This window comes from Marmota monax, unplaced genomic scaffold (genome assembly GCF_021218885.2).
Source record: "Marmota monax isolate L192 unplaced genomic scaffold, Marmota_monax_Labrador192_F-V1.1 WCK01_AAM20220418_F8-fsc01256, whole genome shotgun sequence".
Lineage (NCBI taxonomy): Eukaryota > Metazoa > Chordata > Mammalia > Rodentia > Sciuridae > Marmota > Marmota monax.
Genome location: NW_026693272.1, coordinates 8,771 through 80,859, shown reverse-complemented (window position 1 = coordinate 80,859; position 72,089 = coordinate 8,771). Strand labels below are relative to the sequence as shown.

At 39.3% G+C, this 72,089-nt stretch overlaps 1 protein-coding gene, 1 long non-coding RNA gene and 2 pseudogenes across 2 annotated transcripts; 2 read left to right on the top strand and 2 right to left on the bottom strand.

Annotated features, from left to right (window-relative positions):
• Positions 1 to 4,334: 4,334 nt before the first annotated feature.
• Positions 4,335 to 5,220, bottom strand: LOC124100802 (nucleoporin NUP35-like; annotated as a pseudogene).
• Positions 5,221 to 24,985: 19,765 nt separating this feature from the next.
• On the top strand, positions 24,986 to 26,149 carry LOC124100805 (Fanconi anemia core complex-associated protein 24-like; annotated as a pseudogene).
• Positions 26,150 to 43,581: 17,432 nt separating this feature from the next.
• On the bottom strand, positions 43,582 to 48,470 carry LOC124100804 (uncharacterized). Its single transcript, XR_006854417.2, has 4 exons — positions 48,359 to 48,470; positions 46,940 to 47,174; positions 45,683 to 45,872; positions 43,582 to 44,041 (listed from the first exon to the last, which is right to left on the bottom strand). It is a non-coding gene; the product is annotated as an uncharacterized LOC124100804 (long non-coding RNA).
• Positions 48,104 to 67,437, top strand: LOC124100803 (galactose mutarotase). The gene is made up of 4 exons (XM_046456408.2): positions 48,104 to 48,467; positions 56,886 to 57,040; positions 61,396 to 61,602; positions 67,288 to 67,437. The coding sequence occupies exons 1-4, from the start codon at positions 48,278 to 48,280 to the stop codon at positions 67,372 to 67,374; spliced, it is 639 nt and encodes a 212-aa protein (XP_046312364.1). The 5' UTR covers positions 48,104 to 48,277; the 3' UTR covers positions 67,375 to 67,437.
• Positions 67,438 to 72,089: the final 4,652 nt, after the last annotated feature.

Below are 72,089 nucleotides of genomic sequence, written 5' to 3'. Positions count from 1 at the left end.
AACTCCCACTCTAATAGGAAAAGGGAATTTTAGAACATAGGGATGTTACAAGAAACCCTTGGGTCAGAAAGGAACACCATCAAGAAGGATTAGAATCAGGAAATGGAAATCCATGGGTTTCACTGTGAATGCCAACAATTCAAGTGTGTGAGGGTACTTTTGTGGTTAAAAGTTATCTCTCCTCTCTCTCTCTCTCTCTCTCTCTCTCTCTCTCTCTCTCTCTCTCTCATTCTCTTGCCTCTTTCTCCGTATAATTTCTTCTATTGCATTTTTTTCCTGTGTCAAGCACACACTCTGCTTCTCCATACATGCATGGCCAAACATAATTGTGTCATAGCCTTTACTTGTTCTAAACCCAAGTAGTTACATTTCCAAATATTAGGAGACAGAATCTGATTAATGTTGTTTCCTCTTCTAATCTAACCAAACATGTCCAGTCAGTCATACTATACCAGAAGCATGACTGTAGACACATTCCTGGAGGAAGTTCTCAGTGAAGGAGTCCTGCTGTCTGGGCAGATTCCTATAGGTTGTGTACTCCAGAGCTTAAGATTGAGTTAGAATCTGGGTTTTTCTGCAAAGCCACAGTTCTTAACCACCATATTATTCTTAAAAATAAATAAATAAACAAACAAACAAACAAATAAATAAAATAAATAAAAGAAAAAGAAATTGAACACCTATAGAATTTCCACATTGTTAAGATCACGGAAAACAGTGTATTTGTGACGTTTTATTTTTTAAGCTGGGTAGAGATTCACTGTGCTATATTCTATATACTATTTATATAAAATATTTCCTAATTTAAACACAATTTAAGACATTGAGATTTTAGGTGAAAATTCAAACACTGACCAAGGACTTTCACTGTTAGCTATACAGTGACCTAACTGTTTAGGGTACCTCTCTGGTAAAGACCCACATAAAAATGCTGGATAATATATTTTTAAAAAACAAGCAAACAAAGTGTTCTTTAAACGCAAGGTTGGTCTGGCTGGAATATAAAGCAAGTCCCCCGGGGAAAGGGAGAGAAACATCTACAGAGGTAACAGGTAACTGAGTGTTTGCCCTAAGGGCATCTGCTGATCCCTGCTGATCCAGTGCTTAATCTTCAATAAATCTAAATCATGAGAGCAATAGGAGAAAAGCCTGAGTCTTTCCAAAGGTGAAGGATCAAAGCAGAGACCTCTAGGACTTGGGGTATGGCAACTTGCTTGAGACCCTCCACTCAATACCCAATGCAAAAAAAAAAAAAACATAGCAGAGATCCCCACATGAAGTTAGAATGTTCTAAAGATGACCCACTAATGGATGATATAAGGGAAAATCACCCAGCAGAATGATGTGGAAATATCTGTATCTATTTCAGCTCTGAGAAATCTTGAACACCAGTGATATACTGGCACATGGATCCTGGACATTCACACTGCTTATATGGCCTGAAACACCTCAATCTGAAAATTTAGCTTAAGTGATCCTAGATTGTTAATGCCCCAAAGCACAGGGCAGGTACAAAGAAATTCCTTTGATAGGGCACACTTTAAAACCAGGCTTAGGGGGCAGGGTTGTGGCTCAGTGGTAGAGTGCTTGCCTAGCATGCACTGGGTTTGATCCCTGGCACCTCATTAAAGAAATAAAACAAATAAAATAAAGGTCCATCTACAACTAAAAAAATATAAAAAAAAAGCTTAAAGAATTCCCACAGTGTTCCAAGGAACCCAACTTCACAACAAAAACCATAAAACACATGAAGAAATGAACTATGTTATGCAAGAGACATCAGAAACAAGAATCAGCAAAATCAGATTGCAAAAACTTTTGATATTGAAGTTATAAATTATAGATTTATAAGTATATAAAAGATATTTACAATTGAAAATGTGAACAGAATATAAAAAGTTACAAAGCAGATTTAACAAATAACTTAAAATTTAAGTATTAATGAGTTTATTAAATATTTTAATGATTGAAATTAAAAACTGTGTAGACTAGTTAACACATTAAAAATAGATCAAAAGAGAAACAGTAAATTAGAAAACCATGGTTCAGATATTGTTCAGAATACAACACAAAGAGAAAAAAGTTATCTTCAAAGAAAATGCTCCTGGGCAGGGGTTTTGGCTCTGTGTACGGGCCTGACATGCACAAGACCCTGGGTTCAATCCCCAGCACTGCCAAACACACACACACACACATACCATAAACAAAAACCCTCTAGGTGATATATTAAAATTATCTCTACTAAAATCAGGAATGAAAAATGATACCCTCACTGGTATCATATCTATCAAATATTGTTCTAGGGGTACATTCAACCCAAGGAGACAAGAAAGAAGAATTGTATAAATAGAAATAAAACTGTTATTTCTCAGACATGATAGATGATAGACTACAGATCAGTTACTAGAATAAATAAAAACTTGGCAAGTTTGTTGGATACAAAATCAATTCATAGATACCAACAGCATTTCCATAAAGTTTGATAAATAATATATTTTATTTTTAAAATACCATTTAAAATAGCAATTAAAACTATAAGATATCTAGACATAATCTAGTAAAGCATTTTGTAATAACTATATGTAAAACAATATGGTACTGTGTTCCCTATTTCTGCTATAACAAATTACCACAAACTTAATAACTGGTTTATTTGTTGCAGTTCTGGGGATGGGAACCCAGGGCCTTGCACATGCTAGGCAAGCACTCTCTATCACAGGGCCATATATATCCCCAGCCCAAACTCAGTGTTTTCAAACAATACAAGTTTATTATCGTACTGTTGTGGAGGTCAGAGTCTGAAATGGTCCTGTGGTTAAAATGAAGTAGACATAGCTGCATTCCTTCCACAAGCTCAAGAGGAGAATCTTTTCCACTGATTTTTCCAGAGTCTCCAGGATGCCTGCATTTCTTGGCTCCTGGCTCCTCCCTCCATCTTTCAAGTGCCTCACTCTAACCCCCACTTCTTTTGTCACAACTCCTCTCTGACTTTGACCATCTTGTCCTCCCTCTTATAAGAACTTTGTGATTATCCCACCTGGATAGTTTAGTTGGAACAAAATGTGCCCACAAATGTGGGCCCTAGGACGTGGATGTCTTTAGGAAGTCTTACTGTCTACCACAAATACAAATGGAAAGATATCTTTTCATAAATACAACATCATAGGGATGTAAGTTCTCTCAAACTTATTTATAGATTCAATGCAATTCTGAATCACTATCCTGTCAGGTTTTTTCATTGAACCTTACAGGTTTCTTCTAGTGTTTATATGGAAGAGCAAAGTGTCAAGTATAGCTAAGAAACATCTGCAGTAACAGTACAGAGATTTACTCTACTAAATACTAAGACTTATTATAAAACTATAAGACAATGTACTATTAATGAAACACAAGTTGCAACCAGTCATAGAAGCATACACAGTCTGGTTACATTTACACAAAAGTTGAAAATAGGAAATATCAAGCAATATATCGTTTAGGGATACATATGTATATGGTCAAGCTATAAAGAAAAACAAAAAATGAAATTCAAGACTTTGGTAATCCAATTGTTGGGAAGGACAAGATTGGAGATATGCATACAGATATCTTCAAAAGTATCATGATGTGCTATGTCTTAAGCTGAGTGGGGAAAATAGAGCTGTTAAGTTTATTATTGGTCATTAAGCTGTATAATATTCTATATACACAATTTTGTTTGAATAATGTTTTCATACTTTTTCAGAACATGATTGACAAGTCTTATCAAGAAACTTTAGTAAATTTTTAAAATAGTATTTTGGTTTTAGAATACTGAAAGATGACAATTCACAATGAGATAATATGCAAAGAAAATTAAGCTACTAAATACTCTCTAAAGACTGTAATTCAAATTGCTAATTCTAATCTAATGCTTGGTGAAAGCAGCTGTAGTTCCTCTTCATGGAATTCACCCACCTTCTCATGATGATTACAAAGCCTCCCCACCAATTCTATTATTTAATTTATAGTAATCAATGCTCAGGTTTTTTTGTGCTTAAACTTACATGGAAAGGACAAAATCCTACTTACAGGAATCTTTTTAGATTTCTTCAAAATGTATCACAAATATCATTTACAGTGCAAGCTACAAATAAGATGTATTCTTGAAGGAAAACTTCTAAATGAAGCATGAGATAGTTAGTGATGCCAAGAGTGGTTATACATCTAACCCAGGAGAACCAGCAGTACTCTGATAACTGTTTTAATGTAACAACCTTCTCCTTGGTAGTTGAATTCTTAGATCTTACTATACTACCAGCTAAATATATACTTCATTACTTTGGATATAAGACTTTCATCTTTTTGGATGTTCATCAGAAATTACTAAATGCTGTAACAAGAGGTTTCATTGTAGAAATCCTAGGGCTACTTCTGGTTGTAGTGGTGTGCCTAAGGTTTTGATGGGTGATACAAAGGCTAGAGACGGAGATGACAAAGGACATCTATCCCTGTTTTCTGTAACACTTTTATTTATTCATCATTTTGCATCAATCATGACAGATTTTCCAAAGTTTCTCCCATCTTTGTCTAAAGTTTTCTGGACCTGCAATTTAGATTGGTGACAAATATACATCCAATTTCCTATTCTAGACATCACATGTTTTAAAATAGTCTCATATTATACAAATTGTAATAATATATAGAAAACAGATACTTGTGGAAACCAAAACACAGTCACCTGAATGTCATCCAGGTCGTCTTCTGAAGTCAGGGAATCTTCTGGAGTATAAATAGAATCCAGCTTGGCAGGAGTTAATGTCATCTTTTGTGAATGACCAATATTTGATGGACTAAACATACTTTGCCCTGTTTCAGGAGTAGTTTTTGTAACTCCAGCCAGATTATTCTGCATTACTGAAATGTCTGGCGGTCTTCTTGAATTTCAAGGTGTTGGTATGAGCCCTGGGAAGGAAACGTCATCATAGGTACTTCTAACTAGTAGAAAAATTTTCACTCTTTATGAGCTGGTACAACTGGTCATGGTGATGAACCACATGCAAGTAAAGGCAATCTCATTTCCATTACTCCTGCTGAAGAGCTACTAATTGATGGAGGTTGTGGAGTCATCAATTAGTAGTAACTGGACATGGCAAATCCCCCATTACAATTCTAGATAAGAACTGGGAATCAACTCCTGACTTTGGAGAGTTGATTGGTTCAGCTCCATGGAACCTGGGGTTCCATGATAAATGCTACCATCACGGCCACTACGAAACATCCTGGGATTTGGAGAGCAGGCTGTGCCCTGCTCAGTTACTTCATGATGTATAGAGCAGCAGTTTTCAGGATACGCCTAAACCTGTGTTACTCCAGTGTATAAAGCAGTAGTTTGCCATAACCCACTCTATTTTGAGTTTAGGTGCTGAGGTGGAGTGACTCTACAACTTGCTTGTACAAGTAAAAAACCACCATCTGTCTGGTACAAACATAAGGCACAAACTGATAAATTAATAATGCTAATAAAAATGACCACCTGTGAATTTATCAAATTAATCAGAAGCACATGAATACATGGGCATATCCAATTCAGACTGGAAAAACCAGACCTATGCACTTATCGAACACACTAGACCATTGAATGAAGCAACCCCCTCACTCCAGGTCTATAAAAGGAGAAGCACTCCAAGATGGGACATGGTGGTACCCTAACATTATCACCTGTTACTTCCCATGAGCTTTGCCCAGGAAAATCACCACAATGAACTTTCAAATTTCTGTCCTTGAGCTTCAGCAGAGTGCAATTTCTGCAGCATAAGCCACAAAAAGCTGCCATCCCAACAGATACACTTGAGACTGCAATCAGTCTAGATCTTGGCCTAGAGTAAGTTCTTTGATTGTGACAGCTCTGTGCCCTGGACAAGTTTTTCAAATGGTTCTTAATCTTATCTGACCACCTACAGTTACTCTTTGCATTCATAATTGCTCTGCCTTTGCTCTCAGGTCAAACTCCTGTATTCCTGTGGTTGCCTCAACCCTATCTAAGCCTTCCTGCAACTTATATATATCATTGTGTAAAGTATGATTTGTGATGTGTTATAGATATTAGAAATTAAGATTGGCATAAAAGAACTTGTACTTGCCTGGCTTATGACGACCAGGTGACTCACAAATATTTAGTGAACTGCCAACTGATGAAAGTGGTGTAGCCCATGAATTTATTGTTATTCAATAAGTTGACATTGTGGAAAGACACAAACCTGTTTGGTCTATGTTAGTGACATAGATTGCACTCATGACAGGGACTTTTCCAATTTTAAAAAATTATGGAAACTCCTATATTTGTAATTAAAAGGTACTTTGAGTTATTTCTAAACACATGTTCAAAAACAAGTTGGAAATGCATAAATAGTGTAGAGTTAAGGACCAGTATTATATTTAATTCACATAAGTTGATTCAGTAAATAATAAAAATGTGTTCCAAAAATGATAAAAAAGAGTCATGAATAGACAAATGCAAACAAGAGGAAGTTTAATTAGCAAGTAAATATATGTATTTTTAAAAAAAGTTTACATCAACTTAGTAGTTAAAAAATTAATTAAAAACTATTAATCCTGGCTGGATGACAGTTCAAGTCTCCCAACTCCTGCTGTGGGTTTGCTTGTTTGGTCTCCATTTCTCATACCTCACTGCTTTATCTGGCAACAATCCAGCTTTTAGTTCCTTGCTGAAGTCTGGGAAAGCAGGTTCCTTAAATTTTGTCTGGTTAATATGGAGTATTCACAAGCTTGATTTAGTGCTGAGGTTCGAACAACTTAAGTCTCTGTTTTAAAACTGAAGCCACCACATCCCAAGCAAGAAGCCCTGTACATTGCCATACCTTTTCTGAAGACTAAACTGAATGCAGTTTAATCTGCCAACTCCCTGTTTTTCCTCCTACATCTTCACTGCCCAATGCAGGTTTACTTGGGTTTTTGTAACTGATATCTAACTTGTGTAATACAAAAAAAAAATTAAAGACTTTTGCCTTGGGAAAAATCTGGCCCAATGTTCTGACCAACAACTCTGAGGAAGGAAACACAATAGAAATTCTACACTTCCAGGAAAGGTGTTCCATTGAAAAGGTGAAGTGTGGTAAAGGTCAGGAAGTAAGTGAGGCAAGGATACATAGGCTTCTGGAATCTACAAAGGAAGCATAAGTCTGCAAGTTGTAAAAAGAAAAAAATTTTCAAATGTAATCTCAGAATAACCATTAACTTTTCAAAGTAATAAGATTTAGCAACTGGACCGTAATCCCAGTTAAATCAAAAGGATTTCATATCCAACAAGACCCTGTTTCATAAAATAAATAAATAAAAAGGGCTGGGGATGTAGCTCAGTAATAGAGTATTGAAGCTGGTCTAGAAAATCAGGATAGGGTCCTGTTCCCTCATCGTTGAAGATTGCTCTTGAACACCCAAAAAATGCAGGATCAAGAGCAAAAAGTTTTATTTAAAGAATGGGGGGAGAGAGAGAGAGAGAGAGAGAGACGACAGACTGAGACTCCTCTGGAAAGGAGAGTGTCCAGAGCTAATGCCACGAGAAAGTGCCCCTTTTATAGATTTCCGTTTTCCTTTCTTCTCCATCCCCTCTCCTCTTATTTTGCCTACATGACCAAAAGGGCAGGATGAGAGCCATACGGGGGATATCTCTGTATTTTCCATATCTGACTAGAAAGGCAGAAAGGGGTACTCATTAAAAACTTCTTGATGGGAGGAACAATTCCCTGGAGGCAGGTGGCCTTGGCAACAGGTGAGGAGGAGGAGGAAGTGTTCTGGAATTCTGTTTAGGTATTCTGTTTCCTTTTGAATCAACCCCCATCTTCCTGATCCAATACTTCACTATCTATACTTTTTTTTGGGGGGGGTGTACGGGGATTGAACTCAAGGGCACTCCAAGAACCACATCCCCAGCAAATAATACAAAATAATATTTTGTATTATTTAGAGTCAGGGTCTCATCCAGTTGCTTAGCACCTTGATTTTGCTGAGGCTGGCTTTGAACTTGCGGTCTTTCTGCCTCAGCCTCCTGAGCCACTGGGATTACAGGCATGTGCCACTGTGCCCAGCCTCATTATCTACACTGACTGTCATTTGCCCTGGTCACAATCCCCTCTCTGATTAAGGGAACTCTTACTGCTCTAAGAGGAAATGAGTAATAACCACTTTGGCTGCTTCAGGATGATAGGGGGCCATGTGGGGCAAGCAGTTTGGGTTTCCCTTTTAGAAATGCTGTGGGTGGGTCAGTTGAGGGGTCTGTGGGGAAAGTCTGGTTTGGAAAGAACAATTTGTAAAGTCATCTAAGATGTGGGTGCTTCTATGAGAGAAACAAAAAGACATGAGTATTGGAATGCATTTAATACAAAATAAAGGACAAAGAGTCTGGGACATGTCAATGAATATCATGATGAGGATAGAAACCAGGAACTTTTACCAGGAGATGCAAGAGCTAAAAAATTGTTCCCATGATAAGGGTAGTGAGGAAATGACCTATTTGGGGATATTAAGGATATTAGTTATATTCTCAGAGTTGTCAGGAATGAAAACACAATATAGTCTTAATAATGTCACAGATGCCCCATAAGAGGTAGGTAAGATATCTAATGTCATCTGATTTTTGTAAAATACATTTTTTTATTGGCATATCTTCTACGTTTAGTAAAGATCCCTTTATTTACTGTCACTTAGGGCTAGCAAACAGATCAAGTCTGTCTATGTAGGAGGTTAGGAAGATTTGTAGGCCCTAAATTGATTTAAAAAAGCTTTTGACTCTGATAGTTTCTTGATAGTTATTAGGCACTCCTGTCTAGGAATCCCTCTTTCATAGCCTTTAATCTTATTTACTCTTGGTGGGGCTGACACAAGTATATATCTTAAGTTACATTACATTTTAGAGTATAGTTTTATACTCTAAAATAACAGTTGTTGTTTAACCAGTCATACAAATCCTAATTCCTTTAAGACTAGTTTCTTTAAATGATAAATTTAACAGATACAAGTCTTTTCTTTTAAATGCCCAGGTATGGCTGTTCTTTGGCTGTAACTTATTTTGCTAGGTATTTAAGACCAAGCTGGTCAAACTGACCTTGTTCCTATCTATTGTTAAGAGTCAGCTAGCTGAGTTTCCTCAGGGGGCACTCTTGGGAACTTGTGAGCAGCCTCTTGGCTCCTCTAGTGCCATCTTCCAGGATAGGTCAGGGTCTTGTTGACCACATGGCTTTCCTTGGAAGCATTAGGAACATTTCCTTCTCCAATGACCCTCCTCTTTGCAGCATTTGCACTGGTCAGCTTTCTGTTCTCCAGGGTCTCTTTGATTCCCCTGATCCAGGAGATCATGTGACCCAGAGTTACAAAGTACTTAGAGAAGTCCCCTTGTTCCCTGAGTCCAAGCTGACTCAGAGGGCAAGAGCCAAATATTGGCTATTTTCTTCTTGGCTCTTTTACTTCCGTTAGTCTCTAAGTTTTGGTTTTAAACATCCAGCAAATCAGTTTCACCAGTTTTAAACCAAGAGTACTGGGTTTTATCTTTAATGTCTATAACTTTGTAGTTATTTTCCCTTTCATTTAATTGGGAATCAGTATTAGCCTTACATCCTGTCTTTCCTATAGGTGATGTCCTATTGTTTCAAAGTAACTCAGGTTGTTATATTAGAGGTTACACTTTTTTGAGCTGGGGCTATAGCTCAGTGGCAGAGCGCTTGACTAGCATGTGTGAGGCACTGGGGTTCAATACTTAGCACAACATAGAAATAAATTAAATAAAGGCATTCTGTCCGTCTACAACTACAATTTTTTAAAAAAGTTATATTTTGCAATATAATAACAGACAATGGTTCTAAAATTTATAAGGAAAATACAAAATAAAATTAATGAGAGCAAAAACTTTGAGTTTGTATAATAGCTATGAACTAAGAAACATAATTTTTATAATCCCAAATCTTTACTTCAAACTTCAGTTTGAGGAACACCAGCTTGGTAATATATTCTTCTGAATCTTATGTTTTGAAGACTTGCATACTTGGAAAACATGAATACATTTAGTAGACAAAGATATATTTAGTAAACAAAGAAGCCAATTACACTGATGTTCTTATATTAACCAAATTTAGCTTTTAAAGAAAAAAATTAGAATCCATAGTATAGTTTTATACCCTAAAATAACAGTTGTTGTTTAACCAGTCATACAAATCCTAATTCCTTTAAGACTAGTTTCTCTAAATGATAAATTTAACAGATACAAGAAATTACCTTGATAGATAAAAGCAGATTAATCTACTTCAAAACATAGAGGATTAAACTTTGGTTTATATCAGTACCTTAGGAAATATTTGACTTTAGGAAAAAGCTTTAAATAACTTTAACTGGTTGTATTAATTATGTATAACCAACTTAATTACACACAAACTTTTTGGGATTTACCCTCCACAAACCCTTTGCAACTTAGACATTCTACAACTTTTTGCTTTACCATACAAAGACTTTCTCATCCAGAAACATTTCTTTTTCCTTCTATTTTCCATACTAAAATATATTTCCATATCTAAAACCAGTGGTGGCAGTTGGGCTCTGAGGGAATTCCTGAAGAGCTCGTATGGTGCAGAGTGTGTGTTCTAAAAATAAAGTTCGTTTCTGCTTGATAAGTGGCTCGTGAATTGTGCCCAGCCAGACTGCGGCACAGTAGGGCATTTTAACCATTATTTTTCCATTTCCCCAGTCGGTAATCAGACCAGGTTTTGATGCAGAAAATTATGAGACATATTCTCCCATCAATACTTTTAAGGACGAGGTTCCCTTCTGAACAACAACATGAACTGCACAAAAAAGAACAGAACCCATAAGTGCCTGCACCAAGGAACTGTCTCTTTGGCTAGAGGATGTCTCCCCAGTGCTAGACCCTCTAGTGGCCACCAGTTTCCATCCCTCCTTCCATGGATGAACTCTGGATTTAACTGCTACATCACCAGTGTGGTCATAACCCCTGGGCTTTTTCATGGGTGGCCATGAAAATGATGCAAACCTCAGATTATCCATCCTTACCGTGTGATTTGTAATCCCTGGGAGAACATGGGACCCCCTTTTGTAATGAATCTTGATCTGTCTGTGTTAATGAACTTTTTTGGGCGGTGTTGAATTTGGCCTCACTTAGAATGGAGGCTCATAGTTGAATTTAATTTACATGTTTGGCACAATTTGAGTTTTTTAAACAAGGAAGTCCTTAGGCCTGCACATAGAAGCTTCGGATTATTTCCTTCCCTTTTACAGAACAGGCTGAGCATATTAAAATTTATATTTCCCTCTGATGGCCATGATTCTCTAGCAGAGAGTTTGTATGGAGACCATGTTTGGCAGCAGCAAAACACTAGGGGGAAAAGGCTGGAAAAAGAGAAAAAGAGTTTATGCTCTCTGTGGGCCAAAGGAATGTTCAGAAGGCTGAGGGTGTAAATCTCCCTTTTTGCATTCAAAGAAGCTTGCTGACCACACAGGAGCAGAGAAACAGCTATGGGAATCCCTTCTGTCTTATAAAGGCTTAATATGCAAACAAAGGGAACCTAGGCATTTCCTTATGTCTCTATGGCTGGAGTCTGATCAGTGAGTGGAGGGGAGAAATGAACACAGGAAAGTGTAGTTTGGCTTCTACAGAGGTATGTGTCACGGGGGCTTTTGCTCAGGGCCACTTGATCGACCACCCATAAGGGCAGTCAGAGAAGAGGTCCAGGGAGAAATCTTTACAATTAATTGGAGAGTGGCCCCGGCCAGAATCTCGCTGTTGTTCCAACCCTTTGTCCATCTCCTTGCATCCAAATGCAGACCAGCATTAGAGACACTGTGTCAGGACAGATATGCTCCAAGCCTGGATTGGATAGTGAGAAATGGCTTTGGCAAAACTCAACATGCCTGACACGCAGGACAGGGATTGGGAGCCACTTAGGCCATGAACTCTGTCACCCTAGTTTTGTAGAATGGCAGCTTGCATGAACTGCACTTAATTAGCCAACAGATGCCCATTATTGTCCTCCAGAAAGAAAAGAAAGTGGCAAAAAGGTGCACCTCAGAAAGATGCGCGGTATAGGGGAGCTTACCTCCAGGCCTCCAGCGCTATCCCAGAGAGCCCCCCCCCCCAAGAAATGCAGAGGCAAGAGCAAAAAGTTTTATTTAAAGCATAGAATAGAGAGAACGGGAACTCCTCTGGAGAGGAGGGGGTCCAGAGCTGGTGCCCTGAGAGTGTAGGGCGTGTCCTGCCCCTTTTATAGATGTCAGGTTTCCTTTCTTCTCCTGTCCCCTCCTCCCCTGCCTACATGACCAAAAGTTCAGGGCGGTACCATTCCCTATTTTCCATATCTGCCCAGAAAGGCAGGAAGAGGGTACTCTTTAACAACCCCGTCTTGGGAGGAACAATTCCCTGGAGACAGATGACCTTGACAACAGGTGAAGAGGACCTTGACAACAGGATGTGCTCTAGAAGTATTAGCATTCTATTTCCTTGACCCATCTTCTTGACCCAATCATTCATTGTCTACACTGACTGTCTTTTTGCCTGGTCTCAGTACCACTGAGTTCAATCCCCAGTAAGGGAAAAAAAATTTATTTAAATTTAGCATCAACTAATTAGTAACAAAATAATAGAAATCCAGAAATAATTGGCCCAAAGGATTAGGTACTTTAAGATGAAATTGTAAAATCTCAAGATAAAACAATTTCCCCTTTGACCTCATTACATCCTTTATCAGGTGAAAAGCTCATAAAAGACCAAGAAAGAAGCCAGCTGTAGCTTTGCCCTGAGTTTGACCTTTCTCAAAGCAGAATGTGGTTTTACTAAAATAAGAAAAGGATCTATCAAGTTCATTCTGTATTTGATTGTTATCTTACAAAATTTGGCAGGAGTTTTGCCCTGAACCTTCAAGCAACGCAGGACAATCCATGGAGAGTTTGTTTAAGCGGGTGCCACTGCTAGTGAGACATAATATCATTTTTGGAAATTTCATTGTTTAGTGAAACCACAGTTTAGTAATGTTTAGTTAGATTTTTTTTTTAAATAGGGTAATTCAACTAGTTTCCAAAGGGCATTTTTTTTCCTAACATAAAGACTCACTAAAGGAAAATTTTACTGAAAAAATTCTGTTGGGGGAAATTTCCTACGTGGTGTAAGTGACTTTCCCCTCATTTGTCAATTCTTTATTATTTTTTTACGGACCAAAATATTTTGAGCTTTATACATTGGGAAGAAGGAAAAAAGGAAGAATGGAAAGGAAGGTTTAAAGAATTCTGGGATTGGGAGAGGGAGGGTACATAAAGACTGCCCTTAATTATGGTAGGGTTCATCTCGGCAAAAGTGCAGGGAAGTTCCTTTCCTTCTGCCATCAGATCTCCCAGTATCCTTTCTAACTTATCTGTGTCATAATTTTTAAAACTCTTGTTCCCTGCCAGATGTCAAACATGGAAAATTATCTAATAAGTCATCATTTTGATGATTTACCTTTCCAAGGAATATTCTGATTTCTGAAAACCAACGTGAACATAAATACTGATATTTTAGAGACTATGAAAAGCTGGTGGGAGCCCCTTATTAGGAACTCTGGCCCACAAAACCCAAGCCAGTCAAATGTGCCACATACTCAAGGTCAGTCCCAGAACCTCAAAATGCTCCAGGAAAAGAATTTTGAATATTTCTACCTTTGATGATTTCCTTGGGATGGTCTAAAACTAATAATGGAGGAAGAAAGAAATGGAGGGATAAAGAGAGGGCAGGTGGAAGACAAAATTAAGGAGGGAAGAGGAGAGAGGATAAAAAACAGGAAAGAGAGACCAATGGGTGTCCAGGTAATGGGTAGACTGCTGTGCATCCTAGAAAAGAAGGGTATTCGGGAAAAAAAACAAAAACATATAATATCACCTTAGAAAATAACCAGATTTTTGAGGGACAAAAGCAAAGATTATCCTAAAAGAATATGGCAAATATCTGGCCATGTGATTAAAATATCCCTGAACATTTTTGGCTTAGCTGGGTTAGATATTTTTATGAGTGTATAGTTTCAACAAAAATTCTCCTCCTTGATGTTTCTCAATCCTGTTTGTATCCACTTAAGTTCTTGGTGTTAGTTTTGTGTCTGAGTCCTTTTTTTGGGGAGGATACTTCACTATCTTAGGATCCCTGAGTCAATAATAGCATAAGCCTCAGGACACAGGGCAATCGATGCTGCCACCACAGCTAAAGAACTCACCTATGCTGTAAAACTGTACCTAATTTTTTTTCTTTTAAAATTTAAGTCAGCATACTATAGTAATATATGCATATCTAAATTTATAGCTGCACAATTCACAATACCAAATCACGGAACCAGCCTAGGTGTCCTTCAATGGATTAATGGATTAAAAGAAAACATGGCATTAAAAAAAATTAATAGTTGTAGATGGACAGACAGCATGCCTTTATTTTATTTATTTATTATTTTTTTATGTGGTACTGAGGATCAAACCTAGTGCCTCACACATGCTAGGCAAGTGCTCTGAGCTACAGCCCAAGCCCCACACAATGACATTTTATTCAGCCATAAAGATAAATAAGATTAGGTCATTTGAAGGAAAAGGGGTAGAACTTGAGAACATTACATTAAGTGAAATAAGCCAAATTCATAAAGTCAAGCGTCATATGTTTTCTCTCATATGTGGAAGTTAAGGAAAAAGGAAAATAAAAATTGGGGGCAGGCGAGATCTCATGAAAATCAAAGGGAAATCAGTAGAGTAGAGGAAAGGCACAAGGGGGAAGAAGAAGAGAGGAAGGGGAAATACTGGGGAAGGATATTGACTAAATTATATTTCTATATTGTATGCATATATGAATAGATAAAAACAAATCCCACCATTATTAATAATTATAATGTACCAATATAAAATACAGAAAAAATAAATTTGTCTTTTAGAGTTTGAGTGATGGATGGTTGCATTATGATGTCCTTGAACACATCTATATTATAAGCATTCACAAATACCTCCTCCATGGTAAGCAGTTCAATTGCCCTTTTTTCCTGAACTCTTGAAGATTGAGGTCTGTTGCCTGGTTTAAAAGATCCTAAAATGTGAATCCAGTGTCAGATGTCTTATGTCTTACAGGCCAAAAACAATAGAAAACACATCCAGGATTTTCTTTGGAGGAGAATGAATATAATTCTGCTATTATCCTTAATGAGGTATGTTTTTTTTTTTGTCCCCAGGAAAAGATAAAAAAAGGAATTCTGATATAGATAAAATGTTTAAATGAGAGGGGAAAGTGAAAGCATTCAAATCACTCTGAAACTAAATAATGGTAAATTATAACAGCTTCAAACAATTACTTAGTTCTTAGGAAAAACATTTACCATGGCAACCACTGCATCAAATTGCTCTTAAACAGGTCCCAAGCCATATACATACACACACACACATAAAAAGAAGATGAAGAAGAAAGAAAAAATGTATCTCCTAGATTCACCAATATCTGTTCAGTCTGTAGGCAAGGAGGTAGTCAACAGCAGGATGGTTACACAAACATTATTACATGCACACCACACTTTCCTCCTGACATCACAATTCATTCATACCATTTTATAGATGTGCTCATGATGGTGGGACCAGTTTGATTGTCTTCATCTCCTTTCTGATATTACAGTCGAGGCTCCGGGACTATTTGACATTGAAATAGGTTTTAGCAAATAGCATGCAGGGATTCTTCCTTCCAGAGGATCACTCAAATAGTGTTACTTTCCTTTTAATCAACCTGTATTGATTGTACATGTTAATGGAGTTTAAAGTGATACTTCTATACGTGCATATAGCACACACTGTCAAATCCAACCACTCAGAGTTGGGAATGTAGCTTGGTCGGTGGTAGAGCACTTGCCTAACATGAGCAAGGCCCAGGGCTCCATCCCAAATAACACACACACACACACACACACACAATAAATAAATAAATAAATATACTGTCCTCCTACCCTTTTCCACCCCTTTCTCCTCTTCCCAATCATTATTGTACTTTCAGGTCAACTTATTTTAGCTTCCACATCTCAGAGAACATGCAGTACTTGTTCTCCCATGTCTGGCTTATTTCAGTAACATGCTGTCTTAAATCCATCTATTTGCACAAAGCACATTATTTCACTTTAGACTGAATAATACTCCATTGTGTGTATATACCATGTTTTCTTTATTCATCTATTGATAGATCAATAGTGTCAACATTCTTATTTTCCATACTTTGATTTGATATTATAAATGAAAATATGCAAGGATCTTAAGAAAATAATCTTACATGTAGACAAAGATACGAGAATGAAGATAAACAGCACAGCATATAATAGCCAAAGAACTAGAACATGCTCTGACTCTTATATCTTTATTAGAACAGCATAAAAATAATCAGAATAATGGGGTAAGACCCTGAACTGGGGAGCCAGGCTAACTGGCTCTAAGTTCTGGCTCTGCCACCTTCTAGTTGAGTGACCTCTTTTTCTGTTTCTCAACTGTAAAATGGGGATCATTGCCGCAGTCTGGCTGGGCACAATCAGGAGCCACTTGTCAAAAGAAACTAACTTTATTTTTAGAACCACACGCCAAACAAAACAGTCTCTCAGGAAAAACCCTCAGAGCCTCAACTGCCACCACCGGCTTTCCACAAGCCTCTCTCTCCCACACAAGCTTCTCTCCACCTCCCACAATCCTCCTGCTCTTGAGGCCGATTGGCTGGGTCACATGTGCGGAGCCAAAAAAGTCCCCCAATGAGCAGCTCCGTGGTCTGAAAGGGCAGGGAAACAGCCCAATGAGCATCACGGCAGAGGAGCCAATCAGCTAGATGTTGCTGGGGCCGCTGTGAGCCAATCATCAGCCGGCAGCTGGAAGTTTGCTGGCAGCTGGAAGTTTGCTGGGGCACCTTCGGCTGTGGCTCTCAACATCTCCCCCTCTCTGTTTAAACAACAAGCATGTGGCTTAGGGACCGTGCCTGCCTTACGTTGTCCAATAGTACATATGGTCCTTAGGTTGGTACCATTGCAATTGGATCTTACCCGTCACTGACTACCGGTCCAGTATACAGCCACACCTGTGGAGAGGTCTTTGTACCAGCGGGGGGGTGAGGTTCTTTGCCTCACCTCTGTTGGCCCCCAAATTTTAGCTGGACGATCATGACAAGCAGAAGGGAGGAAGATACACCAAGCCAATTGACGGCTCCTTTTGGAAAAATTGTACCACCAATGACATCATCAGCAAAAATACCCCAACACTACCACAAGTCGCTGCACCAACAGATAGTTCACAATGCATACAGGTGAGCTCACAGTGTATCCAGGCAAGTTCTGCAAGCAGTTCAGTGATGGCTATTGTAGAAGCTGTAGATTGGTTTTATCTTTGACTTCACCAGCACTGGGATGAAGATAGGAATTCTGGCAATAATGGCTAAAGAAAAAATTATGTAACATTACAGAAGGCACTAAAAGAAAACAATTTTCTTAACAATTTACATTGTCTTCACCGGCACTGGGATGAAGATAGGAATTCTGGCAATAATGGCTAAAGAAAAAATTATGTAACATTACAGAAGGCACTAAAAGAAAACAATTTTCTTAACAATTTACATTATCTTTAAGAGAATTATTAAATATAATGAAAAGGAAAGGTGAAAGTAAACAAACAGATCTGTTAACCTTCTTTTTTGTTTACATATTAAAACAATCCTCGACAGTTGTTTACCCAATTTAAATTAAACCATATAAATCACGTGAAAAAAAAATTTGGATCCATTTTATCATGAGCGCTCATCATATATGATATATGGACATACATACATTCAAACATATAACACAAAACACAAGTGTGCACACATAATATAATACATACAACACATAACATTATAGTAAAGGCCTTATAACTTTTTACAGGTGAAATCTCCATTGCAATGTTTAAAAACTCTATAGTCAAGAAATAGAACTGATCAGCAAAACATTAACCTAGGTCTGTATGAGCTCAAAAAACAAAATAGAACTTCATGATATGGCAAAGGGCAATAATAAAATAGATATTGAAAAAAGCATCCTGGTTCTATTGCAGATGTAAGAATAGCCAAACTGGAGTTTTGGATATCAGTTGTTATGGATTTGAGCCAAATCATCTTCTTTTTGGTCTGTAGAAATCGCTTTAGTTAATCTTTCTGGAATCCAAATCGGCTGCTGTTCTCCCTGTGGAAACACACAAACAGACCCCCGACTCCAGACAATTACTGGGTCAGGACCTTTCCATTGTCCTGTTAGAATATCCTTCCAAAGTACCTTGGGCTTATGCACATTTTTTGGACACATATGCCTTTCCGCAGCACTAAGTCCTGATGAATCCAAATTTAAAAAGTTTAGAGTAAAAAGGGTTATTTTAAGTTTATCTTTGGGGAATATATACCCCTTCCCAATTCCTTCTTTTTGCTTTAATAAGTACATTTTAATAGTTTGATGAGCTCTTTCAACTATGCCTTGTCCCGGTGGATTGTATGGGATTCCTGTTATATGAGTAATGCCAAATGTTGAGCAAAATTGTTTAAAAGAGGTAGAAGAATAACCAGGGGCATTATCTGTTTTTAACTGTTTTGGAACACCCAGAGTGGCAAAATTTTGTAAGCAATGAGCTATAACATCTTTAGTTTTTTCTCTGGCATGAAGGGAGCCCATCAAAAATCCAGAAGAAGTATCAACTGTAACATGCAAATATTTTAATTTTCCAAATTCTGGCAAGTGTGTGACGTCCATCTGCCAAATATGGTTAGGTATCAATCCTCTAGGATTGACTCCAAGATTAACTTGTGGTAAAAAGGTCACACAATTTTGACATTGTTTTATTATTTGTCTAGCTTGTTCCTTAGTTATTTTAAAGCGCTTTTGTAAAGTATTAGCATTGACATGGAACTTTTTATGGAAATTTATAGCTTCTTCTAGTGTAGAGAAAATATGTATGTCATGTGTAGTTTTATCTGATAAATCATTGCCCAAACTAAGGGCTCCAGGCAATCCTGTATGTGCCCTGATATGTCCTATAAAGAATGGATCTTTTCTGTCCCAGATTAGACTTTGTATAGTGGAAAGCAAAGAGAAAACAGTAGAAGAAGGGGAAATCCTACCAGCATCTTCAAGAGATACTATAGCATTAACTACATACTGACTATCAGAAAATAAATTAAATACAGAATCTTTAAACATCACAAAAGCTTGTAAAACTGCATTAAGCTCTACCTTTTGAGCTGATTGTTTGGGTACTAAAAATGTAAAAGTTTGATCAGGGGTAACTACTGCTGCTGTACCATTATTTGACCCATCAGTGAATATATTTGGAGCATTCATGATAGGTGTTTTTCTTGTCATTTTTGGAAAAATTACAGGATGCAATGACCAAAAAGACAATAAAGGATTAGATGGTAAGTGGTTATCAAATGAAACATTAGATTTGCACATGATTATTGCCCAAGTATTTAACTCATTAGCTAACTCATCAATTTGATTCATAGTATATGGAGTAATAATTTTATTGGGAGAAATTCCAAACACTCCCTTTGCTGCTTTTATTCCTTTGAGTATTAATTGTCCTACAGCCTCAGGATACCTAGTAAGAATAGTGTTAGGAGAATAAGATAAATGTATCCATAATAATGGACCTTCTTGCCAAAATACTCCTGTAGGAATATTTTTTGTTGGTAGTACAATAAATAATAAAGGCAAACTTATATCAATTCTATCCAAATGCATATTTTCCATATATGTTTCAATGATTTTTAATGCCTTTCTTGCTTCAGGCGTTAACATTCGGGATGAATTTGGATCTGATGGACCTTTTAGGATATCAAATAAAGGTCCCAACTCTCCTGTTGGTATACCTAAATAAGGCCTTATCCAATTTATGTCTCCTAATAACTTTTGAAAGTCATTAAGTGATTTGAGTTGATCTACTCGTATTTGAATTTTTGGTGGACGGACCATGGTTGAGGATAATAGAACTCCTAAATAATTAATTGGAAAATTTAATTGTACTTTATCTATTGCTATCTCTAGATTATAATTTTTTAATAAGTTTGTAAGTGTGGCATAACATTCTAGCAATGTGTTTTTATCTTTGTGTGCTAATAATACATCATCCATATAGTGAAATATTTGTAGTTCAGGATTTTGATTTCTAAGTGGCTGGATTGCTTTGTTAACATAAATTTGACACATAGTTGGGCTGTTAGCCATCCCTTGAGGGAGTACTTTCCATTCATATCTCTGATCAGGACCTTCATGATTCAGTGCAGGGATAGTAAATGCAAAACGTGGACTATCCTCAGGATGAATTGGAATTGAAAAAAAAACAATCTTTAATATCTATAACTAAAACATACCAGGTTTTTGGCAAAGCAGACAACTGAGGAATCCCTGATTGAGCAGGTCCCATAATAACCATCTCATTATTAATGGCTCTTAAATCTTGCAATAATCTCCATTTACCAGATTTCTTTTTGATGACAAAAATGGGAGTATTATGGGGAGATACAGAAGGTTGTATATGTCCTTCTGCTAATTGTTGTTTGACCAGGTCATGGGCTGCTTGTATCTTTTCTTTAGTCAGGGGCCACTGAGGAACCCATACTGGTCTTTCTGATTTCCAAGTAATTTTTATTGTCTCAGTGGCCCTTTCTGAAAATCCAACCCATGTCTGTCTGTTCCTTGATCTATTTGTATTGGTGCTGTTATACCTTGTTCTTGTTTTTCTAATCTTTTTCCTTTCCTAAAACCTTGTCTAGTCATAATAGTGGGTGCATTTTGGTTGATGTTATTTGTTAATGTCAAACCTAATTGATCTAGGACATCTCGTCCCCATAAATTTACGGGAAGATGATCCAATACATATGGCTGTATAGTTCCTTCACATCCTTCAGGATCCTTCCAATCTAATACCATTGCACTTCTATGGGGATTAGTTGCCACTCCTAGGCCTCGAAGCGTTTGAGTGGCTTGTTGTAATGGCCAATGTTTTGGCCATTCTTGACGAGAGATGATGCTAAGGTCTGCACCTGTATCCAGTAGCCCATTAAATTCATGTCCTTGAATATTTAGTTTTAGCATGGGGCGAGAATCTAAATTTAAAGAAAGCATAGCCCAATCTACACCTGTGGAGCCTAATCCCTTGGAACCTCTTTCTACAGTACGACTGGAAAATTTATCATATAGGCTGGGTATTATTAGTAACTGTGCTATTCTATCTCCTGGTGAAATTACTGATATACCCTTTGGAGAACTGGCTATAATTTTTATTTCACCTTCATAATCGGGATCAATTACCCCAGGACTTATCATAAGTCCTTTTAGAGTAGAAGAGCTGCGTCCCAATAATAAGCCTACTGTTCCTTTGGGAAGAGGTCCTTTCACCCCTGTGGGAATGATTTGAACTCCCATCTCTGGAGTTAGTACTGCTCTGGCGGAGGCGCAGATGTCCAACCCTGCGCTCCCTCTGGTTTGTCTGATGAGGGATCTGATGGACAATGTGTCCTGGGCACTACCCTGATGGGGTTGCTGGGTTCCTCCAGTGCTCCGTATATTTGTGGTTTTGGGCCCCGGAGCATTGGGCCCCCCTGTCCATTTTTTGGCAATGGAGCCCGATGCCTTTCTCCACGATATCGTGGATAAACACCTGGTCCTTGTTCGTTTTTTGATAATGGAGTACCCTCTATGGTGGTTTGAGAACGGCATTCATTAGCCCAATGTCTCCCTCTACGGCATCGTGGGCAAATACCTGGTATTCTACTCCTTTGATACCTAGTTTTGTTAAACCCTCCTCCAATGGGGCAATTCCTTTTAAAATGTCCTGTTTGTTCACAATTGTAGCATGTTCTTGGCCTGGCATCTAAAGCCTGTTTTACTGCAGCTGCCACAATTTGCCCTTGTTCATTAATGTCTCTGGCATCTAAAGCCTGTTTTACTGCAGCTGCCACGACTTGCTCTTGTTCATTAATGTCTCTACATAATTTAATATATGTGTTTAAATCTTCATGTTTCCATGGTCTAATGATATCTCTGCACCAACGATTCGCTTGCTCATAAGCCAGGTGTTTTAGTAATGGCTTTGCTTATTCTGTATTCACAAAAACTCTGGTAGCTGTTTGAATAAGCCTATCTACAAATTCAGCATAAGGTTCATTAGCTCCTTGTATTACCTTAGATAATTGACCTTGTAAACCTCCATGTCCTTGTAAAGTCTTCCATGCCTTAATTGCATCTACAGCAATTTGTGCATATACACCAGGATCATATGCAATTTGTTGCTGCTGATCCTCATAAGGTCCCTTTCCTAACAACATATCTAGATTTCTCTGAGGATAACCAGCTGCTGCATTTCGCCTAGCCGTCTCCTTGCAAAATTCCTCATTGGCAACCTTCCATAACAGGTATTGTCCTCCATTTAGCACAGCTTTACACATATTAGCCCAATCTGCTGGCGTCATGTTCAAGTTGTTAATGGATTCGACCATGCTTACAGTGAAGGGTGCTTGAGGACCATAGGTTGTTACAGCCTCTTTTAGCTGCTTCACTGTTTTGAAATTTAAAACTTGGTAAAATCGCTGCCCTCCTGCCTCAAATACAGGGCATGTTAATATTTGAGATCTTGTCTCAGGATCCCAACTATCAACTGCGGGGGTTGGGGACCTCCCAGCATATGGAGGTGGCCTTGTTAGTTGGACACTTACGTCCTCTGGTGATAGAAAGGTGTTAGTAGCAGTCTCCTGTAGAGGTGGTGCTGTTGGTTGGACACTTACACCCTCTGGTGATAGAAAGGTGTTAGTAGCAGTCTCCTGTTGTAACTTTCCCCCTGATGGCTTTTTCTGTTTTACACTTTCTTTCTCTGTCTGACTAGCTTGAGAGGCCTTCTCTTTTACTTGAATCTTTTCCTCTGTCTGACTAACTTGAGAGACCTTCTCTTTTACTTGAATCATTATGTCTTCTCCTTCCTCTACCGTTGTCTTAATACCCATATGTAGGCATTATATGTTTCAGGAATCAAATAATAATTTATTTATCTCCTTCTTGGACAGGATAAGTGTGCAGTTGTAGTGGCATATTCACAGTTTTCCTTGGTAGAATATTTATACAGCAGATGGAGAAAGAAGTCAGATGTGTGGGAGACAGGACAAAACTGGAGTTATAGATTTGGGAGTCATCAGTTGAAAGGAAGACTTTTGAGTTCATAAAAATTGATAAGCACTTGCAGGCAAAGCATAATAAGAAAAAATAGCATTGTTTGAACCAGCATGTCACTTCCACTCCAAGTAGAAATGTTAGAGAAGCACTCACAACATGACGTACAAATGTATATAGCAACATTGTAACTGTAAAATGTTTTTTAATTGATTTTTTAAAAAAGTAAATAACAGCAGAATGCATTAATTTCCTATTACACATATACAGCACAATTTTTCATATCTCTGGTTGCATATGAAGTATGTTGACATCAATTCGTGTCTTCATACATGTACTTTGGATAATGATGTCTATCACATTCCACCATCCTTGCTAATCCCCTACCCCTTCCCTTTCCCTCCCACCCCTCTGCCCTATCTAGAATTCATTCATTCCTCCCATGCTCCCCCTCCCTACGCCACTATGAGTCAGCCTCCTTATATCAGAGAAAACATTCAGCATTTGTTTTTTGGGGGTTGGCTAACTTCACTTAGCATTATACTGTAAAAATTTTAAAAATCAACCATATTTCCATCAACAGGAAAAGGGATCAATGGATTGTATATAGGATCCATGCTGAACTACACACCACCAGAGAAACTAAACTTAACAACATGAGCCAATCTCACAAATAAAAATTCAAGCAAAGAATCGGGTTGAAGATGACTATTTCAATTATGTAGCACTAATAGAACTGTACCAAATATATATTTTGGCAAAAGATTCAGTAAGTTAAAGTCAATATTCAGCTGAGGGAAAGAATGGCTTCTGAGATACAAGAATAAACCTGAAATTGTATTTAAAATATTATTGATTGCTAGCTAATTATTAATTTTAGTGGTATTGATGGCATAATGCATAAAGGATTATTTCTTTTTTTATGATTTGCTGATTTGGTTTTAAGAGTGAACCAATTTTTAATTTGTTGGTTGTCAACATTAAGCTATCATATTATCATTCCTTGATTTCAGGAAATACAAGTGTTTAGGAGTACAATGTCATCCTGTCTACTACTCACAAGAGATTCAGGGAGAAAGCATTTAGTTATTTATTCATCTACATTGATATTGCTCTGAGAAATGGGGAAGGCAGACAGGATGAAGAAAATATAGTAAAATATTTACAAATACAGACTATTATCCAAGAAATTATGTATGCGATTCCTACAGATTTTCTTCATCCTGAAGTTATTAAAATAAAAGCTTCCAAAGAGAAATATAATTTTCCAGAAATAATAATACAAAATTATCATCCACTAAGTGAAATCAACCACAGATCCATACTAATACGATGAATAAAGAAATGGAAATTTTGATGAGGAAAGCAGATAGCTATATAGTCTCCAATTGTCTCTCCACAAAACACTCAAGAATTAGAAAGCGAAGGATCAACATTTCAGAAGAGAAACCCAGCAGATACCACCTCCATTGATCAATGTTAACACCATCAAAAAGGAGGAAATCAAAATTATAGGTCACATGAGAGGATGCAATGAAAAAAAATTGCTGAATCTCTTCTGGGAGGCTTTTCTCCCCAAACATAATGTCTGATCATGATGAAACATACCAGAAAAATACAACTGAGGGACATTTTACATAAATTCTATCTTAGAAGACTGAAGGTAGTGAAAACTGAAGGTTGTTCCACACTGAGACAGACTAACAAAAGATCAAACTGTTGTCTAAATGTTTAGGTCCAGCTGGATGTGCTGGCTCAGGACTGTATTCTCAGCTTTTCAGAAGCTGCGGCAGGAAGATTTCAAGTGCAAAGTAATCATGGGTCACACAGTAAGATCCTGTTTCAAATTAATTAATCAAGTAATCAGTTCACTAACTTATTGATTCAACAGTGGAGCCATTTGTAACAATAAAAATTAGAAATACATATAAGACATCACCAAAGTTTTTAACTCCACCAAAGAATGAATGGTGACTAGGGCGGAAGTAGGGTCCCTGCCAGCTAGGTCCTAGCCCTAGACTGGAGTGAGCAGCTATAGCACAGGTGGAGCTGGGCCACTAGGGGCCAGGCAGTGCTGAAAATGAGGGACACAGCCATGAGGACAAAAATCTCTTGGGTTCTTAAGACTTTTAGAGACCACTCTGCAGACAAGATCCTGTTAAAGAGGCCCTTGGCTTCAGAGTGGAATGTGGGGCCCTGTGCAGGAGAGCCTGCCCAGGTGTCATTTTGCATTTCCCTCTTTAGGTCCAGATCACTGATGGAAAAGGCACAGGCCTCCCTGAAGGCATAGGCCCCTTTGCGCATGCCTTTGGGGTATGTTGTAGCTAATGAGAAGTGGCACAGATCTCAGCTGGTACAGGGGATGCAAGGGAAAATTAATCTCATTTTTGAGGATGGCCTGACACCTGTAGATTTTTACCTGTCCAGAAAATCCTGCATTCTTTGTCACTGAAGCTGATTTGGTGGCAGAAAATGGCTACAGAAAAAGACTTGTTCAAGTTAGAAATTCTGGTAAGTTTCAAGGGATTATAGTAGTTGTAAAAACACAGATAAATGAACAGTACTTCCCAGTTATACAAAAGTTTACTTTGTTGGACCTTGGGATGATGTTTCTTCCAGTGGCCAACCAGATGGAAGCATCCTGCCTCATTGTTCAGTTGGTACAAGAGCAATCCAAAGAACCCACCAAGAACCCTTTCCTCAGGAGGAAACTGGCTCTGCTCTCTGACCCAGATCTCCTTCAAACTATGCAGCAGATCTCAGAAGTTGGAAAAGTTAGAGCTTCCCTTCTGCTTCAGAAGTTTCCAAGTATCCAGCAACTAAGCAATGCTTCTATTCAAAAGCTTGAGCCAGCAGTAGGTCAAGTGGTAGCACAGTTAATCCACACCTTCTTCACCCAGTCCAGGATTACAGCTGCCCTTACATCTACTATGGTTTTTCCTTTTGACCAAAAACTACAGGATCTGGTTTTCATATTTTAAAATAATAATAATAAGAAGAAAGCGAGGTGCAGTGGCACACACCTCTAATCCCAGTGGCTGGGGAGGCTGAGGCAGGAGGATCACAAGTTCAAAGCCAGTTTCAGCAATGTAGCAAGACGCTGTCTCAAAATTTAAAAAAGGTCTGGGAATGTGGCTTGGTGGTCAAGGTTCCCTGGGTTCAATCCCTGGAAGAAAACAAAACACCTTCCCCCCCCAAAAAAAATACTTAAGAAAATAAAGTATTTTACAACATTTAGTGAAAGCTGAGGTAGGCCGGATGGAGCCTGTGGTTGTGCAGCTTCACTGTTCTGACATTTAAGTGATTCTCAGGTGCCAATGCCCTCATTCTACAAAGATGGGAAAAGACAGCCTGAATCTTCCCAAGAGTCAGGGACTCGCAGTAAAAAGCCAGTTGGGGCAGATTTTTATGAGTGACCCTGACCTGTATTTGTCATGGAATAGACTTTCAGGTGGTGGATATATCCATCTAAAGGAAACTGACCCACAATTAAGCACTGCGTATCATAAACCTCTTCCTTCTTCTTGGACTCAGATCTGTTGTTTAGGTCTGGTCCCCAAATTCCTGCACTGCCAATAACCGGGTGCACAAGGATAACAACAAAGAACGAACGGCTGTACAGTTGTTCAGAGCTTGTTGAACACTACATTTGGGCAGTCTGAGTACATACAACACAACAGTACTTTTAGTTATACACGCCAAGAGACAGTTTTAAATACATCAAACTGTTGTATGAATTCTATCAAACACTTATAATATAAACATATTTTTCTTCCTAGAGTTTCATATCAGTTTCCCTATCATTAGTGAGAAACAATTAAAATTCCATATAAAAAGACAAATAGATTATGTTACTATACTACTCAAATCATATATTCTTGTCTCCAAACTTTTGCTGTCTTCTTGAAATGCTTCCCAAAGCACATCTTTACTTTAGGTCCCAGAATAGAAGCTCTAAAGGTTCTAGATTCAAACTCAGTAGAATCCGCTGTTAGGGTTCTGCTTGCTGCTAAAGGCAGTGGGTGTGGCTTATGACCCCTGAGATTTTGCTGACCCTTCCACTTCTGCTCAGTACAAAACTGTCACTACTATTTCCAATAGAAGCGTGGTCTGGGACAGGCCTTGTTTGAACTGCGGTCTTCGTAATGCTCTTTCTCTAGAAAAGTTCATCACTGACCTCTTCTAGCCTCTCCTTGGTCCTTGGAAAGTCCGCGGGATTAGCAGAGACGCGTCTGTCAAGGCGATGGCCAGATGCCCAGCCTAGCAGTGTTTGGGGGCAGCGCCTCCGGCGGGGAAGGCAGGGGCTGGGAGCTTAGCCCGAACTTGCCAAGGAGTGAAATGGGCGGGCCCTGGGTGGAGGCGACAAAGTGGGCGACCGGGTCGCTTGGAGAAGATGAGGCCAGAGGTGGTGGGTTGCAGTCTCTAGAGATCACCTGTGTCGCGAGCTGCAGCAGGGCGAGGTCCCTGTCTAGGTGTAGTCAGGGGTGAGGCGCTCCCCCCATCCCGCTAGCTCCTCCTCCAACCACCCTGTCCCTGGTCTGGGGGTCCCGTTCCCAAAACCAGGACCATTTCTTGAGCAGTATCAGGTAACTATTTTGCTTTTGCAGTCACCATCTGCCCCCGTATGTTACTCGATTAACATTCACTTGCAACTGAGGTCTGCAGAGAAGCAACTTACTTGTGGGTCATCTAGTTTTTCCCTATTTCTTTTTCTTCATATATCTTTATTATGTTTGAATCAAAAAGTAATTTATTTTAGATAGGTGCGTATGATTTTGGAGTTTTTCCTTGCTTAAATTTTAAGAAGGAAAATTGACATTCTACTTTAAATTTAATTATCCTCATAAAAAGAAAAGGATTCCTTCATGTTAGGTCCCATCAATAGATGAATAGATAAGGAAAAGTTGGTATTCATACACAGTGGAGTATTATTCAGTCAAAAAGAAGAATGAAAACATGCCATTTGCATGGATATGGACAGAATCCCAAGATCCTTTTGTTAAGCGAAACAAGTCAGACTCAAAAGAGAAAAATATCACATGTTTTCTCTCATTTTATGTGAAATCTAGGGAGAAAAAAGAGTAGCAGAGAGAGTATTAGAGAAGAAGGGGATGGAGGGGAGGGGAATATGAGAGCAGAAATGGCCAAACTGTGATGTGCATGTACAACATGGCACAACAAACCCCATTGTTCTGTATAATTGGTCTGCACTTAATAAAATTCCAAAAATCAAAAAATTAATTGCTCATTGAAAAAGAAAAAGATTCTCAAGTTATAAATTTCCTTGAATAATTCATGATAGAGGTGGAATATAAAAACTAAAAATTAGAATGAGACTTGAAAGCATATTATGGTTAAGGAAAATAAACCGAATTCAGAAAGTCAAGGATGGTATGTTTTCCCATGTATGTGAAAGCTAACAGAAAAAAAGAGAAAAGAAGAGGGGAAGGGACCTCATCACAATTGAAGGAAGATCAGTAGAGTAGAGGAAAAGGGTCAGAGGAAGAGAGGCAGGGATGGAAAGGGGAAATACTAGGGAACAATATTGACCCAATCATATGGTCCTATACATGCATGTACGAATACATGACACTGAATCCCACTATTATGTATAATTACAATACATCAATAAAAAAATATGGGAAACAGAGCTCTTCAAGATTATTTGTTTTGGATGCTAGTACCCACAATTATCCAATGATCTAAAATGTGATATAATCTAACCTCTATTATTCTAAGTTTTATTGTTATTTTATAAGAATTTATTGACTTGATAAAAATCAACTGTTCTCCCTTAAATTGTCTAGCTAATGCCCTCTTCATATTTGTATTAACTGTCCATCTATTTACTTATTTAACAATTAAGATTTTATTAATTATACACATAAAATTCACAGCTTTCACAACAGTAGTTAATTATAACGTATTCTTCTTGTATAAATAAATTTGTATCTGCACTTCAACCTAGGGTAGAATTTCAACATACAAAGGCAAAGATTTTTCACTCCAAATCACATCTAGAATGCTTAACTGCATTTGAAAATGGCCTACCAAGGTATTAACAATAAGTCCAAACAATGTGCTTTATTTGTGTAACTGACATTGCAGCACTGAATAACTATGATTTGCCTATACAATCACATGAGCCTTGCTGACATCTTGATTCCTGAACCAGGTGCCACAGATGACACTTAAGTGGCTGTTCCGCTGTTTAACTTCCCAAAGAGGCAAAGCAGTATTTCCCTCATTTTGAAAAGTTAAAAATATGCAAACAAACAATTTTGTTTAGGCATCATATGAATTTGTGTCACAATTACAAAAGCATGTCTGAGAAAAGGCACGAAACAAAGGCATGAATCTGGTTCTTTTGGGGGAAAGGTAGGAACACAGTAGAAGACAGATACGCAGAAAGGCCAATTGTGTCTCTGATATTTGTTCTATTTATTTATGGTACTGAGGATTGAACCCAGGTGTGCTTCACCACTGAACTACACCCCCAACTTTTTGTGTGTGTGTGTGGTGCTGAGGATTGAACCCAGGGTTTTGTGCATGTGAGGCAAGCACTCTACCAACTGAGTTATATCTCCAGCCCCTTATTTTATTTATTTATTTTTTTTGAGACAGGGACTTACTAAGTTGCCAAGGCTGGCCTCCAACTTTCAAACCTCCTGCCTCAGCCTCTGAATTAGCTGAGGTTATAGGCACCATCACCATACCTGATCATAGATTATTTTAAATGGGGAAACAGGTACAATGTGTCTTTCTGTTACAGAAAAAGAGAAAAAAAATAGCTAAGTGTAAAGAAAACAGTAGTTTGTGATTGAAACCAAATGAATGACAATCAAAATCTCTAATTCTCAGGGTAAAATCTCCACTTTAAGTAGTTTGTTAACTCAATCCCCCAAACCAGCTTGTTTTGATGTTCCCTTACTTCTGTTTAGGCACAGTTTTCTTTTTTGGTATTACCTGGCAGGATTATTACCCCCTCCACAGCTTCTCAAACCTCTGATGAGGCCTTGGACTGGGAAGCCTTTGGTTCTAGTTGTTTGATGGTACTAAGTAACTGCCTAATTTCCTGCTTTATCTTTTATCTAGATACACTCACAGGTACAAAGCAGAGCAGGATATGACAGTTAGAGGGAATGTTGCAACAATGAAAACAATCACTCTGGGTCTTAGGCCTATTTGCTGAATTTTATTTCAGCAGATTATCTCTTGCAATAACACTCAGAATGAGCCTGGGCTGTAGAGATACAGCAGTCAACTGACACCAGTTGACACTGTCACTTAGCAGCTTGTATGGGCCTGCTGAGTTTGTTTTGTTTTACATTAAAGCCTTCCCTCTAATTTGGATTTGATTTTGAAGTTTTTGTAACTTTAGACCTACTTTATATCTCTATCTCTCTCACTTACCTTATAGGAAGGCTGAAACATAAGACAGCCAAGATTTAGAAAACAGCATGATTATTGAGGACAAAATGAAGAAAGGGATAAGGTGTCTAGAAGTTCTGCTTCCAGAGGGCTGGGGATGTGGTTCAAGTGGTAGTGCGCTTGCCTGGCATGTGCGCGGCCCGAGTTCGATCCTCATCACCACATACAAACAAAGATGTTGTGTCTGCTGAAAACTAAAAAATAAATATTAAAAAAATTCTCTCTCTCTCTCTCTCTTTAAAAAAAAAAAAAGAAGTTCTGCTTCCAGGGAATACAATATGAAATCAGCCCCTTCACAGAAAATTCTACAAGCAGAGATGAATCACCTTTCACGACACATGTAAATCTAAGTACCCACTCTGAAGCTCAGTGGTGTCATGTTTTCTATTAGCCTCCCAGCAGAAAGTCAGGCTTTTAAAAACATTGTTCTCCAGAACAGAGGTCTCTTGGATTTGAGCAGTCTGTTAGCTGAAGCATTTAGGCAGGAAACCACGGACAGACTTGAGTTTTATCATTCTCTCTCCCCATGTCCCATCAAAGTCCTTCTTTGTTATTTGCCTAATGATTAATCTAACCCAATACTGCCCTGTGATGGACATTGGAGTTTGGCAACCCAAGCCATTTACATTGCCTTGTTTTCTCTCTCTCTCTCCTTACTCTTTCTCTCTCTTCTCTCTCTTCTCTCTCTTTCTCTCTTTCTCTCTCCTCTCTCTCTCTCTCTCTCTCTCTCTCTGTCTCTGTTTTTCTCCCCCCCCCCACTATAGAGCAAAATACTCAATTTCCTTTCTGACTGTGAGAGGTGGCTGTAGGCTTCTGTCCTGGCCCGGGTGGTGAAGCAGAATTCTCCTAGGTATCCCTTTGTGGATGAAGAAGATCAGATACATCCACAGGACCCTTCTGTTCCGTTTTCCCCTGTTGCCTCTCCGCCTTCTCCTTGCCTAGAAAACCGACGTAAGGCCTAGACATGCAACAACCAATTAGTGACATGAGGTGACAAGTATGAGGATAAAAGCCATAAAGTTCAGAAGGGCAAAGCAGAAAGACTGAAAGAGCCCTGGTCCTTATGAGCATTTCTCAATAATTGCACCAATGCTGGACTTTGGGATTTCCTACTGTGCCAGTGCTGGACTTCTGGATTTCCCATCACCTAAAACTTTGTCCCATTATGTAAGAAAATAGAACTCTTTTGTTAACCTACTGCTACTTGCTGTTGTGAACAGGTATCCCAGTTACTTGCAACCAAAAGCACTCCAACAAGCCAATTATAACACTTTCGTATGTTAAAATTATTAAAATATGCCAATGCCCATGGGGATTTATTTTAAGGTTCAGGGACTGCTTCTTGTGCAAGAAGAGACCGCTTATAGCTAATTGGGTTTTTAATTACAGTTTATTGAAGAAACAGTTTTTTCTTGAATTTTAAATTCACAATATTTTACATTACTTATAATCTGCACCATACCAGAGATTTGTGCATAGAGGGGAAAAAAAGAAAAAAAATTGCTTCACAGAAAAGCATTTCACAGAGTTAGGCCTGAAAGAATGCAAAGAGAGGAAATCCAGGCAGATGAAATAGCACACAGACTCAGAAGCATCAGAGAGTATTTGTGTTGGATGGGCGTGTAAGGCAGGAGAAACGAAGATGACGCTGGAAAGGCAATTGATGCCAAGTTGTTTAAAGTCATATATAACCAGACAGCAGGTTCCAGTTTATCCTATACAACACAGGAAGCCCCGAGAGGCTTATAATGAAAAGAGTCACATGATTATATAGGTATTTTAGGAAGAGGCTCTGCAACTGTGAGAAATATAGATTGAAGGAGCTCATAGGTAGAGTAGCTATTTGAAGACTACTGCAGTGTAATAGAGAAGATAAAGTCTAAACAAAGAGAAGATCCCATTACAGATGCTGTGACTGACCACCAGGACAGGGAATCAGTGGAGGACAAAGAAGCTCAGGGTCCACCGTCAGGGCTAATAGGAAGCCAGATGTGCAAGGGACATAGAAACATGGCCAAGGATGTTAGGGATCATGTGAGAACCGCTGCTGGCTGAGGGTCAGAAGCCAGCAGAGCACACAGTGGAGAAGGGAGCAGAGAAGGCAGAGGACCACACTCTTCCTGCTGTGACAAATACTCACAAGCCACCCTCTCCCTCCTTCCTCCATACATCTGCTCACTATGTTAGGAAAAGGATCAGGAAGAGGGAAGGGGTTATTTGAAAGTTACAGTACTTTTATTCAAAAGAAACTGAAAATCCCCAAAAGAATCATTCCAGTTACAAGATTATCATGATTTAACCCATTATGGACATTTAACTAGCCTCCAATATCTTCATCCCCAACTAACCAAGTGAAGAGGGGCTCAAGAGAAAACTGAATTAGTTGAGGACAAAATAATAGGAAAATCCACTTTTTCTGTACTAAAAAAATTGTAGCACAAGAAAATTTATATATAACTGATACAGAAGCTTAGAAAAAGCAGAGTTGAAAATACAAACATCAGCTGATTATACCCAGCACTGTCCAGGGGAGGGTCTGAATCCTGTGGGCATTAGCAATCTGGTCATCAGAGAACTCCCACTTGTGAGACACGTCCAATTCCTTGGGCCTGCTTCTTGCCTGCTCTTGGCTCCAACCCATGCTTGTCAAATGTCCCTAGATTGTTAATTCATCTAATTCATGATCATCTGTTTTTCAACATTAGAAAGGGGAGGTAAGATTATTCCAGAACCTGGAAGAGGACAATCCCTTTTAAAGAAATACAAGCAGCCTTCCATAGCAGCCTGTTCTGCATTGTGGATTCAACCAATTGTGTATCAAAAATATTTGGAAAAAAATTCTGCATTAGAAAGGGGAGGTATTCTGCATCTGTATTGAACATGTATAGACCTTTTTTTTCTTTCCATTATTCCCTAAACAATATAGTATAACAATTGTTTACATAGAATTTATATTGTGTTGGAAGTGTTAAGTAATCTAGAAGTGATTTAAGATATAAGGGAACATTGCATAGGTTAAAAGCAAATACTATACCATTTTATATGAGAGACTTGAGTGTGGAGGGGTTTTGACACAGTAAGTCCAGTCCCCCATGGATACTAAAGGAAGGCTAAAGAAAATGTTTTACTTTATTTATTAGTTTTTTAAGAAAATAACTGATATTAGTCTCCCTAAGCAGGACAAATCCTGGCATAAAGACAAAACTGAGTTTCCTGCTTCAAAGGCGAAAGACCAGGCCATGCATGAACTCAAGGGCACACTATCACCCTGGTGATGGCTTGGCCAGTTTCCTCTGGCAACACCACTACCTTCCTGTGCTGTCCCGTCCAGCAATGTCATGTCACACTGCCAGCTCCACCTGGGATGGACAAAGAACCTATGTGGAAGCGGAACACAGTCCTGCCAAGTGCACGTTTCCCTGAGCTCTGGTACTTGCTCCATGACACACTCCAGGTGTGCCGGTCAAGCTGTTCACTCAGTGACTCATCCCTGAACCACTTTCCATCACCTGTTCAACTTCCCTCTGACTGACTCTCAATGTTCTCACTGCTGATTGTTGTATTCCTCTCCTATTTGTTTCCTCAGTGTTCCCATTGGATCTGAACTTGACTGACTCAAAAAGTACTGGCTGACATCTTATTTCAGTCACTCTCCCTCCACCCCAACTCTAAACAAAAGGGCTACTGTCCCACTAGGGAGACCTGCACTAGACTTGTAAGCAGGACTTAGAATCGTAGAACCATTTGTGACACACTCCCCATGTGACAGTCAAAAAAACAAAACAACCAAAACTTCTAAATTCTAGCTGCAGTGACACAGGCCTATAATTTCAGCTACTTAGGAGGCAGAGGCAGGAGGATGGCAAGTTTAAGGCCAGCCTGGACAATTTAAACCCTATCTCAAAAAATAAAAAAGGCTGGGGAATAGCTCACTGGGAGAGCTACCCCCGGGTTCCATCTTCTTCACAGTAAAAAAAGAAAAGAAAAATAGAAAGGATCAGCAAGGTAGACGCAGCATAAGATATAAAGAAGCTTTGGCTGGGCTCTACCTCAGGGATCTAAGATCAGCACACTTTGCAATATGGCAAAGGAACATGGGGCAGAATTGGTGATTTCCGGGGGGCGGGGGGCGCTCTGAGAAAGAGCTCAGTGAGTGGGGCCTGTGAGCTGAAGCTTTCCACTTTTAGCCTCACACAGTTACCTGCCAGCATGGCTATTCCGGTGGCAGTGCTTGTGGAAGGATCGACACCACACTGTGGCTGCAGCAACTCAGCTCACAACCAAGTCACAGCAGCTCAATATGTTCCCATTTCATTATGTACTATTTTGAGGTAGGTGTTGAAGCCAGACTGGCCTGACTTTGAGTGCCAGCTGTGTCTCTTTGGCCCTGGTCTTTTCTGAGTCTCAATTTTCTCAGCTATGAAATGACAAGCATTGTTACCCCCACAGATAAACCACAAGTGTCAGTCAGCTTTTTGTTGCTGTGGCAGATACCTGAGAAAAACAACTCGGTGGAGATTTATTTCATTTCACAGTGTCTGAGGTTTTGGTCCATGGTCAGTTGGCTCCATTGCTTTGGGCCTGAGGCCTAGAAGAACATCATGGCAGAAGGAAGTAGCACATGAAACCTGCTCAGCTCATGGCAGCCCAGCTGAGAGAGACAAAGGGGTTCAGGACAAGATATATAGTCCCCAACGCTTATGTCCCAGTGACCTACTTTCTCCATGCCCCACCTACCTTCAGTTTTCACACATCCCCAGTAGTCCATCAGCTATCAGTGCATAATCTACTGATGAAGTCACAGCCCTCATGATCCAATCACTTCCCAAGAGCCCACCTCTGAACATTGCTGCACTGGGGACGAGGTAGGCCTTCAACACATGAACCTTTGGGGGACATTCCAGATCCAAACCATAAGACCACATAAAAATGAGTAACACGCATGTCACCTGACACACAGTAGACACTGATCCATGTGAATTCTGATTTCTTTTCCTGAGAGTACAACCTGAGGCAGAATCTTCAGGATCCCAAAGAAGATCTGCTTCTCTTAAATACTGCTCAGTGATAAAAGTGTCTTTTACATACCAATAGGATGATTTATAATGAAGGAGGGCAGCAGTATCTTCAGGATGGAGGCCGATCACCAGAAAAAACAACTTTGTGCTCATAGTGTTAGTATTTTCAGGTAACCTTTGCTGGGAGTATAGTTATGAAACATTTGTTCATATTGTTTTGATTACCTTAATATTATTATCAAATGACAATAAATGCTGTGGGACTTTTTAATTAAAAGAGAAAAAGTGGGGAAACCCAGCAAGGCCTGTCTGTTAGATTCGTAGGCCTCTCTGGAAAGCATTTCTTCCATCTGGGCATGGGGTAGAACCCCTTCTGAAATGTCTGATCTACCATCAGACAACTTTGTCAGAGTTTCTTTCTGACCAGTTCCAAGACAGAAAGGTAAGGGAAGATTGGAGTAATATTTTCAGGCTTTATGGATTACTTTGGGGAAAAGAGGTTCTGGTTTCCATGCCTTACCTTGAGGAAGAGAGAGGAGAGTAGGAGACAGGGCAGAAGTAAGTCAAAGAGAGAGACTTTGCTTTTTTGAGATCTGCTTCTGATATCCAAATGATATTCCATACTTTGGAATATTATTTTCTGAGCCCTAACAAATGACTGGACACACAATTGGTTTGTAGAATTGGTTAGTGTAGCGAGAAATGACACGCAATTGATGTCAGAAAAGATAAAGCACTCCACAGAGGCCCTGTCACATTTCCTCTCCTCCTGACCTCACCTGGCCTTTGTAAAAGCATGTTTAACTTTATAGAATGTGGTTAAGCTGAGAAATGTTAATTCCGCTGCAATTCTCTGACCTAAATTCAGTGCAAGCCTTTTGAAGAGGAGTAGAAATGGGGTTTCCATTTCTCTGTTTAAGCTTACCTCAGGGAGGACCAGATTTGCCCGCCTTCTGATCCAGACTTTGAATTACAATCCATACCATGCTTGGTGAAAGGATCTTGACTGTAGAAGAGGGTGCAGCCCCTTTAATAGTCTAATTTTATACACTGACTGACAGCCTTGACTCTGGCTAGACTTTGTCTGAGCTGCCTGTTGGCCTTTGAGCTTGTCTACCAGACCCCACTTATTCTTTATCCTAGTTCCTCTTAGCTATTTATCAGTAGTCAAGCCTTTCCTAGAGCCCCCCAACATTGCTACAATAAACTCACTCAACCATTTTCACTCAAATGTGCCCGAGAAGCCCAGGCCCTAGGAGCCCAGGAAAACAAGCCAAAAAGGCTTATTATCCTGACCCTTGTGCTTGATGTTGCAGCCATGCAGCTGTCCTGGTGTTTATTGTTAAATTCTATCTCCTCACTCTTTACTATCACTCTCCTTTCTTTCCTTCTAAAGAGGACACACAATCTCACCAATCAATGCTACCTGACTTAGTCCATTAATGCTGCTATAACAAAAATACTGGAGACTGCATAACTCCTAAACAACAGAAATTTATTCCTCACACTTCTGGAAATTGGGAAGTCCAAAGATCTAGGTGCCTATAAGTTTTGTGTCTGGTGAGGGCTGGGTCTCTGATTTACATTACAGAATGTATTCTCACATTACAGAAGAGATCAAAGGGCAAAATGGCCTAAGATATTCTCTTTGGCTCTCTTGTAAGGCACTTATCCTCAATTATCTCTCCAAAGATCCCATCTCTTAATACGACCACAATGGGGGTAAATTTCAACATGAATTGTGGAGTGACACATTAAAACCATCTTGGAGCTGGGAGGGGTGGAGCACACCTATAATCCCAGCTGCTCACGAGGCTGAGGCAGGAGAATCACGAGTTCAAAGTCAACCTCAGCAAAAGTAAGACACTAAGCAACTCAGTGAGACCCTGTCTCTAAATGAGATACAAAATAGGGCTGGGGATGTGGCTCAATGGTTGAGTGCCCCTGAGTTCAATCCCTTGTAACCCCCCCCCCAAAAAAAAAAACCATTCTGGGGTCCCTAATGACATAACTGAAACCATTCAAAGAGGTCTCCTTCCTTTTCTGTTTTTATATGTGGTGTATCTTAGTAGGAACTCCCACTGCTTGGATCCCACCTAGAATAAAGTTAACCTGGTTGTATTAGTCAGCTTCTTGCCAGTATAATAAATACTTGAGATAATTAACTTATAAAGAGAAAAGTTTTATTTTGGCTCATAGTTTTGGAGATTTCAAAACTATACTGTTGCTTTTGGGTCTGTGGCAGGGAAGCACATCATGGCTGAAGTGCATGGTGGCACAAAACTGCTCACTTTATGGCCAAAAAGCAAAACAGAGGAAGAGGAAGGAGCAAGCCCCCCCCACCCCATATCCCTTCAAGGGTATACCCTCAGTGACCTGAAGACCTCCCACTAGGCCCCACCTCTTAAAAGTTCCATTATCTCCCAATAGTACCTCACTGGGGACCAAACCTTTACCACATGAACATTTGGGAGACACATAAAATCCAGACTATAGAAGTGGATTGAATGATTGTCTCACCTCCCTGCAGGGAGAGAGATGTGATTAACTTGGTAGAAGATGGCACAAAATCAAGGGATATAACTTGAGGCCCAATGTGCTGTAGAAGTTCAAGTGGGATTAGCCAGTCAAGTGCTTCTACTTTGAGCAAAGTTTTATGTTTTCCAGGGAAAAGTTTCCCTGGGACTAGAAAGCTATACTACAGAACTCCCATGAACTAGTGGAAAGCACCTGCCAACTGCAAGTTCATCCCTGAAAACCTCAGCTACATAATACTTGGGTGGTATCCCAGGTTGCTCCCAGTCACTCTGGATAAGGAAATTCCTTACTGTACCTATGCTGGGTGAGAGATGACTCCTTGAAAGCCCTTCCTCCATTTCAGTCTCAATCTCTCCTTCCAAGACACAGACAGCCAAGTTCTGGGCTGACCACCTTGGATTTTCCATGTCCTTCATGGTATCCAATTCTGTGAAGGTTGGGAACAAATCTCATGTGGCTTGGATTTTTCTGTTGACAGGCTCATCACCAAAGTGGTTCTCACACTGTACTACTACCTTCTAGGCATAATGACTCTATCTAGGTTCTTTCAGGCTTTCCCTCTTTGATTCTCCAAGTCTCTAGCCCAACATGCAGAAGTGAATCATCATCTGTCCCAGGTTCTCATTATGTATGAAGGATAGAAGGAATGTCAATCCTCCAAGTTTCCAAGAAAACATGTATTTAAATACTCTCAATTTTTGATAGAGTGTAGCAGAGTACTGCTTATTCCCCAGTTTTCTCCTTCATACTATATTAATAGAATGCCTAAAATAAAGATTATACATTTTCAACCTTACTCTGCAGTTTAAAATGATTATTTTAAGAAGTTCTGGCCAACAAGTATGAGGGGGAATGATGTATGGAACTCTCAGGATATATCCTTAAGGAAGGGTCATGCCCTTTCTCCAACATTCCTTCTCCCAGTGTCCTCTCTTTCCATTCTGCTGCTCTGACTGTAGACATGGAGGTACACTTTGTTAACCAAATGTACTTCAGATTATATTCTATGGATGGTTATACAACAAGTTAGAAGGAACTTAAATGACAGCCCAGATGACATTAAGCACAGCTGCCGTACCAGTCTTGGACCACCTGCGGAGAGAGTTGATCTGCCAGGGTCCTGGATATCCCTGAACAACTTTTTGGATATACCAAAAAAAAATGAAAAATTTTGACCACTCTTTAGTCAGCCATTTATCAGGGTTATGTTTGCAATGAGCAGCCATGAGGTATGAGGTAACATCTTTTACTAGACAAAGAACTGGCTTTCTTACCACTCACCATAAAAATGGTAGATTACAACTGTAATGCTAACCTATTATGTGTTCCACCTTAGCCCTTCCACATGGATCTTGGGGGACAAGGGGAGATAGTACCAATATGATGAGTATATTTCTCACTATGCATTGAGTAATAAAATCCTTTGTTTCAGATTCAGGAGTCTTGTGTCTTCTTCCAGCACCCATGAACCAGTAATTTATGAGCTTGCATGTAGGGTCGGATTCACCAGATCTAACTACCTCTAGATTATTTTAGAGAGAAATCAAATTGCATCTCTCTCTTTTTTTTTTTTTTGAGAGAGAGAGAGAGTTTTTTAATATTTATTTTTTAGTGTTTTTCAGTGGACACAACATCTTTATTTTATTTTTATGTGGTGCTGAGGATTGAACCTAGTGCTCCGCGCACTCCAGGCGAGCACATTATCGCTTGAGCCACATCCCCAGCCCCAAATTGCATCTCTCTTTAGCCCCTGTTATTTTGGATTTCTATTACAAGTAGCCAAATCTAATCTAATCAAAGAATAACTTTTCAAAGTTCTTATTTGACAAAAAAATCATGCTTATTACATCTTTTTAAATGTTTATTTTTTATTTATTTTAATTAGGTATATATGACAGCAGAATGCATTTTGATTCATTGTACACAATTACAGCACAACTTTCATTTCTTGGTTGTACACAATGTAGTGTCACACGGTATGTGCAGTCATACATGTACCTAGGTTGATACTCAAATGAAGCCAAATATAATCCATTTAAAACCAGGAAATTAAACAATGATAAATGTATGCTACTTGGGACCTCTTGGGAAAGTGTCATATGAGAATTAAGAGGACCATATCATTCATGGTTCCTGTGGTTAGCAAATATCAAAGGCATTGTTAACTTGAATCAAGCTGTTAAAATTATGCAAGTGACTTCTCCACATTTGAATGACCCAGTTTTTTTTAGTTGCTTAAACATTATTTTCTTTCAAGTATTATATTCACCAATACCTCAATATAAAATTCTATATTATAAGAAATAGAATCCAAATGTACTTGGAGAACAGATTATTTGACCTACCGGTTCTGAGAGTTCTTCTTTATGTGTTTGGCAGCTCATATCCTTTGTAAAACAGCAGAATAACTGAAAATATTGAGAAAGGCTCAAACAAGTTTGCATCACTACCTCGTTAATCAGGAGATCAAAGATGAAACAAGAGTAAATGTGAGGATGTGTCAATAACCTGCAAATGAACCACTGACAAAATGTTGAAAGCTCTTCCATGAGACATGGATGTGTCAAAATATTTTTAATGCTTAATTTCTCTACAATAATTTCTTGTGTTTTTTTTCTTACTTCCAACATGTTCACAATTCTTAGCCCCATCATTCTTTTTTTGGAAATTAAGCAGTGATAAATGTATGCAACTTAGGACCTCTTAGGCAAGGGTTATATGAGAATTAAAAAAGACCATATCATTTGTGGTCCCCTGGTTAACAAATATCAAAGGCATTGTTAACTTGTTTCTGCATTCTCAGCACCCATTCTCACTTTGGAAATAGCAATTCACACTTTGCCTTAGGGAATCACTCCCCCCCCACTCCCAATCCATATTGTTGGATGAAGCTGATTCTATCCTATGAAACACCAGGTAATTGGTTTAGAAAAGCATCTAATCCAAGTCTGCCCAAAGATGTTCAATTTGGGGACTTCTGTTGCTACTATTAGAAGTGGAAAGCTTGTTTTATACTGAGATTGCAAACATAGGATAATATAAACCTAGGGATGCTAAAATCATTAGGTAAAAAGAGCAATTCTGAAATTAAGGCCAATGTATCAGAGAACAAAACCAAGAGGGCAAGAAAAAACAAGTCCTACTGATACAGTTTTAGCCTAGATCCATCCATGCCTAACGACAGGACTTTTCACTTTGTTAGCCAATAAGTTTTCCTTCTTGCCTAAATCAAGTTGGAGTTGGTTTATAACTTTTGGAACTAAAAGAATACTAACTCTTGAAAGTATTGTTGTCAAAAAGGACACCTACAAGTGACTATTCCTTCCTAGCAAAGAATATGCTTAACAAAGAATATGCTTAGGCTAGTCGTTGCTCCAGCATTTCTATAAATAGGAAGAGTTAGATGCTATAATCAAATCAGAGAGGACTGAATGAGGAACTTGTTTAGAAGCCACTTATAAAATTGGTTAAATATCTATTATCATAACAAAGAATAGGAGTAAAAAAAGCCCAAAGGCAACATCACTGACTCAAACTAAGAAAAAGTCAATCAACATTGTTTCCAAAGCACTAACAGGGTCATATATATATATATATCTCAATGCCTACCAGAGAGGCAGGATGATATAGTGCTATGGGTTCAATTCACAGCTCTATAATTTACAGAACTAAATAATCCTGGAATAGTGATTTAAATTCAGGAGGATACATTTTCACTTAGATAATGGAGATCATTTTACAGCTATTGTAAGATTAGATCCAAAATAAGTAAATCACATAGCACATACATGTGCATACATATATGATATTCTTTGAATATATTAAGAGCTTACCTTCTGCCATAGCAGTAACAGATTCATGAATTTTTTAATAGATGCTAAAATGATTGGTTAAGGTTTATGAGGTAGCAGAAAATGATATGACGTATTGAGCACCTAGGAGCTGTTTAAAGGAGATCAAAACATCAGTTCAGTAAACTGTAATGCACAAACCTGGATTGGATCCTTAGCTACACAAAAAAGTCACTATAAAAGACATTATTGAGGAGAATGACCAAAGTTGAATATACTACAAATTATATAATTATATATTTAATATTAGATTTCTAAAATTTTATAATCATTCTGTGATTAGGCAAGAGAATACCCTTGTTCTTAGACAATAGATGCTTATTATATTTTAGGGGTGAAGGGTTATGACTTCTTTTACTTACTCTAAATGGCAAAGAATAAGGAGGATAAGGAGAAGAATAGTAATATAATTAGAGAGCAAGAGGAAAGAATTCAAGTTAATCTTAAAAATTGGCAAATATATGTTTAGAGTATGTTTCTCATTCTTATAATTTTCTGTAGGTTTGAAATTCTTCAAAATAAAAAATAAGGTGAAACAGAAACAAATTTTAACTTAAAATTAATAAATTCCAGATTCTCCCTTTGATCCAGCAATTCTAGTAGGAATCTATTTTACCTGTATTCCTATCTAACTACATAAAACAATATCTACTTGGGCATCCATGATCAAATTTCTTATAATCCCAAATGCTGGTAACAACCTGGATGTCTATTAATAAAAGATGAATAGTGGTACATCTACTAAGTGGAATACTCTGCAGTTATTATAAGGATCAAGTTAGTCTACAAAAAATGGTACAAAAAAAATCTAAACTCGGGCTGGGGTTGTGGCTCAGTAGAGTACTTGCCTAGCATGTGTGAGGCACTGGATTCAATTCTCAGCACCACATAAAAATAGATAAATAAAACAAAAAGGTCCATCATAATTTAAAAATAAAGAAAGAAAGAAAAAAGAAAAAAATCCAAACTCTGTAGTGGAGTAACAAAAGACAGTTAACAGAAGAGTTAAGTATAATATACTTTTGTTTTATCAGCAATCATATGTTATATTCAAATTTGGTTATTTTCCAAATTATTTTTATGTCAAAATTAATGCATACACATAATTGAAAAACAAGTACTATTAAAATAATTATACAATAGTCTCTTTTTCTACCTTTACCCAGCTATTACTCTCGCTCATCTCAGATAGTTATTTTTAATTCTTTCAGCTGCTTATGTTTTCAAAGAGGCTATACATGGCCATGACATTCAAAATATTTGACAACTAGGAAAGTGTGGGCCTCTGTAAATCATAACCCACTATGACTGGCTGGAGAGTACTTCATGCTGCTGTGTGTCCTGGAGGGGTGTGTGTGTGTGTACATACGTATGTGTGTTTTATGTGTGTGCTGAACACATCTCTTTGTATAGGCATGATAATTTTCTGGGAATACATGCAAGAATCCATTAATAATGGTGGTAGGATAAACTGAGAACCCTAAGAAATACACATAAGGGATCATATGATTACATTTGAACTAAGGACAGAACTGCTGTGTTACTGGATGGCAAATGCAAAGCAAGGTTCTGAAATGATTTTTAGAAGGGATATTTATTAAGCTGTGCAAAAGAGGCAATTGGTTGGGGAGAGGAACTCTGGGAGAAAAGAAGATCCTTTCAAAATATTTTCAAGTTCCTGAGTGCTGTGTGATTTTACTTCTTTCCTGCTTTCCCACAAATCTTAAGCAAACTCTTTCTTATTCATTGTGGCATTGGATCTATTTTCTAGGAGCAGATGACTGGATATTTGTGACCTCAAGCAGTGGCTTTCAGGGGGGAATCATTTTCCATTCTCTTTGAGCTTCCATTCTTTTGGCAGGAGATGCGTCTTAGTACATTTTGTGAAGAGATAACAAAACACCATACACCGAATACTTTTTAAGCAATAGAAATTAACTTCTCATGTTTTTGAGACTGGGGAGTCCTAGACAAAGGGGCTGGCATCTGGTGAGGAACTTTTGGCTGCATCATCCGATGATGGAAAGTGGAAGGGCTAGAGAAGGCAAGAAGAGAGACAAAGATTAAACCCATAGCCTCAGGCCTTTTTATAATCAGCATGAATCTATTTGTGAAGGTGGAGCCCTTGGGACCTAAATACCTCCCATTAGGCCCTACCTCCCAACACTGTTGTACCGGTATTAATCTTCCAATACAGCTTTTTGGGAGGCAAATTCAAACCACAGTAACCTATGATAATAAATAAATTAATATGAAGTAGGTCCAGAGGTGATGAATGCCTTGTTTCTAGGACTTGTGGGTGCTAAGGACTAACTCTTCTTCTTGGACCCTTCTTTTCTTAAGTAAGTAAATGTAATAACCTCGTGAGCCCATCATGAACTAATTCAAGAAACCATGCTTGGTGCAGTAGCACACACTTGTAATTCTAGCAACTTAGAAGGATCATAAGTTGGAAGCCAGCCTGGCCAACTTAGAGTCTATCTTAAAATATAAAATAAAAATGACTGGAAATGTAGCTCAATGGTAAAGCCCTCTTTGTTTTTCTGTGTGTTTTGTTTGTTTGTTTTAAATTATTTTCAGTGCTGAGAACTGAACCCAGGGGTGATTTACCACTGAGCTATATCCCCAACGCTTTTTATTTTTTTATTTTGAGATACCCTCCCTCCAGGTTGCAGTAGTTGGTCTTGATCTTGTCATCTTCCTGCCTAAACTTCTTAAGTAGCTGGGATTACAGATATGTGCCACTGAACCAGGTAAGAAACCAATTTTTTAAAATTTACAATTACCTTACAATTAGAAGATGAACATATTACATTACTAAAAGTACTAGAATAAACAAAGTGCTTTGGAATCCATATTCTCACCTGATCACAATACCAGACAGCAGATAAGGAAGTGGGTTAGTGCTCCCATCTCTGCAGTCAAGCTACCTAGGATCAAATCTGGGTTTCCTGATTTACTAATCCTGTGACCTTGAACAAGTTTTTTTACCTAAGTGTCAGTTTCTGTATCAGATAATAGTGCCTGAGTCAGGGGTGCTTAACACAGTGCCCAGTAAATTTTTAGCACTTTAGTTTACTACTATTCAATTAGAAATAATTGGATGGATTGATCATGTGATATTATTCCCATTTTATAGATGAGGGACCTAAGATTCAGAGTGGTTGAGCTAATTACCAAGCCAGTAAGTGCTGGTGTCTCTTGAACTCAGGTCTTCTGATACAACAGCCAATTCTTCACAACATTATTTGTACAGATTGATGTATTGTATATTCATTCAATAGTTTTGCAGTGCTGAGGATCAAACCCAGAGCCTTATGCATGCTAAACAAGTACTCTAACCATTGAGCTATACCCTTAGTCTTAATAATTATTTACTGAGCATCTAATATGTAACAGTCACTGTGCTTGGTGCTAGGAAATTCTAAAATAATCCCAATATGACTTGCCATCTTTGAGCAATCCTGAAATTACAAAACCTGAAGCTAGGCCCAGAGCTACTTTGTTTCATCCAGCATTAGTTAATAGTGAATTCTGAAGATTTTTACTGAAGTATTTGTGGGGATAAAGATGAGGATTATATCACATTAAATTATAAGTTATTTGAATGCAAAAATCATGTTTTTACTTATAAAGGTATAACCAGAACTTAGCATAATGTCCATCACATACTCACAGAATAGTTGACAAATGAACAACATGCCATATAGCCAAACTGAGTCCATCTTCCTAAAACACTTCTCACGTGTCCCCCACAATACATTCCCTGGCAGCTGCTCCAAAATTGATAAATTGAATTGAAATATAACTCCCATTAACTTGATTCTTCTAGGCATTTCTGGCTTCCTGATACAAGTGATTTTCATCTAAAACCAAATACAATGAGTTTGGGTTACAAAAAAATTATGTAAGTCAAAATATGGAGTCAAGAAGCCAATAGTTGAGTAAACAATGACAATAAAACATAAGAAATGATAACAAAAGATAAGAAATGAGTTCAGATGGTGAATACAAAGTGCCCAATGAAGAGAACTGAAATATCATGGAGTTTAGAGGAATGAGAAAGAGAACAGATGCACAGTAACCTATTCCAGGTCTCTTATAGACAAACTGTATATTGGTTTTAATTATCGAATCTTAGAGAATTTCCTCTGTGTAGCAGCCTGTCAATGGCTTAAGGCTTCAACAACATCTCTATGAATGAGCTGGGGGCTAAGAGGTCCCAGAAACAGCAGACCCTGCAGTTTCTGTGTAGAATGAGGAGGTGGGGGTGGGGTCCAAGCCTTGGTTCACTTCAAAGTGAAACAAAAATGAAGTTAAGAAATCCTGATATGTTTCCTTTTCTACCAAGTCAAGCAACAAGACCTCCCCTGGCGACACTCAGAGATGGCCACTCAAACAAATTTCTTTCATTCTGTGACAGCATGAGCTTGCAGAATGTTGAGAACAGGAGGCCAAGAAAAAAGATGCCGTCTTCCTGCTCACAGAAGAGATTGTAAGACATACTTGCTCACACAGCATTACCAAAAGGGCTTGTGTATGAGTCAGGCACAAATGGTAAGTGGGCTGATGAGACTTGCAGAGTTTATGATAATTTCTGACGAAGCAGCATGCAAGAGCGCCCATCGGTTATTGTATGAGTGTGGTGCGGTCTGTAATTTGACTTGTTTGGTTGGGTCTTCTTGTTATTATAGGTTGTGCTTGACTGAGGCCTGTTGAAAAGTCTTTTTTCTTTTTCTTTTTTTCCCTTTGCTATTAGAATTCTTGTTTAGTGACGAAGAATTGAGACTTTGTGGCAAGAATGCTAAATACTCCTTCAAGCTACACAGGCAGAAAAGGATGTGAGATAGTTTTATGTTTTATTAGCATCTGATTACAGGAACATGATCCCAGTTCCCCTGATTTCCTGATCACAGATGATTTCTGCACTCACCACAGTGTAGTTGGACACTGTCTGAAGCATCCAGGAATAAGGTCAAATGCAGGGCAAAGCACAAGGGATAGGTATGCAGAGGGATTGAACAAAACATGTCTCTAGGCTCCTAGTATCCCCCTCCATTCCAGGGCCAACACTCTTCTGGAGTTGCTACATTTAGCAAAGAATGCATACAGTCATGCCTGTATTTCATCTCATAGTCCTTTAGGGTTTAGTCCTCTGCCATCAGAGCCTAATTTGGCAGAAAATATCTGAGTTAGTTATCAGACCTTAAAGCAATATTTCAAGTCTGGACCCAGATAATCTGCATTAGCATAACCAGAGGGTTGGGAAAAAATGAGAATTCCTGAATCTTGTCCTAGGTTCCCAGAATCAGAAATTGCAGGAGTGGGCCTAGGAATCTGCCTTTAATTATGAGGCCCACTAAAGCAAGAAAAGAATTCAATGACCTCAGTGTCTTTCCTCTCCCATCTGTATATACTTAAGGACTTCATCCTACTTGTAAAGGAGACAACAAAGGTACAGTACTTGACCTTTATAGGGACTACAATAATTACATGTTTCCTTAATCCTTTCCTAAAGGGACTTTGGACTTCAGAAACAAAATGGGTATCTACCCATGGCTCCTCCTTGAAGAAAAGAAAGTCTGAAGCTATCTCTGATCACCTCCAAAGAAGGGCCTAACCCCTCTACCAGACCCTGTCTAGGTTGCTAATGCCTGCCAGCAGTCTGAGGAGGTTCCTCAGGAGTGACTCCATCAGGACCATGTCTAGGGCTTCATCCTGTGTTACAAAAAGAGCACATCTTCAATCAGTGTGCTAAGAAGCCTGCAATGACCTACCCCCTCTCTAAATTACCTCTGTACTCTTTGTTCTGCATCAAAGTGTTAACTAGAATTTTCTCCAAGATCTGCCTCTTTGTCCCTAAGTCTGCTCTCTGCATTTTCCAGTACTTTGTCTGACAATCAGCCATCAACAATAATGACCAGATCATTGCACGCTGAAAAAGTGTGCAGGAGAAGGGGATGGGACACAGAGAACTCAAGATTTGGGTTTTGAAAGACTACAGGCTCCAAAATGCAATTTCACCTCCCAAAGACTACCATTCCCAACATGCAGTGCAGCCAGGGTCAGCAAACGCTTGGCTTGCCTTTCTGTCACCTCAGGCAAAGGAAGGATATGGAAAAGCCCCAGAGGATATTTGTGGCAGGAGTGGTCACTGGCTAAATCCAGGCAGGGAAGCGGAGCGGAGTCCCGCCCCTCCTGCAGTAAGCGCCTCAACTCGGCTGCTGGAGTTCTAAGAGCACAGAGTAGCTGCACGCCCCGAACTTTCCCCATGGTTTCGGTGACCAGAACAATGTTTGGAGAGCTGCCCTCCGGAGGAGGGACAGTGGAGAAGTTCCAGCTACAATCAGACCTGTTGAAAGTGGACATCATTTCCTGGGGCTGCACCATCACCGCTCTGGAGGTCAAAGACAGGCAGGGGAAAGCCTCCGACGTGGTTCTTGGCTTTGGCGAGTTGGAAGGTGGGTTCCACCAATCCCGGGCGGAGGGGATGATCAGGACCACCCTTCACGCACCCCGAACTTTCGGCCGCCTGTGAGCAAGGGACTGAGGTCAAAGTCCCTGAGTGATCTTGGGACGATCTAACTGGGGAGTGCGTGGGTTGGCTAACAGGGCAGTGTGGCGATCCGGAGCTTGGGGGGAAAAATGAAAACCCAGAATGATTCCAAGTCGAGTAGCTAAAGGACTTGGTTTCTTGTCTGCTGGTTATCCATTCAGGCTTTGCCTCAGTTAACGCAAAAAGTGAGACCAAACTCCAGCAATCCTGGAGCAAACTTTGAACTGCTGGCAACGGGGGCGTGGCTCCTTCTTCTTCCGGTTCTGCTCTTTTCAGAAGAAGGAAAAGCAAAGACTTGCGTCTACTAGTTACTCTTCATCAGATTCTCTTTGAAGACTGATTGTCCCAGAAATGCTCCATGACTTAAGCTGAGTGCAGGCTCAGCAGAGAGCTTGGCTGTTTTGGTTATGATGCCCAGCCCAGCCCACCCTGCTTGCCGCTCAATAAGCATGTACTGACGGAAAGGGAGAAGACCACCTCTAACTAGATGGACTTTCTCCCCTTGGGGTCTGTGGGCAATTAGGATCATGTGTTAATTCATGCATTTTAAAACTCTGGTAACACATTCGACAACACAGACAAGCCTCCACGCCCACCCCCCTTCACAGAGCTTGCCGTTTAGCTAAGGAGATGGTTTTTAACCCAAATAACTCCATAAATGTATAATTACAACTGCAGTTGGATTGTAGCAAGAGATTGGGTATATGGTTCTATCTCTTGGCACTGCAGTGTAACCAAACAGAAACTGGGGTCTGAAATAAAATTGGCGAAGGGAAACTGAGAATTAATAAGCTCTGCTGGCTGATGGGTGTGGACAAATTCTGCATTGTAAGAATATTGCTGAAGGTCCTATTGATCACCTCTGCTTGTCTTCACCAGCCCTGGAGCCCCACAGTTTTCTTTATATGATCTTTTAGGTATGACCTAGGAAAAAAACAGTAATGCCTTTTGTGAGTTTTGCATACCATTTCTTATCTTTAAAATTTTTTCTACTTGTGTCCCACCTACAGTTCTTACGGCTTCTTTCAAAGCCTGTTATGAGAATATTTGCTGGTAAGCCACATAGATAAACAACTTACCCATAAAATCCATGAGATTCCTTTCTTTCATTTCCCCCCAGTTACTACCAAACAGCCATCTATTACTGCCATGAGTCATTATGGCACTTGCCCAGCACATGTGAGGCCTGGGTTAGATCCCCAGAACCTCAAATAAACAAACAAAAATGCTTCTTTAGCAGCAACTTAAGTGAGGAGGCTGGTACAGGAGGCTGACTGTAGGAAGGTACGGGGATGTGAGAAAGATCAGCGTCACTTCCCTTCCACACATCTTCAGAATTAGAAGCCGAGAGGGCAGGCAAGTGACCAAAGAGGATTCTCTATAATCACTTTGCCGAGTCACTTGTCTCTGCTATAGGCTGCAGATAGAACCACAAAAGATTGCATCTATTTTTTGTTTGTTTGTTTCAGTACTAGGCCTTACACATTCTAGGCAAGAGCTATACCACTGAGCTATATCTCTGACCTTTTTATTTTAATTTTGAGATAGGATCTCCTTAAATTGTCCAAGCCAGCTTCAAACTCCAAATCCTCATGTCTCAGCCTCCCAGGTAGCTGGGATCACAGTTTGCCCACCACACGCAACTCAAAGAGTTTACCTGACTCATGCAAAATTGTTCAGGGGAGTCAAAGGAGAATTGGATATTTAACCTGGAATTCCTGATCCACGGAAAAAAATTGGGGATATAAAATTGTGGGTACCATCCCTTATCACCATTCAGAAGGTACTGTCCACCCCCTGCAGACATATGCACACCTCTCTTATTTCCTGAAATTTTTAGTTCTAAGAGTCACATGAATGTAAAAGCACAAAGATCTTTGGAATTCATATGGAATGTGAGCTGTGACGACAAGCTTCCCGATGACATGACACCCAGGAAGCACCAGTTTCTTGATAGGTGTGGAAGTGCAAAGACATTCACATAATCCTGTGTGAGACTGTAAACCTTGTGGGAGTCTCGGTGAAAGAATCCTTCCCAAATGTTCTTAAAAGGAAGAAAACACGTTAGCTCCCCTAGATTATAGTGATCTAGCTGGTATTTTATTGCCCTCCCTAGTACCAACATATGTTGAGAATGTTCAGTGGCATTTTCTCAGCAGAAGGCACCACAGCTTCACAGAACGCCAATTTAAATCAAAGCATTTCAAATATTCTTCTTGGTGCTGGTCCAAGATGGACATTTTCATTCCTGTGCTACAATTCAGATAATTTAATTATTTTAAAAGGAAAGAAAACTATTTTCAAAAGACAATATAAGGGGAAAACACCCTCAGTATATTAAATTACACTTTCTGATATGTTCAGCCATCTTTAAGGTTACCATAAATGGACCCAAGTTTCTTTTATAAGGCCTTGTCTTTTAGTATTGCTAAAGATAAGACTTCACATATGTCATAATAGGAAGCATATTGCCTCAATCAGAAAGTAGGAAATGGCTCTCTGCTACTATTTTGGTTAATTCTAATTTATTAAAAGCCATATTAGGAAACTACTAACCTCAACGTAGTGATGCATTCTTGTAATCCCAGCTACACGGGAGGCTAAGGCAAGAGGATCTCAAGTTCATGGACAGCCTAGGGAATTTAGTGAGACCCTGTCTCAAAGTAAAAAGTAAAAAGGGGTTTCAATTTAGTTTAGTGGTAGAGCATCCCTAAAAGAAAACTAGCCACAGTGGTTGTCCTTAAGAAAGGACCTTGGATAGTTAAGGTGTAGGAAAGGACCTTCTTTATATTCTTTTAAAATGTCTGATTATGTGAGTACATATAAACATACAGGTAAATAATTTAAAGTAATAAGATTTGACAGAGCAAGGTATTGTCTTGACATTATCATGTTCCAAAAGTGTTTTGAGCTACAAGGGAGAGCTAAGCATGAGTAATTTGATGAGACATAGTCCTTTTGTAACTGCCAGGTTGGATGTGAACACTCTCCAGTTTCCCAGATAGATTATATAAATGCTTGGATGACAGCCATAACCAGAGGTCAGAATGGCTCGATTTCTCTCTGGGAAAATGAGATCTTTCTTCTGAAGGATTCTAAAGAGTAAATTATCCGATCTTTTAGGTATGACCTAGAAAAAAAACCTTCTGTGAGTTTTGCTACCATTTCTTTTCTTTAAAAATCTTTTTTATCTGTGTCCCACCTACAGTCCCTATGACTCCTTTCAAGCCTGTTATGAGAATGTTTGCTTGTAAGCCACATGCATAAACAACTTACCCATAAAATCCATGAGAGTCCTTTCTTTCATTTCCCCCCAGTTACTACCAAACAGCCATCTATTGCTGCCATGAGTCATTATGGCACTTGCCCAGCACATGTGAGGTCATGGGCTGGATCCCCAGAACTTCATAAATAAATAAAGAAACAAAAATGCTTTTAGAAACCTGGGTTAAGCAGAGGAGGTGGGGATAAAAGCAATCAGGTTAGAGACTGCAGTGTAATATTTCAAATGCCTAAGAGTACCTTTATGGGAGCATTGAGGACTCCCCACTTTGTCTTTTAATGTTGTGTAACATCTTGGGCAAGTTTTTTTTTTAACCTCTTCAGAGCAGTGCCTCCCCTGAAACAAATGGATTATGATGATTCAGTGCACTATGATCTATGATATGTGTCTGACCGGAGATGTGTCTGCTTTCTTTCCTTTGCCCCCAAATACCTTCCATCATACGACTAGAACTTTCTATTTCACTTTGTTAAATCTGCAAAAAATTATGTGGAGCTTCAGCTTGGGCAACCAACAGCCTTTTAAAAATATATAACATGTTTGGGATAATTAGAATGCTTGTCAATTAAACTTCGGTTATTTTCCTCATCTGACCAAAAGACAGTCATTCAAGTAATAAATGTTGTTTGGAGTTTTAAAAAATTAATTAAATACATATGCATATGTGCATATATATTTAATATATGTATATATAATAATTAAATTATATACTATACAATATTATGTTATTATACATATAATATTATAATGTTGTTATTGTATAATTGTCATACTAATATTTATAATATTATAAATAAATAATATTTATAGTAATGATGTATAATATGTAATATATTGTATATTACTTATTATAATGTATGCATATATAATTAAATGCATGTGTATAGTTATATGTTTTATATATATGCGTATATAGATATGGATATAGATGTACTTTTTTTTGAGATAGGTTTTACTATGTTGCCCAGACTGGCCTTGAATTTGCAATACTCCTGACTCAGCCTTCTGAGCAGCTGGGATTATAGGTTTTGCACCATCTTGCTGGGTTGTTTTGAGGGAGGGTAGTGAATAATTTATTTCAGACTTTAGAGCACTCTGGTGAAGGTTGGGGCTTTTTGAGGCGGGTGTCATAGTTGGGGATCTTGGGAGGTTAGAGGAGTGGAAAGGGCCATATACCATGCTTAAGCAATTATTGATTTTTTCTGGCCAGTGCCTTGCCCAGGAAAAGGAGCAGACTTTCCCAATCCTCTTTCTCCCACCTCAGCAGCTGATTTGATTAAATCAGTATTCGTGGCTTGACCTAGGAACTTTGAACTTTTCACATAAAACAGAATTTTCTGCAATGAAAAATAACTTATTATTATTATTCCTTATTATTATTATTCCTTATTTAGTCATTCCTTATTCAGAATTTGGGGATTTTCATTTTTCCATAAGACTGATTTGATACAAATGCTTAATTACATTTGAAAATAGTATGAAATCTATTTGTTCTGTTAAGGTTTTTTCAGAGACAGCTTGGATAAGTGGTTTCTCCGTCCTCATGGATCAATTCTTTTTTTTTTTTTTTAGTATTTATTTTTTAGTTGTAGTTGGACACAATACCTTTACTTTATTTTTATGTGGTGCTGAGGATAGAACCCAGGGCCCCCTACCTGCATAGATGAGCACTCTACTGCTGAGCCACAACCTTAGTGCCCTAATGGATTAATTCTTAAAAACTATTAGTCTAAACCAAGGAACTGGCAGGTACTTCTCATCTCCACAGGCTGATGAACTGTTGCCAGGAGTCGTGGCTTCTGAGGGAATTCTTGACAGCCAGTGTGGCAGGAGCTTTACTGTCAGATTGTCTCCAAGGCCTAGTATACCTCTGGTGGAGGATGGGGGCTCTGGGTACACTTGTGGAAAAAATTGAGATCGGACTAAAAATGGCCACAGCCAGTTGTTGTATGTTTGTTTGTTTGTTTGTTTAGACAATCTGCTTTTCTTTACATTTTTAAACTTTATTGGGCTCAGACATCCCAAATTGATGTCTGCAGAAGCAACCTCAAAGCAAAGTTTCCCTCTGGCCTTCTCTTGAGGCAAGCCATAGAAGCTAGGATTGCTCTTCTCCAAGGCAGGTCATAAAAACTAGAACCCCCTTTTCCCCAAAGTCAAGATAAAAGCTAGAAATATTACTCTAACCCCCCCCACACACACACACCACACTTTCTCTCTAAGAGTCAGCCATAAAAAAAAAAATTCTCTGACCTCTTGTTCAATTGTAGGTCCTAGGACCCCTGTTCTAGAAAGGGTCTTGGTTCGTAGCTGGGAGGAAGGATTGCTGTTCACACAGGCCAAGAAGAATCTGAGCAGACAGGCCTTGCAGGGTCTGCCATGATTTTCAGAAAATACCCTTTTTGTCCAGTTCTATTTCTAAATGGCTGTCCATGCTTCATCTCTCCTAAGAATAAAAATGGTTAGTTCACCCTGGGTCTCTGAGTCTTCAATCTGAAGGTTCCTGTGTCACGTGAAACTATAATCAAATATGCTTTTCTCTTGTCAACCTGTCTTTTGTTATAGAGGTGTCAGCCATGACCCCTGATGGTGGGCAGGAGAGGGATTATCCCCTTTTCTGTCTAAAGAGAAGATGAAACAAAACCAAGAAGAGGTTGTTTGCCTTTTGGACTCCTTTTGTTTAACCACTGTTAAGGGGTTTGAAAACTACAGCTTCAGAAAGTAGAAGGTGGGGAGAAAGTGGGAACTGACGGAGCAATGAACCCCACCAGTGCCTAGAGACGGTGATTAGATGGGCCAACCAGGATGCCTGGTGCTTGCTAAATACAGTTGGCCCTCTGTATCTATGGATTTGCATCAGTGAATTCAACCAACCACAGATCAAAAATATTTTGGGGAAAACTGCAATAGTACTAAATGTGTTTAGACTTTTTTTCTTGTCATTCCCTAAATAATAATAAAGTACAAAAACTATTTATATGGCATTTGCATTGTATTAGGGATTATATATAATCTAGAGATGATTTAAAGTATATGGGGGGAGCTAGGTGCAGTAGCACACACCTGTAATCCAAGATACTCAGGAGGCTGAGGCAGGAGAATTGCAAATTCTAGGCCAGCCTTTGCAAATTAGTGAGACCTTGTCTCAAAATAAAAATAAAAAGGGTTGAGGGTGTAACTCAATCCCCAGTACTGAGGAAAGAAGAAAGAGGATGTGAATAGATTTTATGCAAATGCTACCCACATCGTATATGAGGAATTGAGCATTTATACACTTTCCTGGAAGGGACCACTGGTAAGCAATGCTTAAAAGTATGGATTAGGAGCCAGACTACTTGGATTCAAGTCTTGATTCCTTTGCTAACTAGTGTTTTAGAGCAAGTTACTAAACTTTTCTGTCCTCAGTTTCCACATCAGTAAACTGGGGCAATAATAGTATCTACTTAAGAGAAATGTTCTGAGGATGAAATGAATTAAATGTAGAGCCCTGAGAAAGTGTCTGGGACTTAGAAAGTACTAAGTGTCCGCTGTTATAATAGTTCATTTACAAGATTCTGAGGCACCATGGATTAATGAGGAAGGAACAGGACCTGGAAGAGAATGATTAACTTGTGCCCAACCAGTTGCCTAATGGGAACAGTGACCAGCCACTGGCTGATTCAGGGTCTGAAAAATAGGTCATATGTTTGAATTGCATTCTTTGCTAATCCTAACTAGACATGGAGGATACAGAGTACCCCAGGAAAGGAGAATGGAATCCAGAGTGCATTTGAGTGAGAAATAGAACAGAAAGGAATTTTGGTGAAAATGCAAAAACAAACTGTCTCCAAATCTTAATCTGTTCCATGGAAAACCACAGAAGAACTTAAAAAAACTTTAAGAAGAGTAAACTTTAAGAAGAGAAAAACTTTAAGAAGAGTACTTTAAGTACTTTTACTGGAATATGCCCTTGTTCAAAGTTGTAACTACAACAATGGAGCTTTGCTTTTTATAACCCCCACCACCACCACCACCAAAAAATAAAAAAGCCCAACAACATTTGATTTTCATCAATATGCCCTGTAGCAATCAAAGGAATGTGGTAGATAGGTAGTAACAGGGAGAAACCTTAAGATATTTGATAAATGAAAAGTTACAGAACAATGTGTATAACTCAATTATAACTGTATAGAATATACATGTGTTTATGTTCTTGCATGATGCTTATATGTAGTTAATTCAATTTTTGAAAAAATTGTACATTCCCAACGGTTAACAGTGATTGACATTAGGAAGGAAGAGAAGTGAAGAAAGGCTTTTAAAATGTTTTACACTATTAAGTTTGCCAGATTTAGCAAATGAAAATATAAAAGTCTGATTTAAATTTCAGGTAAACAACTTATACTGTCTCATCTATAATAGTACTATGAACTTACTTAAATACTGTTAAATAATTATTCATTTTTAATTTGAAATTCAGATTTAACTAGGCATCCTGTATTTCCTCTGGCAATCCTACTCTATGTCCTTGGGTATTATTTAACTCTCATTAAAGATATTTACATGTTCTAATTATATGATTTTACAAAAACATGAAAAGAGAAAGAAGAATTAGATAGTTTACTCTCAAGACAACACAAAAGTCCAATTTTTAGTTAAGAAAATTGATTGGCTCAGAAAATAGCAGATTATAAAGCAACATTCCCACTAAGATCCCAGTTTATAAAAAGAAGCAAATGCACTTTTTACACTGAAAGACAGAAGGATAAATATAAGAATATTAACAGTGGTTCTCTCGAGTGATAAGATTAAGGAGGATTTAAATTTCTTCTTTGTGTGTTATAAAATTCTTTAAAACTTTTTGTAATGAATATTTATTACTTCTGGAACAGGAAAATGTCAGGTGTGAAAAAAAAATACCATTTTTCTGTGCTTTCATGAAGACTTTGATATGGCCAACTTGTAGGTAGTTGCGGCTTCCTCAAGAAGAAAGTGATAGGCAGCAGTGTAAGACACCTCTTCTGTTTGAAGTTTTAAAAAACACTGTCATCCTTGTCCTTTCAGGGTACCTCCAAAAGCAGCCCTACTTTGGAGCAGTGGTTGGAAGGGTGGCCAACCGAATTGCCAAAGGAACATTCACATTGGATGGGAAGGAGTATCACCTGGCCGTTAACAATGGGCCCAACAGTCTGCATGGAGGACTCAAAGGGTTTGACAAGGTGAGTCCAGGGCATGTGGCAGAGTCCTTTCTTGGTCCACTTCCCAGAGTACCCACAAGCATGTCTCCTGTTGCCAAGCAGAATCCTAGGCCCTGGGACATGTGCATGGTAAAGCAATCCAGGAAAAAGGCTGTTCCCAGGGTTTGGGGGAGCAGATGCTAATGGCCACATCCAGGATCCATCCTTCTCTAATTCATCTGACTGTCACAAGCAGGGATCCTTGAGTGAAAGGACCATGACCCCTGACTTAGGGAAGATGTGGAACAACTTTCTCATAGTGTTGGGATCAGGGAATCAGGTTGAAGAAATGTGGGTTAATGATAAATACCTACCCACCCTCTACTGCATAGGCCTTCACGTATGTTGTCTCTGACCTTTCCAAGAGACCTGTATCATCACTCAAATGAGAAATCTGAGAATGTGAAAGGCACACGATTCCTAAAGGGATCAGCCAGGTCTGCCTGGCTCCAAGCCCTCATCACTATACTAGAGCTGCTGGTGTCCTCCATGGCCACTGTGGGGACCCCCAATCCAATACACCTCCCTGTTCCTCTTGTTTGCACCCTTCCTGTGCAGTGTGGCACCAGACCCGGGCCTGCCCTTCCACTGAAGTGCTTTGTGCCTTGAAATTACCTTAGGCTCCTCCAGATCCCCCTTTCTAAATAAAAACTCCATTCCCTAAATAAAAACTCCAATCCTTGGAAAGCAAAGGGATCAAGCTACTCCCTGAGATCAGAGTTCCTGGCCTCCTGCTTCAGAGTCCTGCCAGTCTCATTTTAGTCTCTGAGGGAAAAAAATTTCAGAGAGCTCTCCTTTAAATTATACCACCCAGGTTGTTTGCTAGAGTGGAGATAGAGAAGATAGGAAGTAAAATGTGTGGTAACTAAAGGCCATGATTTCCTTTTTTCTGCCTCTGGCCTCCACTTCTCCTGCTGAAGGAAGTTGGTTGCTCTAGGTTTTCCCCTCTCCCTCCAGCTTCCTCTCTGTAGCCAAGAACCAGACTATCCCATTGGCTTCCCTTTCTTCAGTGATGGACTCCTCACCCTAGGGAGAGCAAAAAGCTCTCCCTAGTAGCATCTGCTGTGCCCAAGAGCAGAGGGCAGAGATCCTCTATAACATGCCAGGTCCATGAGTAAACCCCATCTAGAAGAAGCTGGGCCGAGTTCCTACAGGGATCTTCAGAGGACCCTCAGAACAGCACCTTGCTCTTCTCCTTCTGTTCCACTGTGGTATTTTCTGCAGTGTATGTATTCATGTGTATTCCCTTTATTAACACAGAAGAATAATAAGAGTGCATATCTGTCTTACTCCATTTTCTGTTGCTATGACTAAATACATAGACTGGGTCATTTATAAAGACAAAGATTTTTTTTCCCCTCACAGTTCTGGAAACTGGGGCGTCCAAGAGTGTGATGCCAGCCTCTAGTGAGGGCCTTCTTGTTGCGTCTTAACATGGAAGAGGGCATCTTATGGCAAGAATGAGCAGCTGTACCAGTTTGGGTCTTTCTTCCTTTTCAAACAAAACCATTGATGCCATCGGAGGTTACCTCTCTCATGACCTCCTCTAATCCTAACTACCTGCCAAAGGCTGCATCTCCAAATACCATTAGCATGACTTTGGGAATTACGCTTTAAACATATGAACTTTTGGAAGACACATTCAAACCATAGCCGAAACCCGTGCAGTGGGCCCCTTTTGTGAACCACAGAGCATAACAGGCTGGGGATTCCTGAGGTTCACAGTATAATGAGGCAGATGGACCCTTACATAACTATTAACAGCTGAGCTTCCACAGGCACCATAACGTAGATGCTAACATTATACTAGAAGAGCTGATCATGAACAAATGAATAGTTATGGAGGTGGGACTTGAACAGCTTTTGAAGAACAGGTAGCATTTCATTCAATCTGTGGGTATTAGACAGAATGGCTATACTGGGGCCCAGAGATGGGTGGGAAAAAGATGAGAATACTTATGGAGCCCCTGAACGTTTCTCAGCAGTAAGTTTTTAGATAGGTATCATTAGCAGTATCAGATGGACTTTATTTTAAGTTGTACTGGATTTCAACAATTACTGAATGAATAGTTTAGGTTGGGGGTGTGTGTTTTTCTGTGCAGATCAGCACAATTCTTTAAAAGATGAAAATTAAATAACCTGACAGGATTTGAAATAGTATAAGAAAGTCTGCAGATTTAAAGTTCCTAGAGAGTTAGAAACTATAAGGTCAGAGAAATTCTTCCATGAATGGGAATTACACGTAACTGAAAATATTTGTTTACACCAAAATCTTTCCATTCTTTCGTTTCCCTAAAGAAGAAAATCTGGGTAGCAAGGTAAGAGCATTTTATTTCAGATATTTAATTCCTAGAATTTTCCATTTGGGGAATTCTTTTTTTCTTTTTTTAATTACATATATAACAGTCTTCCTATTTTAAGTGTCTTGAAAGTTCAATATTTCTGAGAGATAATTAGGATATAAATTAAATTTTTTACTGAGCTCAGTGAATTTGTGTCAACGCCAGCTGCTCTCATTGTAGATGAAGGTAGAGAGCTCCATCCCTGCTGGGCTCCCCTTCCTGGCAGACAGAACACCTGTGAGAGCCAGACCCAGGCTAGAGTGAATGGGCAGAGCCTGGCTGCAGGGCTATTCCTCTGATGCAGAAGGTTATTATCTTTTAACTGTGTTTGGAGTGAGAGTTTGACTCTTCTGTTGAAAATGGAGATTTGAATAAAGCTGTTCACTGAAACTAAGATGTGAAATCATGTAGATAGCCAGACCTGAGTTGGAATCCTAGCTCTCTCACTAATTACATGTATGATTTTAAACAATATTTTTTCTTTTTAAACTATGCTGTATTAAAGGGTTCTATTCTATACCTCTGGAATGTATGGGGAGAAACAGGCAGGTTAACTCCATTGAACTTAATTTGTTCATCTGTAAAGTGGGGATGATATTAGTTGGAACTATAAGAGATTGCCAGTGTTCAACAGTTTTGACCTACAGGGACGGTCATTTCGTTTAGTTCAACCAAAAAATTCCTTGCAAGGTGATTTAGGTAAGGCATCAGTGACTGGTGAATACTCCACAGATTGGAGGTCTCATGTGTGCAATAAGCTCTTTACTAGTGATCCCAGAGCTCCCTAAAGGACAAGGACTCTGGTCAACTCATGCTGCTATTGTAACATAAGGGAACAGGCTTGGGCTGGGTCAAATCCACTATCACTTACAAGCTGCATGACCTGGGGCCAGCAGTTTACCCTTCCTGAGTCTCAGTGTGTGGTCACTCAATGAGAATGATGGCACTACTTGAAGTAGACAGATGAGATAGTGTCTGTAAAGTTTCTGGCTAGGTGCCTTTCTTCATAACGAACACTTGATAAATGCTGGTTCTCCCTTCCCTGAAAGTGTGATCTTGGGGCCTTTCAGGCAAAGTGAAGAGGAACCTCTATGTTAATTCAAGATTCCTTTTTTTCTCTTCATATTTTTCTTGCCATTCTTAGAATTTCTTAGAACACAGACAAAACCTTCAAGGTAATTTTTCTAGCTCCTTAATTTTATGGAAGTGATAGATGCCCAAATTTACACAATGAACTAGGAACAGATCTGGCTCCAAAACCATGACTCCTGACTTGTGGGCTGGAACTGAATCCTAATGGAACAAGTGCCCAATTTGCTATAAACTCTGTCCAGGGAATAAGAGAAACTTGGAGTGTTTTTCATTAATATTTGTATACAGTACACCAGAGAGAGGGGTTGATTTATTGAGGTTATTTTTTAGTACTATAAAAAGATATTGCTACACAACACCAGAATGGAGCACCAAGATTAAAATAAATATATATCCAAGAAAAATTCAAAGAGGAAAATATTGTAGATACATACATGTAAGGTTAAGAGGAAAGAGTATAAGTAATGGAGCCAGGCAAGGTGGCACATGCCTGTGATCCCAGCGGCTCTGGAGGCTGAGGCAGGAGGACTGTGAGTTCAAAGCCAGCCTCAGGCCTCAGCAAAAATGAGGTGCTAAGCAACTCAGTGAGATTCTGTCTCTAAATAAAAAATATGAAAAATAGGTTGGGGATGTGGCTTAGTGATCAAGTGCTCCTGAGTTCAATCCCTGATAACCCCCCCCCCCAAAAAAAAGAGTATAAGGAATGGGAGTAGGTAAACAGGAAAAAAAAATGCCTCTTTTCTGTACAAATCAGAGATTTAGATTATTTCAAATCCAGGCTACTAATCCAAGCCTTAATGATTGAGGAACTCCCTTTCTGGAATCAGTTATCCTTAAATATTGAAGTGTGGCATTTAACTTGGGATTGAAGCAAATAAGCAGCTTTGAAAACACTTTTTCTAGGTCCTCTGGACCCCTCAGGTGCTCTCAAATGGCGTCCAATTCTCCCGCATCAGTCTAGATGGTGAGGAAGGCTACCCTGGAGAGTTAAAAGTCTGGGTGACATACACCCTGGATGGTGGGGAGCTCATGGTCAACTATAGAGCACAAGCCAGTCAGACCACACCAGTCAATCTGACCAACCATTCTTACTTCAACCTGGCCGGCCAGGTAAGTGAACTCACTCCTTTTCTCCTGCTGTAACTTGCTTCGTGGAATAACCAGGGACTGTGACTGGAGAGATCAACCCAGTATGGACTTACTCTGGTCCTGACAATGATGAAAAGAGCCCAGGAGAGCATCTGGCTCATAGTAGGTGTTCAATAAATGGAAGTCATAGAGGAAGAAGATGGAATGAATACATTGTACTGTCAAGAAGGGTATCTGTTCCCGTGGCTATTTCAAGAACTCACTCTCATCTGATTGCAGCATGTGCTCACATCTGCTTCCCTTATTGTACTCCTACATGACCCTCCAGTTATTTCCATTTAAGGAAGCAGATATAATTCTCCGAATTATACTTGAACCAGCCCGTTTAATATTTGTGTACTCCCACTGTGCAGCCCACCAGCTCCTTCCAGGGATTCTGGTGGCCAGTCATGCCCTGCACAGGACAGTAGAAAGAACATTAGACCTGGATTTAGAAGACCTGGTGGGTTTTGTTTTTATTTTGGTTTGTTTTTTTCAGAATAAGAGGCATGTTCTTAATTTCGTAATAATAGCTACCTATTATTTATCAGCCCCTGTCAGAAGCACTTTATGAAGTTGTCAGTAAAGACATTGAAATCAACCCAGCCTAGGGATAAGCCCCAGGAGGAGGACTCTTAAAATGTCTCCCTACAGGTGGCAGAGAGCCACTGACAGTGCCCTTGAGCGATCCCCTCTAAACCACATCATTCCCTTCGAAAGGGAACATTTCAGCTTATTGAGGAGCCTATCACAGGAGGCAGAAAACAGGCTGAGCCCAACTCTGTAGATTCTATCTGTTACTTCCTCATTATCTGAAGAAATCATGGTCCACTCAACTTGAATCATGTGGGCATGATTTCCTTCAAGCCTATGTACAGCCAACAAGTATTAGCTTACATTTTTGTCCTCCCCAACTTTTACGAATTTGCTGCTGATTTTTAGGGGTGTGTGTGGGTAATTTTCTTAAATAACAGAGGTAATTGGTTCTGATAAAATTTCCAAAGTTTTCCCTTTAAACATAAGAAATATGGGTCTTCCCTTGTTTGATCTTACCTCCAGAATATCCATCATCCTTCCTGAAATCTGAAAACTAAACCAAAAGCTAAGAACAAAAGAAAAACACCCATTCTTAAGAGGATCTACTTTTTAAAATGGGTTCAGAAAGGGCAGAAATAGAGAAAGAAAAGCAAAACAAAACAAAACACATTATATTGTTTTAGGTAGATAGTAAATTGTGATGATTTTTCTGTTTTCTGAATTTTGATAGGCTTAGGACATATTATTTTATAACCTTGGGAATGATCTAAATGAATTGATTCAGAAATAGAAAGAGAAATTACACATGAAGTATTCCATCTGCCAGTGTTCTTCCAGTGAAGGACATAAAGTGGGAATTTAAGGTTTACTAAGGCCCTTTGCATTTGTCACCTTTCTAATCCTGCAGGGACTTGGAGTGACAGATATTTCTGAATCTCTTTGCAGAGGATGAATAGTTTCCTAGATCAGAGATCCTACCCAGAAGAGCAGTCAATATAAACCTCCCTTCTTAGACTGTCTTAGTAAGTGCAGCTCAAATAAATCTACAACCACCAGCCTCAGCATTAAGGGCACCAGCCTTTGGGGGCACTTGGGTAGGAATGGATGGTCACTAGGCCCGGGGTCAAGAGCCGCTGCATTTTCAGAACATCCCTTGCCCTATCCTGGGAAGCTTTATCACATGTCAAGCCCTCTCCAGGGAAATACTTCAAAACATGATATTTAAAGTAATTAGCTGGGATGTGGTTCACTGGTAGAGCACTTGCCTAGCATGGACAGGCTCTGGGTTCAATTCCTAGCACCTAGCACAAAAACAATAAATGAATAAAGTAGCCAGCTCATGTTACATCTGTTCACTTTTTTTGTTTTCTAAATCTAACAAATGGTATTTTTGTTCTATTTTGGGGCCCAAGCATTGGCTTGCTACTTCTAGTTTGTGGGTTGGGGGGGTTCTGAGAGGTAAGATGTGAGAACTGTTTGAAACTTAACCTAAAGACCTCTGAAAGCAGGCCTAGTGGAATTTGGGATGAAAAGCAATAGCTGTGGTTCTGGTATGACTAGGTAGATAACGTCATCAAGGAACCAAGTTCTTCCATTTTTCCGTTCTACTTCCTCAGTGTCTTGGCTTTTTTTTTTTTTTTTAGTTGTTGTTGGACCTTTATTTACTTATATGTGGTGCTGAGAATCGAACCCAATGCTTCACACATGCCAGGCAAGCACTGTACCACTGAGCCCCAACCCCAACCCAGTGTTTTGGTTTTTGTCTTCAGGTTTGTCCCCCTCAGTCACAGGGTGGTTGCTACAGCTCCAAGAGTCACCTCCTCATACAGTCACCCCCAGAGACAAAAGAGGATGTTTACCTTTTTCATATCTCTAATGTTTCTTTTCTAAGAACAAGTACAACCTTTTCTAGAAGCTCCTGGAAGACTCATATTTCATTGGCCAAAAGTGTGACTCATTCTCTGCCAACGGGAATCTGAGACTGCCATGATTGATCTAGACCAACCAAAATTTGGCCTCTAGGGCTCGGGAAAATGTTCCTTGCCTGAATCTATGACTTAACATAGATAAATCAACAAGTCAAGTTTCTCCCAGGAGAAAGGGAGGGTACAGGTGAAGGGAAAGGCACTATGACTTCTGGGCAGTAGTCAACAGTGTCTGTTACTCCTGCTAAACACATTAAAAGATGAATTAAGGCAGGAACTGTGGCAATGAACAGAAAAGGTTTTAAAATCTCTATGCAAGTTGTAATGGGCTTTGTAAATGGCTAATGTTACAAACTGGTATTAATCGAGCAAAGTTCACCAAAACACTGAACTCAGAGATGGATCTCAAGATTGTTTGTGAGTCAACATTTCTTGCCAAGTGTTCATCAACCTTGAACGGAAATGGGTCTAACAGTAATATTCCACCAGAGTAGATCATTGGAGTTTTCCAGCCAGAAGAGGCGTGAACTGAATCATGCTTCTCTTTCAGGAAGGGATATTAGTGCTTCTTGGTGACCCAGAGGCCACTGGGAGCACAGTAAGCATCTTTTCCTGCTCCTCTCAGCTTCTTCTTATAATGTCAGACTCATCCATTTTTTTTGCAATGTGACTTTTTTTGTTAATTCATTTTCCTCCTGCCCATTGCTTTAAAAACAACAAAACAAAAAAGAAAAAGAGAAAAGGAAACTCCTAAGCAGCCTTGTTCATGATAGTGAAACACTATAAACAATCCACAAGTCCATCTACCCATCAGGAGAATGGGTAAACAAATGGTGACATAGTAGAATATTATCAACAGTAAAAAGGACCAAATTACTGATCCAATAACATGAGTGATCTCAAAAACCTTATGAGACACAAAAGAATATCTACCGTAGGATTCTATTTACGGGAGGTTCTAGAACACGTACAACTCAGCTATGCTCATAGAAATCAGAATAGCATCCTGGTTATAAATGGGCATTTATCTTAAAACAAACAAACAAACAAAAAGAATGGAAGGAGGCAGGCACCTGTGGAAATTGAGTGAAGACCTGATAAATGCTAGGCTAGGAGTCATCTCCTGCAGGCTTTGCTCACTGGATGGTGTAGGAGAGGTTGTGTGTCTCAAGCCTCATATATGCAAAGAAAGGATGGAGGTGTTCTTTTGGTCGGGCTGTCCTTTCCTGGGACTCTTCAGTCCTCTATGTGGGCTGTAGATGTCAATCTAATACCATCATGGCTTTGCACTCAACCTTCCTTGCTGCTGCCTGGACTGAATAAAACCTTCCAAGTTAGGGCTGGGGGTAGCTCAGTGGTAGAGCGCTTGTTTGGCATATGCAAGGCCCTGGTTTCAAACCCCGGCACTGAAAAACGAAGCAAAATAAAACCCTCCTGTTGAACTGAGCATTGAACAAATAGAGCTGGGGAAATAGTTCTAAATTCCCCTTCTCATCTTTCCTCCCTTTAGTCCTAAAGGCCTCCTGGGTGCCAGCACCACCCTGGTAAAAGAGGATGGCAGTAGGGAGGAGCCTCTATCCAGGAGAGACACCCTGATGTCTTGAGCTACACTGGACCTGGGTGCACGCCACCTCCCATTTTGGACCTGCCTTCTCAAGTCAGAACAGGAACCAAAAAAGTGGCTAAGAGAGGAAGCATGAGCAGCAGAGAGCTCTCTGTCCTCATATTGTCCCCATTTCCTCCTACCCCAGCCCAGCACAAACCCACTTTCTCTCCCAGGGGATATCAGTTCTGCAGCAGCAGAACCTTCTAGCAGTGTCATTAAACCAGTTTTTGCCACATTTCAACATGGAATCTCTTGGTCCCTAAATCTTGTTCTTTTGCCTTAAAATGACTCCATTTGATTGTGTGGCCTGAATCTTTCTCGCCATAGAATCTGCATCCCGTCAGCCTGCAGCCCTCCGCCCCTCTGCCCCTCTGCTTACCTCTCTGCAGCTCAGCAGCAGCTTCAGTTTAGCTTTGCTCAGGGTTTCTCAGCCACTGACATTTTGGGCCAGATAATTGTTTGTTGTGGTGGAGAGAGGGTGCGAAGGCTGATTGTTGAGCTTCACTAAGCAAAAGCCCTCTCTTGGTTCCTCTTTCCCATCTTGTGTTGTGAAGCTTTAAAATATGTTACTATGGATAATAAAAATAATCCTTTGCATTAAAAACATACATGTATAAATTTATGTTCCGATTTGCAAGTAGCCCTTACTAAACTGTGCCTCACAAAAATCCTAGAAAAAGTGGGATCATCATAATCCCAATTTTACACACAGACACACACACACACACACAGAGAGAGAGAGAGAGAGAGAGAGAGAGAGAGTATTCCAGAGGTTACATGACTTCCCTAGTGAGTGGAAACTAGATTCCAAGCCTTCTGACCACTGACTCAGGTTTCCTGTACTAGCTTTTTTTTTTTTTTTTAGTACTAGGGATCAAACCCAGGGCCTTGCACCCTGAGCTACTTCTGCAGCCATTTTTATTATTTATTTATTATTATTATTTTTTTTATTTGGAGACAGGTTCTCAGAAGTTGCTCAGGCTGGTCTTAAATTTATGATTCTCCTGCCTCAGACTCTGGAGTAGCTGGGATTACAGGTGTGCACCACCTTGCCTGGCCCGTACTAGTGTTTCACTCTCTCAAAAAGGCAACACAATTTTGATTCTTGGGCTTCTGTCATGTGGCAGGGAGTGGAGCCTCTAGATGGGAGCTGGGAGAGGGGTGACAGGTGTCCCCCTCTAGTGGGCCTGGAGGCAGTGCCTTGACCACCCAGGACTTGCGTACTGGGTGAGTGATCCTTTCTCCTCCCTGTGCCTGCTATCTGACAGAGTAGCAGAAACCCCTCCATTAAAAAGCGGGAGCTAAAAGGCTTCCTAGCCACTGTGGTCTCCCTGACCTCTCACCTTCACATTCCACTTAGAAAAGAAAATGCATGCTGGGGTCACACGTTGAAAGCTTCTCTCACATGTGTCAGTGGTTGTTTGGAGGCCCCCGTCTACCTACACTAAGATGACCCTGTTTAGTCAGTATCATTGGTCAACTGGATTTCTAAAGTTTTTGTCAATGCCTGAAAACATTTTTACAAAAAATGTTACAAAGCAAATATGTAAAAGACTAAACAGTAAGTCTTTTTTTTTTCTTTTTCCTTTTCCCTCCCAGGGGTCCCCAAATATATATGACCATGAAGTCACCATAGAAGCTGATGCTTACTTGCCTGTGAATGAAACCATGATTCCTACAGGTTAGTGAATTTAAACATTTTTATGTAACATAGTGTCACAGATTAGATTCCGAGACCAAGACATAACATTAGTAGAGAAACTAGTAAAATCCTAACAAATCCTATCGTTCAGTTAATAAACTTATTCCAGTGTTAATTTCTTAGTTTTTGATATTTGTATCATGTTTATGCACGATAGGCTTCCCTCAATGTACTATTTTTTTACCACATTTCTGTGAATTAAAATTATTTCAAAATTTAAGTTAAAAACAATCAGTGTAAGAAAGTACTTCAAGTTTACAGAATACCTGCCCTACACCAGGCAAAGACTTTTGTTTTAGTTTAGCCTCTTTAAAACAAAGAAGTTGTATTTATGGCTGCTGGTTTAACATTTTTATAAGGAAAAAGATAAACATTGAGCCTGTGTATGCAACAGTGACTTGAGTTAACAGCAGCAGTTAGAAACTTCCATAAATACAGTGACCATAAAACTAATTGGAATAATAATGAGAAATTGAGATAGATGAGTTAAAATTTTTGTCATCACAGTTTTGAGTGTTTTCCTGCTCCAAGACTGGATTTAAAGGCTTTTATGTTTGTCTTGGTAATATGTGTCATCTTTTGATATTTAAATGACTCAATAGATGAGCATGAGTAAGCTGGCCCATCTTTTTAAAAAAGTTGGTGCATTATAATTATACATAATAGTGAGATTTATTATGCATAATTTGATCAATTTGATTCCCCAGTAAAGTTGTCTCATTTTGTCCTGGATGCAGAATTATTGCATTACAACTGTATATCGTCAATTATAAGGAAAAAAATAACCTGACTGCTATAATGGACTGATAAGGAAGAAAGTGAACTAAGTAACTTATAAATGCAGGTTTTGAAATAAGTGCAAATTTATTTGTCTACATTTATAAAATCTTCTTATGCTATATCCTGTTGTTTTGATCATATGAAAAGTGCAAAAATGCATGATTCATGCTATGTAAAGATTATCTGCCAGGGTTTTAAAAGATCATTGTGGGGGCTACAGTTGAGCCTTACAGTCCATTAGAGTTCTATCATGATAACAAATAAGTTGCAGTAACTTCAGAGCTCATGAAAAATTATAATTCTCTGCTACCTGTCTATATGTTCACCAGTTCTACATGTTATGTCTGTTTGCCCCATAATACTCAAACGAAATTTATATGATTCCTTTGGAATAGCCTCCAAAAATGGGTGGTAACTGCTACTTGACACCTCAGTGATGAAAGAATTCACATCTAGCCCATTTTCAGTTGAGAACAAAATCTCTAGGAGCCCAGATTTCATCTGACTCTTAACATTGACCAAAAAACCTGAGCAAGTGGTTTAATTCTTTTTTTTGAGTTGGGGGGATTGAACACACGGGCACTCTATCACTGAGCTACATCCCCAGTCCTTTTTTTTTTTCTTCTTAGGTATACATGACAATGAGTATATTTTGACATATCATACATACATTGATATAACTTATTCTAATTAGGATCCCGGTCCTTTTTATTATTTATTTTGAGATGTGCTAAGGCTCACTTTGAATCTACAATCCTCCCGCCTTAGCCTCCCAAGCCACTGGGATTACAGGAATGCACTCTTATGCCCAGGTGCAATTTACTAATTCTAAAATCACTACAAAGGGCCTGTCCATCATTTGGGCATTCAAAAATGCCTTTCCAGGGCTGGGTTGTGGCTCAGGGATAGAGGCCCTGGGTTTGATCCCCATTACTGCAAAACAAAACAAACAAAAACCAGAAATGGCTTCCCTGTGCTCCTGGGAGAGTTAAATACAATCTGGAAGGTCAAATGAGAGTTTGTTAGGCAGTGAGGAAAGAAAGGTATTCTGGATAAAGAGGAGTAGATCTGGGAAGTTCAGGAAACAGCAGGACTCTCCCAGGGAAGTGCTGCTTCTGAAGCACCAGGCTGCACCACGCTCAGCATGGCATAGATTAGATGGACCACATCAGATCTGCTGAAGTGCCTAGGTTGGCCCATGGTGACCCCAGTCTGGCCTGGAATTCAAGGTCAACCTACACAGAACAGACTGAAAGGTGGGACCAAATGCACTGTCAAACTTCCTGGTATTCAGCCAGACGTGGACTGAACACACAAGGCCACTTTCTTGTGATGCACTTAGGAACCTGTTAGACCAGCCACACTCCATTAAGACTTCTGGATCGATGTGCAGTATCTAGCCATGTAGAGATTGTAGTTTTGTTGAATTGAGATAATAACTTGTGAGATGAGATGAAGGTTTATGACACTAATAGCTAGTATTTCAAAGGAACACTATAAATAATTCCTACTGCAATCCTTCCTGTTGGGTGGATTGTGTTCATTTTCTTATTTAACAGATGTGTAAACTGTTGAACAAGGAATTTAAATAACTCAGTGAGGCTATGGTTAGGGTATGGTTTGACTGTGTTCCCCAAAGGCTCATGTGCTAAAGGTTTGGTCCCCAGAAGGCAGGATATAGGAGGTGGGGCCTCATGCAAGATAATGAGGTCATAGGACACCATCCTCATAAGGGATGAATAGCAGCCTCTCAGAATGAGTTTGTTCTCCTGAAAGAGAATTGTTGTAAAGGGAAGTCACCTCATCCAACTGGCCTCTTCTGCATGCAGCCAGTTTCCTTCCTGCTTCTCTGCCATGTTGTGTGATAGCTAAGGAGGCCCTCACCAGAGGCCAAACAGATGGGGCCACCTGATCTTGGACTTTGAGCCTCCCAAACTGAGCTAAATGATCCTCTTTTCTTTGTAAGTACAAAGCCTCAGGGTATTTTGTTATAACAATAGAAAACTGGACTAATACAGAGAATCACCCAGTTAACAAATGGTGGGAAACTGAGATTCACACCAAGTAGTCTGAGATTAGAACTTGGGCTCTTGGACTAGGGGCATAGCTCAGTGATACAATCCTTGCCTAGCATGCACAAGACTCTAAATCCAATCCTCAGCACAGCAAAACAAACAAACACCCAAAAAACATACTCCCATGTTAAATGTCAAGAAGGTTTGGGTCAGGTGTGATGGTGCACGTCTATAATTACCAGCTACTTGGAAGGCTGTAGCAGGGAGATTGTAAGTTTGAGGCCAGTCTGGGCAGTTTAGTAAAACCCTATCTTAAAATTAAAAAAATAAAAATAAAAACTGAAAGGGCTGGGGAGGTAGCTCAGAGGTAGAACCCTTACCTAACTTAAGCCAGGGCCTAGGTTCAATCCCCAGTATTTAAAGAAAAAAGAAAAAAAAAAGATTTGGGATGATGAGGAAGGGTAAGAAAGGAAAGAAAGAAAATAAATTAATTTCTTCACTCTATAGATATCCAAGACCACCATATAGTCAAGAAATGAGAAATAAGCAAAAACAAAAACCAAAACTTTTAATAGTTGTCAATTCTCATTTCTTTTGTCACCTTTGTACAAGAAACATCACAGCTTCTCTAGCAATTGTTCCGTTTTTCCTTCTGTTCAACTTATTTCTAGTTTGCTGCAAAGAGAACAAAACACACAAGTTTTTTCACATTTTATTTTAAAAAGGGAAAGAGGGGGAGGGAAGAATTTTCCTGAAGTTAAAAGCATGAGTTTAAGTGTGTGGCTTTGTCAGCCCAACAAGGAGGGAATCAGAAAAAGAACAACTCCAAGGCAGGTAAATGGAAGCTCAAAATTCTTCTCTGTGCCCCTTGTAGCTAAGAGCTGCAACCAACTGTGTTTGGCAATGCATCCCCGGTCTTGCTGGTTCCTGGTTTTCTTATCTGCAGAATCTTACTATGATCATATTGAAAGTTTACTTTCTTAAGTATGTGGTGTGTGTGTGTGTGTGTGTGTGTGTCATTTCTGTTGAAGATGACAGGAAAATCATTTGATAGACAATTCACAAACATAGTAAAAGAAAAGCTTTACCAGTTACAGGATAGCCTTCAGCTATCTGGAGAATTCACTTACTGGGGGACTTATTTGCCCAGCAGGGACACCGGGTAACAAGTTCACTTCAGACCCTCTGCTCTCCCTGGCTTTCCTGGGGCTGCTGATCTGTTGTGGCGAAGCCCTTAGAAGTCAGCAGTAAAAATAAAAAAAATCATTAACAACTTTGGTCTTCTTGCATATGAGTGGCTCTTATTCACAAATCGGTTATTTTGCTCACTCTCCTAATCCTCTGCTCTGCACCCCAGATCCTTGCTTGTATGTTTGTTTTTCTCTCTTCCTGGGCCATAAAAATTCTCAGAACTCCTGAAGAGAAAACTCTTATTATCATTGTAGCAGAAAAGAGGCTGAGCACCAAGAACTCTTTAACAGCTAACAACCAAATCTGAAAAAGTGGCACATGCAGAAGCATTTGTAGTGGATGTGAGGGAAGCTGGGGCAATATTTTAATGATCAGGTCATCTACATTTCTTGAATTTAGTGTGATGTAATCTGACAAATAACAATGTCTAGAGACTCATCTGATTTGATCCTACTGACTGTCTGCAAGTCCTCTGGGGATCCTCCTAAGATTGTGCTTCACACAAAAGTGTTTTAATAGCTCCCCCCCATACACACACACACACACACACACACAAACACACACACACACCATCCTTTTCCTTTTGTGGATATTAATTTATACTTATGTTTTAACTCTTTATTTTTGGTTGCCCTTCATAAAAGGTGTAACCTGAGCTGCTAGTCTTGTGGGAGATGCTGATGCAGATCTAAACTCAGAAGGTGATTTTTACC

What these genes read in the sequence shown, in the direction of transcription:
- LOC124100803 (XM_046456408.2), top strand. Translation starts at nt 48,278, where the DNA reads ATGGTTTCGGTGACCAGAACAATGTTTGGAGAGCTGCCCTCCGGAGGA. An exon ending in TGGCTTTGGCGAGTTGGAAG is followed by an intron (nt 48,468 to 56,885) that starts GTGGGTTCCACC and finishes TTGTCCTTTCAG; the next exon opens with GGTACCTCCAAAAGCAGCCC. An exon ending in ACTTCAACCTGGCCGGCCAG is followed by an intron (nt 61,603 to 67,287) that starts GTAAGTGAACTC and finishes TTTCCCTCCCAG; the next exon opens with GGGTCCCCAAATATATATGA.